This window comes from Hibiscus syriacus, unplaced genomic scaffold, assembly GCF_006381635.1.
Source record: "Hibiscus syriacus cultivar Baekdansim isolate YM2019G1 unplaced genomic scaffold, ASM638163v2 tig00112737_pilon, whole genome shotgun sequence".
Taxonomy (NCBI): Eukaryota; Viridiplantae; Streptophyta; class Magnoliopsida; order Malvales; family Malvaceae; genus Hibiscus; species Hibiscus syriacus.
In genome coordinates, this window is record NW_024063391.1 from 1,245,341 (window position 1) to 1,317,429 (window position 72,089).

General features: G+C 35.2%; 2 protein-coding genes, 2 long non-coding RNA genes and 1 pseudogene across 5 annotated transcripts; 3 read left to right on the top strand and 2 right to left on the bottom strand.

Annotated features, from left to right (window-relative positions):
• The first annotated feature begins 13,363 nt into the window (after positions 1–13,363).
• On the top strand, positions 13,364–26,096 carry LOC120182736. Its single transcript, XR_005521862.1, has 3 exons — positions 13,364–13,374; positions 18,520–18,526; positions 25,961–26,096. It is a non-coding gene; the product is annotated as an uncharacterized LOC120182736 (long non-coding RNA).
• LOC120182733 (actin-like) lies at positions 13,737–15,472 on the top strand. Its single transcript, XM_039187613.1, has 5 exons — positions 13,737–13,819; positions 13,929–14,002; positions 14,151–14,544; positions 14,606–15,219; positions 15,392–15,472. The coding sequence occupies exons 2-5, from the start codon at positions 13,943–13,945 to the stop codon at positions 15,455–15,457; spliced, it is 1,134 nt and encodes a 377-aa protein (XP_039043544.1). The 5' UTR covers positions 13,737–13,819; positions 13,929–13,942; the 3' UTR covers positions 15,458–15,472.
• LOC120182734 lies at positions 25,124–26,414 on the bottom strand (annotated as a pseudogene).
• A 1,725-nt stretch (positions 26,415–28,139) lies between these two features.
• LOC120182732 (probable protein phosphatase 2C 4) lies at positions 28,140–39,849 on the bottom strand. 2 transcript variants are annotated; one of them, XM_039187612.1, is made up of 5 exons: positions 39,846–39,849; positions 29,611–31,346; positions 29,396–29,509; positions 28,546–28,810; positions 28,140–28,441 (listed from the first exon to the last, which is right to left on the bottom strand). In XM_039187612.1, exons 2-5 carry the CDS (start codon positions 31,312–31,314, stop codon positions 28,326–28,328), a joined length of 2,199 nt encoding a protein of 732 aa, XP_039043543.1. In that variant the 5' UTR covers positions 31,315–31,346; positions 39,846–39,849; the 3' UTR covers positions 28,140–28,325. The 2 variants fall into 2 exon arrangements, with proteins under 2 accessions (XP_039043543.1, XP_039043542.1); XM_039187611.1 differs by lacking the exon at positions 39,846–39,849 and having other exon boundaries at positions 29,611–31,395.
• A 4,227-nt stretch (positions 39,850–44,076) lies between these two features.
• LOC120182735 lies at positions 44,077–51,444 on the top strand. The gene is made up of 3 exons (XR_005521861.1): positions 44,077–44,092; positions 44,937–44,949; positions 51,319–51,444. It is a non-coding gene; the product is annotated as an uncharacterized LOC120182735 (long non-coding RNA).
• Positions 51,445–72,089: the final 20,645 nt, after the last annotated feature.

Genomic DNA, 72,089 nt, shown 5'->3' on the forward strand with positions numbered 1-72,089 from the left:
ATAACTCACACCTCTATTTGCTTAATAGAGGTACCTTGGGTAGACATGGGTTACATAGCATTAGCATCTCCCAAGTATCTCAGGTGAGGTCCGTGTCACATAGCATCGACACCTCCCAAGTATCTCAGGCGAGGTCTGTGTCATATAGCATCGACACCTACCAAGTATCTTAGGCGAGGTCCGTGCATATAACATTGGCACCTCTTAATACCTTAGGCTAGGTCTGGGTCACACAGCTTCGGCACCTTTCCTGGCTAGTCTACTCATCTTGAGTACTCGAAACGTGTCTAGGTCACATAGTATCAGTTCCACGTTCAACTAGCAACTAAAGTGCATCTTGTACTGAATTGGATATATGTGAATATCTTATATACTCAAGATTATTGTCCTACTACTAGAGTTACACTCGGGTGTCCTCATCGTTTCCTGAGTGACACATAAGGGCATAAGTCTTATGGAATCTTGCCTCATAAGACTTTTATGGTTATCACAAAATTAATGTTATTATCTCATTATTATTATAAGGTTCTCATACAGAGCTACTCCTTAACACACGAAAACTGATGCCACACTGTAGTAGGCGAAGTAGCTTGATCACTCCCTACTGAAGTTATCGAAGTCAGACGAGGTCATATCCCCTTCACCCGAGAATATCCCGCTCATCCTCTTGCCTATGACGTTATGGGATGGGTATTATTACTTATAGGGTATTTGACTCATTTCTACCTCTGGAGAGGTCTCTAAATGTTTCACAATTTTCTTGTGATTATGGTGTTTATAGTATACTGACTAATCCATTGGTTAGCCCGATACCTGACATAAGCTCGTTACTGGGTAACAACACTCCTAATGCTCTTATCGTACTCTCTCAATACCCTTTGAAATAGTGGAACGACTTATCTATTCTCGGTTCAATGGTGTTCTAGAAGTAACACACTCTTGATCGATATTGAATCTGACATGTTTATCGTACTGCTCATCGGGTATCTCATGTACTGATCCTCAATCCCAACCATATGTGTACGTCCTCGATTGAAGATACTCTAGTGTATTACACTTAATATGGTTACACCCGGTGTAACCTACTACTATGAGTGTTTTTAGGTATGTTGGGTCATTTATATCCCTCACGAACTAAGTCTTACTATTACGGATCATCCTTAGATCTTACGGACCTTAAACAGGTCAAAAGAACATTCAACAACAATTAGGACCTTTAATGAATGCAAATCCATCCTTTTTCATCAAGCAAAACAAAGAAGGGATCGAAGGATCAATCATTTTCTCCAAGGGATCGATCCTTTCTCCCGATAGATCGATGTTTTTGAAAAAGGATTGATCATTTGCTGGACAAAAACTTTGGGATCGATCCCTTTGGCCTAAGGATCAATCCTTTTTCTAGGAATAACTTGCTTAATGTAACGCCCTCAACCCATACCCGACCCGGATACGATTCCAGGATGCCACATTGACTAAACAAAACAATACTATAAAAAAAACCGATAAAACATTTGAACTTATATTATTAAAATACAATAATATACATATGTTAATACAAGTTTATCAAAATACTCAGAGCATACACAACTCGACCCTTTGATTACATGCCAACATTTTTTTACGTAACAAAAGGACCTACTGATTAAGTTGCCTATGATCTGATAGTTGCAGGAGTAGTGTTGCCCCGCTGCTTAACCTGTCTCGTCTACTTTCTCGGATCCTACGTGTGAAACACTCACACGATAAGTCATCGACTTAGTGAGGCAATATAATAATAATAAGGAAATATCATGAGAATGCCAAAAATGAAATGAAATGCAATAACATATACATTTAATCTTTATAATGTCCATAACCATGTTTCCTACACATAGACTCATCACATTAACACTCATAGGTTTATATTAATCAGTTCACTAGCCCATGATACCATACGGAGAACCCAAGGTATGTGAGTATTGTGAGGTTGTGCACTATGCTGTCACCACAGCTCATATAAATGCATCGAAGTGCCACGTAGAATTGCACTGAAGTGCCGCGTAGAATTGCACCGTAGTGCCATATAAGATTGTCCCTAAGGACCACGTAGATAATTCCTTAAGAATCATATACATATGTCAATGATCAAGTATGTGTCTTAAAGACCTCACACATGTTCCAAAGAATACATATATATCCCGAAGAATCATATACATATGCCAATGATCAACTATTCCTATAGTTCTCATCTACATAACATGGACTTTTCCCAAATTACATAATATATCGCATAGACATATCATTTCCTTACCTTCATCACATGGTTCATATAACTTTGTATACATATTCATTAAAAACATGTTACTCAATGCATATAATATGAATTCATATCATGCTTCACAATATGAAATGAATCATGCATCAATGTATTGAATCTAGACTTCTCACAAGTCTAGAACTGAATATACTACTATATTCATGCTATGCATATGCACTCACCTATATTTCTTTACCTTTTCCTCGATCGATCCTACTAAGCAATTGTTCTAGAACTTGTTTAGTCTCTGTATATAAATAGTAATTCATTGATACTTATCAGTATACTAATTAATATATTCTAAACAATCATTTCTTGGGTTAAAAGAAAAACCATTTTCATCTTTTAATAGAGGTATGCATCGATGCACTACACCATGTATCAATGCATCTCTTGACGGGTGCATCGATGCACTATCTATGTATTGGTACATAAATCACATTCGATGTTTGTATTTAATGGGGTGCATCGATACACTGATGACATTCGATGTTTTTATTTTAAATTAGTGTATCGATGCACATGAAGTGCATCGATACACCTTGAACAATTTCTGGGATTTATCCTTGATGCATCGGTGCATATTGAATGTGCATCTATGCACATAGCCCAGAAATGTTATTTTGAGCACGAAAATCTCTTTATAATCATCTCAACACTTCATAATTCACCTCATTTTTTATATCCCTAACTTGCATACACTTACTTAAACTAATTATTATCCATTTGATACCTTTAAAACTTAGAAATCCAATTCTCCATATAAAATTTAAGAATTTCAATCAAATTCCAACATGTTCTAAATCAAATTCTGACACTTCATATCCTTTAATTAACTTGATGACAAGTCAAATCCCACTTCTAATTCTTATTATGAATTCTAATCCAAGATTTTACTTTTCTACTTCCTTTCTTTAATCCTTCCTAACCCCATCATCTTATGGTTTTAAGATAACCTAAGCTTTCCTTAAGCTTAGTTATCATCTAATGATCAATAAGCAACCTTAAATTCATCAAGAATTTGATTAACAAGAAAACTCACCTTTAGCTTTATCTTCACAATGAAGAAGAAAGAAAGAAGAAGAAGAAGAGAAATCTGGAAACTTTTTCCTTCTCTACTAACTTCCACGTGGTTATAAAATCTCATTAACTAATATTTAATTGTTTTCCTTGTCAAAAGACTCATTTGCCCCTTTAATTCCACCTTCTTTGCTAATTGATCCTACACCAAATATTTCAATCAATTCTTTAAACTTTTGAATTTATCCAATTTGGTCACTGAATTTTTAAATCTCATAATTTAATCACTAACCCGGTATGGAGGATGTTACAAATCTCCCTCCCTTAAGAAAATTCGTCCTTGAATTTTCATTGTACGAACAGATGAGGATATTGAAGTTGCATATCTTCTTCACGTTCCCAAGTAGTTTCTTCTACCTTGTGATTTCTCCAAAGAACTTTGACCAAGGGAACCGTTTTATTTCTCAATTGCTTAACTTCGTGTGCCAATATTTGTATTGGTTCCTCTTCATAGGTCAAATCAGGTTGAACTTCTACTTGTTCTGGTGCAACGATGTGAGAAGGATCGGACCTATATCATCGTAACATGGACACATGGAAAACATTATAGATTTTCTCCATTTCGGGTGGCAAAGATAACTGGTATGCCACTGGTCCTATTCTTTTAACGATTTCATATGGCCCAATAAATCTAGGACTTAGCTTTCCTTTCTGACCAAATCGTAATACTTTTTTCCATGGAGATACCTTCAGAAACACTTTATCCCCAACTTCAAATTCAATCTCCTTTCTTTTAAGGTCAGAATAGGACTTTTGTCGATCAAATGTCACCTTTAGGTTATATTGAATTTCCCGAACTTTCTCTTCCATGTCTTGAATCAAATCTGGACCAAGTACATTTCGATCTTTGAGCTCATACCAGTTTAATGGCGTACAACACTTCCTCCCATATAACACCTCATAGGGTGCCATTTTAATACTGGAGTGATAACTATTATTGTAAGCGAACTCTGACAGTGGTAAGTATTTCTCACACAACCCTTTAAACTCAATGACACATGCTCACAACATATCTTCTAATATTTATATTGTTCTTTCTGATTGTCCATATGTCTGAGGGTGAAAGGAGGTACTAAAGTTTAAGCGAGTCACCAACGCTCCATGCAAAGATTTCCAAAATCTTGAGGTGAATTGAGGATCTCGATCAGAAATTATAGAAACTGGCACTCCATGCAATCTAATAATTTCTCTAATATACAGTTCCGAATACTTTTCCATAGAGAAATATGTTATGACAGGAAGAAAATGTGCTGACTTGTCCAATCGATCAACAATTACCCAGATCGAATCTCTTTTGTTTGGAGTCAAGGGTAACCCCGAAACAAAATCCATCATTACATTTTCCCACTTCCATTGTGGAATGGAAAGTGTTTGCAATAATCCAGATGGAACTTGATGTTCGGCTTTGACTTGCTCACATGTTAAACACTTGGACACAAATTCGGTAATGCTTCGTTTCATCCCTGGCCACCAATACAGATCTTTTATATCCATATACATCTTGGTTCCACCCGGGTGCATCGTCAATGGACTGCAATGAGCCTTTATCAATAAATCTTTCTTCAACTCTTCATCGTCTGGTATCACAATTCTTTCTTTATAATACAATTTCCCATTAGACTTCACCTCAAAATCCTTAATTTCTTTATTCTTTACTTGCTCTATTCTTTTCAAACATATTTCATCTTGGCTTTGCAATTCGCCTATTCGGTCTAATCATGCTAGTTTAACTTTTAACTCTGCACATAGACCACCGTCTCCAGTAAAAGATAACCTTGCATCCATAGCTCGTAAAGCTGCAAACGTCTTTCTACTCAAAGCATCTGCTACCACGTTAGCCTTTCTGGGATGATAGTCAATTATTATATCATAATCTCTCAAAAACTCAACCCATCTCCTTTGTCTCAAATTAAGCTCTTTTTGAGTCATCAGGTATTTCAAGCTCTTATGATCCGTATACAAATAACATCGTTCTCCATACAGATAATGACGCCAAATCTTGAGAGCGAACACCACTGCAGCTATTTCTAAATCATGGGTGGGGTAATTCTTTTCATGTGGTTTCAACTGTCTCGATGCATACGCTACCACCTTCCCTTCTTGCATTAATACACACCCCAACCCATTGTGGGAAGCGTCACTGTATACAACAAAATGTTTACCAGATTCTGGTTGAACCAATATAGGAGTTTCTGTCAGAATTCTCTTTAAAGTTTCAAAACTTTCTTGACATTCAGAAGTCCAAACAAACGGTACATTCTTTCTCATCAGCTTCGTTAAAGGCAGTACTATCATCGAAAAATTCTTAACTAATCTTCGATAATAACCAGCAAGTCCAAGGAAACTCCGAACTTCGGATACATTCTTTGGAACTTCCTAGTCCATTATAGCTTTTACCTTTTAAGGGTCCACCCGAATCTCATCTGCAGAGATCACATGCCCCAAGAAAATTACTTCATTTAACCAAAATTCACATTTGGACAATTTGGCATAAAGCTTCTTATCTCTGAGAATTTGCAAAACTATTCGCAAATGTGCGCTATGCTCTTCAATGGACTTCGAGTAAACCAGTATGTCATCAATAAAGACAACAACAAACTGGTCCATATAGGGCTGAAAAATCCTATTCATGAGATCCATGAAAGCAGCAGGTGCATTCGTTACTCTGAATGGCATTACAATGAATTCATAGTGACCGTATCTCGTTCTGAAAGCCGTCTTCGGAATATCTTTCTCCTGAATCTTCAATTGGTGATAACCCGAACGTTGATCGATCTTCAAAAATATCGAAGCTCTTTTTAGCTGATCAAACAAGTCATCAATGCGCGGGAGGGAATACTTATTCTTGATGGTCACCTTATTAAGCTGTCAATAATCAATGCAGAGACGCATTGATCCATCCTTCTTCTTAACAAATAACACCGCAGCTCCCCAAGGCGACACACTTGGTCGAATAAATCCCTTCTCTAACAACTCTTGCAATTGATTCTTTAACTCTTGCAATTCTTTCAGAGCCATCCGATAAGGTGCCATTACAATCGGAGATGTTCCCGGCATTACTTCAATTTGAAATTCTACCTCTCTATCAGGAGGTAATCCTGGCAACTCAGCGGGAAAAACATCAGGGAATTCCCGAACTATTGAAATCTCATCTAATCATTTCTCTTAGCTCTTGTATCTATCACATTTGCAAGAAAACTTTGACATCCTTGTAACAATAGCTTCTTAGCAGACATTAATGATATTACATTTGCTAGAGGATTAAACCTTTCACTGATCACACTTATTTTTGTTCCTCCTGGACTCTTTAGGGTTACCTTTTTCAATCTGTAACATCCCCATAGTAACAGAACAACCAATCCATTCCCATAATCACTTCAAACTCATCAAAGGGTAATTTCATTAGATTAGCAGGGAATTCAATTCCCTGAATCATTATGGGACACCCCTTATAGACTTTGTTAACCCGAACACTATGGCCTAAAGGATTAGTTCCTATAATCTCATTACTCATAGCTTCTAAGGGAATCCTCAATTTCTTTACTAACTTACTTGTAATGTAAGAATAATTAGAACCCATATCAATCAGTACCAATACTAATTTATCATACAGCTGAAAAGTACCTGTTATAATATCAGGGTCATCACGGTCTTCACTTGTCTTTAAATTGTACACCCGTGCGGTTGATCGAACTTCAGGTTGAGCAGAGGATTCAGACTGGTTCCTTCCTCTGCCTCTTCCTCGTCCTCTCTGTGAGGAAGAACCAACTCTATCATATGGTGCAGGCTCTCCAATCATCAATGGATAATCCCGGATAAAATGTCCGCATCTCCACATCGAAAACAAGCTCCGGAAGCCATCCGAAACGCCCTAAAATGGTTCTTCCCACAATACTGACACTGTCTTGCTTGACCCTGATTCGATCTCACAACACCAGATCCCACCGACTGTGTCTGTCTAGGCCTTGCCTGACTTGCTCCTCTAGCAGAGGATGCAACTGATTCTGATCTAACTTGTGATCAAATCCTGAGTCTCTTCCTCTTTTTAGTGGTTCTGAGCTAGAATAAGCACCTGTCTTCTTTGATGTCTAAACTCTTGAGTCCCCGAATCTCTCATTTCGATCCCTTTCAAGAGCCTTTGCATGATTGATCACCTTTTGGAACAAGGACAAATTCAATACTATCAACATCTCATTCAATCTAGGGCGTAAGCCCTCCACAAACCATTCATAAGCCTCTTTTTCAGTAGGCACAAGATCAGATGCAAACCTACTCAGCTTGTTGAACTCACATTCATACTCATATACAGAGTGATTCATTTGTTTCAAGTTTATAAACTCCTGCTTCATCTGCCGAATAAATTGATCTCTGATGTACTTGTTTTTAAATTCTTCTAAGAACAAAGACCAAGTCAACTGGTCACTGGACATCCTCATGGTGACGTTCGTCCACCATATTCTCGTCTGACCCCTCAGCAATGAGAAAACTCCATCTAACTTCTCCACTTCAGAGCAGTGGAGACCATCCAACATGATTTTCAAATCATTTAACCAAAGATCTGCCGCAACCAGACCTTCCTCAGATTCTCCCTTAAATTCGGGAGCTCCCAAACTTCTCAACTCTTTTGCTACATTCATTCTTTGAATTGGTGGGGCATGAGGTTGAAGACGCGTCAAAATAGCGTCCAACGTCCTGAAGAAAGTGTCTTGATCTTGTACAGGAACTCCCTGAGATGCATGTCCTTCACCTTGCCTGGCCAGGGCTGGTGAATTACTTTTTTCGGCAGGCCTATCTTCTTCCGCTTCAATTCAGGAGCTATTATGTCCGAACATCTAATAAAATAAACACATTGTTCTATTAGTAAAACAACATACTCATACTATACCATATCAGAATTTCTCACTCTATGTTGGTATGTATTCCATTTAAATACTCTATAGACTCTGATTTATGCCTAGAATCGGCTAAACCATAGCTCTGATACCATTAAATGTAACGCCCTCAACCCATACCCGACCCGGATACGAGTCCAGGATGTTACATTGACTAAACAAAACAATACTCTTAAAAAAACCGATAAAACATTTGAACTTATATTATTAAAATAAATTAATATACATATGTTAATACAAGTTTATCAAAATACTCAAAGCATACACAACTCGACCCTTTGATTAGATGCCAACATTTATTTACATAATAAAATGACCTACTGATTAAGTTGCCTCTGATCTGATAGTTACAGGAGTAGTGTTGCCCCGCTGCTTAACTTGTCTCGTCTACATTCTCGGATCCTACGTGTGAAACACTCACACGCTAAGTCATCGACTTAGTGAGGCAATATAATAATAATAATAAAGAAATATCATGAGAATGCCAAAAATGAAATGAAATGCAATAACATATGTATTTAATCTGTATAATGTACATAACCATGTTTCTTACACATAAACTCATCACATTAACACTCATAGGTTCATATTAATCAGTTCACTAGCCCATGATACTATACGGAGAACCCAAGGTATGTGAGTACTATGAGGTTGTGCACTATGCTGTCACCACAGCTCGTATAAATGCACCGAAGTGCCACGTAGAATTGCACCAAAGTGCCACGTAGAATTGCACCGTAGTGCCATATAAGATTGTTCTTAAGGACCACGTAGATAATTCCTTAAGAATCATATACATATGCCAAGGATCAAGTATGTGTCTTAAAGACCTCACACATGTTCCAAAGAATACATATATATCCCGAAGGACCGCGTAGACCCTCTACTCTTGGCATGCCAACTATACCTATAGTTCTCATCTACATAACATGGGCTTTTCCCAAATTACATAATATATCGTATAGACATATCATTTCCTTACCTTCATCACATGGCTCATATAACTTTGTATACATATTCATTCAAAACATGTTACTCAATGCACATAGTATGAATTCATATCATGCTTCACAATATGAAATGAATCATGCATCAATGTATTGAATCTAGACTTCTCACAAGTCTAGAACTGAATATACTACTATATTCATGCTATGCATATGCACTCACCTATATTTCTTTGCCTTTTCCTTGATCGATCCTACTAAGCAATTGTTCTGGAACTTGTTTAGTCTCTGTATCTACATAGTAATTCATTGATACTTATCAGTATACTAATTAATATATTCTAAACTATCATTTCTTGGGTTAAAAGAAAAGCCATTTTCATCTTTTAATAGAGGTATGCATTGATGCACTACACCATGTATCGATGCATCCCTTGACGGGTGCATCGATGCACTATCTATGCATCGGTGCATAAATGCCATTCGATATTTGTATTTAATGGGGTGCATCGATGCACTACTTGTGAATCGATACACTGATGACATTCGATGTTTTTATTTTAAATTAGTGCATCGATGCACTTCATGTACATCGATACACCTTGAACAATTTCTGGGATTTATCCTTGATGCATCGGTGCATATTGAATGTGCATCGATGCACATAGCCCATAAATGTTATTTTGAGCACAAAAATCTCTTTATAATCCTCTCAACACTTCATAATTCACCTCATTTTTTATATCCCTAACTTGCACTTACTTAAACTAATTATTATCCATTTGATACCTTTAAAACTTAGAAATCCAATTCTCCATATAAAATTTAAGAATTTCACTCAAATTCCAACATGTTCTAAATCGAATTCTGACACTTCATATCCTTTAATTAGCTTGATGACAAGTCAAATCTCACTTCTAATTCTTATTATGAACTCTAATCCAAGATTTTACTTTTCTACTTCCTTTCTTTAATCCTTCCTAACCCCATCATCTTATGGTTTTAAGATAACCTAAGCTTTCCTTAATCTTAGTTATCATCTAATGATCAATAAGCAACCTTAAATTCATCAAGAAATTGATTAACAAGAAAACTCACATTTAGCTTTGTCTTCACGGTGAAGAAGAAAGAAAGAAGAAGAAGAGAAATCTGGAAACTTTTGCCTTCTCTACTAACTTCCACGTGGTTATAAAATCTCATCAACTAATATTTAATTGTTTTCCTTGTCAAAAGACTCATTTGCCCCTTTAATTCCACCTTCTTTGCTAATTGATACTACAACAAATATTTCAATCAATTCTTTGAACTTTTCAATTTATCCAATTTGGTCACTAAATTTTTAAATCTCATAATTTAATCACTAACTCGGTATGGAGGATGTTACACTTAAGCTCAGGAATCACTCAAAAATCACTGCAAACGACATGAATTGGTTTCTAAACTTATTCTAAAGTTTTAGTAATTTATTTAGGGTCATTGGGCATCATTAAATCATGTGATTAACACCTAAAATGTGGTTTGGTTGAGAAATTAATAATAAACCCTAAAATGCTCAAATAATCAAATCTTAAAAAAACCATAGATTTATGAAACCTTAATACTCCAAAGGATTAGAAATACGCTACCTTGATGCTTGAATCCTGAAATGAACCTCCTTTAGCTAGAAATCAACCTCCTCAAGGCTTGGATGGAGAAAGCTCCTATTTTTCATGAAAACAAAACCCAAAGATTGAATATTCTAAAAAATAAGGTTGTTAAGGGTTTATTAGGATGCGATGAAGTAAGAAAAAGATCTTACCTTGAAGCTATAGTCACTTGAAGGAGATTAAGGAAGAATAAATAAAGAAGAACAATGAAGAGAAAAGAAGTGGGAAGGAAACCCACGACTGAAACCCCTTTAAAACCCTCGGTAATATCTTCCAAAACCAACAATGGTCTAATTACACTTTAAGTTATTCATATTGTGTCCCTTAATTAAAAATCCCTTTTTTGTGACTATTTGGGCCCTAAATCTAACCCAAGTAATCCCAACAACTTAATTTATAAATTTCACATGGTTTACTTACCTCTTGGGTAAACCCGAAACTACTAACATGTAATTTAGGGTGTTACATATACAAGCGGGTACAAGATGGGTAGTGGGTAACCAATTGGATAGTGGGTGTGGGGTGGATTTAAGAATATACTTGCACGGGCAGGTGTGGATTTAAAAATTTTATCCATCGTGGGTAGGGATGGCAACGGGCTGGGTTTGGGCCGGATATTGGTCCCTCTGTCCCCGTCCCCATTTAAAAAACCCGTACCCGTCCCCGCTTAAAAAATAGCAGTGATTTAAATGGGGATCCCCATCTGGTAATCGAGGAAAACCGCGGGGAAACGGGTATCCCCGTTTAGCATAAACGGGTATCGGGCTGGGTATCGGGCTGGGTATATATATATTTAAATTAAATATAAAAATATTATATATATTTTTTAATTTAAATTAAATTTATTAATATTATATTTATATATATATATATATAATAATTATTTTTAATATTTATCGGGCCAGGTATCAGGCCGGGTAATCAGGACGGGGATTACCAAACTCGTCCCCGTTCCCATTTAGCATAAACAATTTTTTTCCGTCCCTGTCCCCTTCCCCGTTTATCATCCCCGAACTCGACCCGTTTAATTCGATTTTCCCCGTCGGGTTCGAGTTTTTTTGCCATCCCTAATCGTGGGTGGTGGGTAGGTGGTGGATACAAATATATTAGGTGGGTATGGGGATAGGGGAAGAGGTATTCGCACCCATTCTGCCTCGCTCGTTTTCCATCCCTATCTTGTTGTGATGAAAGGGCGGAGAAAAACTGCCAAATTTTATGTTCTAAAGGGTTCAACAATTTTAGATAATGCAACTGATGTTTGCTTCCCCGTGTCAAATAATGATGTTACTCGTAAAATTGTCTTGACTAAATTAAGTAAAAGAAGATTTTTTGTTGAACAAGATAATTATGGGCAGAAAGATGATGTGAACTAAAAAATAGCTCAATTTTGTAGGCATAACGAATTTGAAGATAAAACTATCATTGATGATCGAGATCGTATTATGCATAATATTGTTTGTTGTGATACATTTGTGAAAGAACTTGGCAGTTATAATAATCATTTAGATGTGAAGAATAAATCCAAGCTTAGAAAAAGTTGGGATTCGATCGATCTCCATTTTTGAAGATTATCCCTTTGAGAGGTGTTGTGGAAGAGGTGGAGAACTTGTTCGTTGAAGTGAATAATTATTTTTTCGTTGAGTTTAGGTGTTTTGTCTCGAAACCTTCGCACTTTCAGAATTCGTGTCAAGGTAAAGATTTATTAGAGTTTGACTCGAATTTAAAGTGTCACAAATTAATTAATATTTAAATTTGGGAAAATAAGAATCCTAGTTTGATTAAAAGTGGAGAACTTTATTAAAGTAGACTTCTACTCTATTTAGTTTAATTCCTTTGTAATCAAATATCTATATATATATATAAATAGATACTAAGGGTAAATGTTATATATCAAGTTTTTCTTTTACCAAAATCCTCTTGTATTTTCTTCGTTCATATTAATGAAATTCTTCTCATTTGCCCGTGTTTTTTCCTTTTGGAGTTTTCACGTAAATCTTGGTGTTCTTTTTTATAGATCATATTTATTTGTTTATCAATAATCATTTTGATATTATAATATACCCTTTATCAAGGAAGGGATCGAGAGAAAATATTATTATAAATATGTTAAAATATAACTGAAAAATAATAAAATCGAACGATAATCTACTTAAAATGTTTGTAACACCTATATACAAAGTTATAACTGCTGCACAGAATTTATAACCGCTCAATTGTTTTTTTTATTAATTTAGGTAAGTATAAGATAATATATGTTTAAAGATAACTTTCAACCATTTGACATTGAATGTTCACGTTCTTGGTATTTCTGGTGCTCTAACCGGGACCTCAAAGAATAACAACAATTATTTTCTCACTAAGATCGTTTTGTTCGTGCAATTAATATTTTATGCATTGACAATATAAATTATTAAGAAAATCGGTAAGAAATATTAAATTGAAAATACTTGTTAAAGAAATTAAACAACAGAAGAAAATATTTCTTATTTTTTTAACCAGCTCAATGAAAACATGTATACAGCGGTCCAAATTGATAATAATGTTGAAGGAAGTGTTTTTCTCGTACCTTAAATTCGAGTAGTTATTTAAAATATGCATGCGTGGTCAATAATATAAAAAAAATTAAAAATATATATTATTTTTACAATCACACGTACTATTAAAAAATTACACGATTAATATCACGGAGAGACTAAATGAATGTTTTATCTCTTTTCTTAAAGAAAATATGGATGGATGGGAAAACGAATTTACCGGTTGAAGCGCTCATTTGAACCGTAGAAGGATGATAGGAGCGAAGGGCACGGTAAGAAGGTGTAAAATAAGTACAAAGTTTTACCTATCCGATTTAAATTTCAAAAAGCTGTATCGTTTTCCACTTGCAATTTCCTTTTTGGATCCTAAAGGGAGGGCAGTTTACATCATCTTTCTACGTTTTTACCTTTCGCTTTTTCGCAGGTGATTGATTCATCATTCATGCGAAAAACAAAACAAGATTCAGAAACCAATCTGTTTTTTTCATTAATTTGGTGGAATATGTTGATCTGAATTTGATGCTTCATTTCAGCTGGTGATACAAAGATGGCTGAGGGTGAAGATATTCAACCACTCGTATGCGATAATGGAACTGGAATGGTTAAGGTACGAATTTAGGATTCACCGTTTTCCTATTTCTGTGAATGGTATTAGGAGTGAGCAAAACTCGAACTGGCTGGAAAAATCGAATTTTTCAACTCAATGCGTCTTGATGTAGGATGTTTTTATTAGTGATGCATTGTAATGTTTATAGGCTGGATTTGCTGGTGATGATGCACCAAGAGCTGTGTTCCCTAGTATTGTGGGTCGTCCACGTCACACTGGTGTGATGGTTGGGATGGGTCAGAAAGATGCATATGTTGGGGATGAGGCTCAATCCAAGCGTGGTATTCTCACTCTTAAATATCCCATTGAACACGGCATTGTCAACAACTGGGATGATATGGAAAAGATTTGGCATCACACCTTTTACAATGAACTCCGTGTGGCTCCTGAAGAACACCCTGTTCTTCTCACCGAGGCCCCTCTTAATCCGAAAGCGAATCGAGAGAAAATGACCCAGATCATGTTTGAGACCTTCAATGCTCCTGCCATGTATGTTGCCATCCAGGCTGTTCTCTCCCTTTACTCCAGTGGGCGAACAACTGGTAAGCCATTCAACACTTCAGATTTTCACTTGGTTACACATTCATAACATACTTTATGTAGGTATTGTTCTGGACTCTGGGGATGGTGTGAGCCACACTGTCCCTATCTATGAAGGGTATGCCCTCCCCCACGCCATCCTCCGGCTTGATCTCGCAGGACGTGACCTTACTGATGCACTTATGAAAATCTTGACCGAGCGTGGTTATTCATTTACCACTACGGCTGAGCGTGAAATCGTAAGGGATGTGAAGGAGAAGCTCGCGTATATCGCACTTGATTTCGAACAAGAGCTGGAGACTTCAAAAACTAGTTCTTCTGTTGAGAAAAGCTATGAGTTGCCTGATGGCCAGGTGATCACGATTGGTGCTGAGCGATTCCGTTGCCCTGAAGTCCTTTTCCAGCCTTCAATGATCGGGATGGAAGCTGCAGGCATTCACGAAACGACATACAATTCGATCATGAAGTGTGATGTGGATATAAGGAAGGATTTGTATGGGAACATCGTTCTCAGCGGTGGAACGACCATGTTCCCCGGAATTGCTGACAGAATGAGCAAGGAAATCACTGCCTTGGCACCTAGCAGCATGAAAATTAAGGTGGTAGCGCCACCTGAAAGGAAATACAGTGTCTGGATTGGAGGCTCCATCTTGGCATCTCTCAGTACTTTCCAGCAGGTATCATTGACTTAATTGAAAGATCCAAACCCGAAACTCAATCGACTGAATTCAAATTCAACTCGATCATAGAACGATCTAAACTTAAAATGACAAACACATAAAATGTTTTGAACCTATAATGCACATTGTACACAAGTCATTCACTGATCGTGATACGTATGGAATGCAGATGTGGATTGCTAAGGCAGAGTATGATGAATCTGGTCCATCTATCGTGCACAGGAAATGCTTCTAATTCCTCAGAATTCAAAAGAGGCCTAAAAGTAGCTAATGTGTTGGTTTTTTTGGCTTAACAATTCAGGCTACCAAGTTTCTAAACCGTTACTGTTTCTCTTATTTCATCCTATTTCTCTTGTTTTCTTGATGATCATTTTGTTGGAACTATAAAAGATGGTGGAGCTAATGGTAGATTTCAAATTCCTTTGTTTTTTATGTCTCGTAGCATTTCTTTCAATGCCATTCCAGCGTTTCTTTTGTTTTTGCATTTTATTTATCCATATTCACCGATTGTTAAAATAATATCGAAATAAAATCTATTTATCTTATGTAAGGTAAAGACATCATGTCACTCACATACAAATATGAAGCAAATAGTAAAACATACAAATATTTGTTTAGAAATATCTGTTGAAAATTGGTGTAAATGCACATGCACTTAAAGCACCATGCAACAATTGTTGAAAATTGGCAGTAAGTTGGTTGAAAAGTGACATGGGATAATTGTACATTTAGTCTTTGTACTTTACGGTATTTACAATATTAGTCTTTAAGCTTCAACTATAAATACTCTAACCCATTTAGCTTCAAAACCATCACAAATCATTCTAGCTTTCTCCCAATACTAGAGAATTTAGAGAGTTTTCTTGAGAGTTGTTTTCTCCTTTTTATCAAGAGATAATTGTTATTGTTTTCTCCTTGTTAGATCGAGAGAAGTTGTAATTCCTATTTTCTCATAGTGAAATTCTTCTATCGTTGCCCGTGGTTTTTACCATATATTATTTAGGGGTTTTCCACGTAAAATTTGTGTCTTCTTTATCTTCATTTTTATTTTCTCAAATTATCAGTTGCAATTTGGCTCTATCCGATAGCCGTATTCCGCAACAATTGGTATCAATAACAAGATTTGAGTGTGTAATATCTACTTATTGTCTTTGTGGTTGCCACCAAAAGGTGGATCCTCCAACATAAGAAAGTAAGAAGTTATTACCCATTCTTTGAAGGTTTCAGAAAACTATTCACGATAGTGATATAGTGGGAGCTATCCGTAATAGAAGCTATGGCAACGAAATTTGATATTGAAAAGTTCAATGGGAGAAATTTCTCATTATGAAAATTGAAGATGAAGGTCATCCTGAGAAAAGACGGTTGTCTAGCAGCTATCAGTGAAAGGTCGATAGATTTCACATATGACAACAAATAGATCGAAATGGACGGGAATGCTATGGCAAACTTTCATCTAGCATTAGCAGATGAAGTATTGTCAAGCATTGAGGAGAAGAAGACATCTAAGGAGATATAGGATCATCTCAGCAAACTGTATGAGGCCACATTGTTGCACAATAAAATTTTCCTTAAGAGGAAATTGTACACTCTCCGTATACCAAAATCTACTTCAGTGACGGAGCACTTAAACACACTGAACACTTTATTTTCTCAGCTTACATCATTAAGATGTACAATAGGAGAACAAGAACGTGTTGAACTTCTACTTCAAAGTCTACCTGATTCGTATGATCAACTCATCATCAACTTGATAAATAGTAATGTCACCAGTCTAGTCTTCGATGACGTTGCAGTTGTTGTTCTACAAGAAGAAAATCGGCGCAAGAGCAAGGAAGACAGACAAGTAAATCTGCAACAAGCAGAAACATTGACAACGATGAGAGGGAGATCAACAGAACGTGGCCAAAACAGCAGTCACAAACTTGGTAGATCAAAGTTGAGAAGCAAGAAGAATTTATAGTGCTACAATTGTGGAAAGAAGGGTCACTTGAAGAAAGATTGTTGGATTCTAGGTAAAAACTCCAATTCACAAGGCAATACCGCAAACACTTCAGATGATTGAGATCCTCTATGTTGTGAAGCGTCAACCACCGTGGAAGGTAGAAAGAGATTTACAGATATATGGCTCATTGATTCAGGAGCAACATATCACATGACCTCAAGAAGAGAATGGTTCCATCATTATGAACCTGTCTCAGGAGGACCTGTGTATAGTTGCAATGATCATGCCTTAGAGATCGTTGGCATGGGAACCATCAAATTGAAGATGTATGATGGAACAATTAAAGTTGTTTAAGATGTAAGGCACGTGAAAGGCCTGAAGAAAAATTTATTATCCTACGGATTGTTGGATAATAATGCAAGAAAGATTGAAACACGGAAAGGAATCATGAAGGTGTTTCGTGGAGCGCTTGTGGTGATGAAAGGTGGAAAGATAGCAGAAAACTTGTACATGATGAAGGGAGAGACTTTGCCAGAAGCAGAAGCCTCTGTTGCCTCATGTAGTTCATATTCTGCAATGCTATAGCATCAGAAACTTGGACACATGTCAGAACAAGGAATGAAAGTTCTTGTGGAGCAAAAGCTACTTTTAAGCTTAACAAAGGTATCACTTACTTTGTGTGAGCATTGTATAAAACTTAAACAGCACCAGATGAAATTCAACATGTCAAATTCTAGAGGCAAAAGTGTTCTAGAATTGGTTCATTCTGACTTATGGCAAGCACCAGTTACATCCCTAGGTGGAGTAAAATACTTTGTCTCATTTATTGATGACTACTCTAGGAGATGTTGGGTGTACCCTATTAAGAAGAAGTCAGACATTTTTAACTTTCAAAAACTTCAAAGTGTGTGTGGAACTTAATTATGGAAATAAGATCAAGTGTTTCAGAACAGATAATGGAGGAGAATACACAAATAAAGAATTTGATGACTTTTACAAGAAAGAAGGCATCAAAAGACAGTTCATAGTGGCGAACACTCCTCAACAAAATGGAGTGGCAGAGTGGATGAATAGAACATTGTTAGAAAGAACAAGAGCAATGTTAAGGGATGCAAGCCTAGAAAAATCATTTTAGGCAGAAGCAGTCAATACTGCTTGTTATTTGGTGAATCGAGCTCCATCAACTGCAATAGAGCTGAAGACACCAATAGAGATGTGGATTGGTAAACCAGCTGATTATTCACACCTCCATGTATTTGGAAGTATAGTGTACATGATGTACAACTCCTAAGAAATTTCAAAGTTGGATCCAAAATCTAGGAAATGCAAATTCTTGGGGTATGCTGATGGAGTAAAGAGGTATCGCTTGTGGGATCCCACTGCCTGCAAAGTGGTCATCAGTAAGGATGTTATCTTTACAGAAGATAAACTACAAAGAAAAGAAGATGATGATAGCACTGAAAATTCAGAGAATACACAGATACATGTGCAAAAATGAGTTTGAATAATGAGATTCTTCTAAAGCAGAACCAACACATTATGAACAAGAACCAGAGAGTTCTGAAGCTCCAACAACTTGTCAATCAGATCGTGTGAGAAGGCATCCCAATTGGCACTCAGATTATATTATAGAAGAAAATATTGCATACTGCCTTTTAACAGAGGACGATGAGCCATCAACATTCTAGGATGTAATAAACAGCTCAAATGCTTCACTGTGGATGATGGCAATGCAAGAAGGAATTGAAGCCTTTCATAAAAATAATACATGGGACCTTGTGCCACTACCACAAGGAAGGAAGCCAATTGATAACAAATGGGTCTTCAAAATCAAGCGAAATGGTAACGATCAAGTTTAGAGGTATCATGCAAGACTGGCGGTCAAAGGATATGCTCAAAAAGAAGATATTGATTTCAATGAAATCTTTTCTCCTGTGGTTCGACTAACAACAGTTCGAGTAGTCTTGGCAATGTGTGCTACATTGAACTTACATCTAGAACAGCTAGATGTTAAAACAGTTTTTCTTCATGGAAATCTTGAAGAATAGATTTGTATGCTCCAGCCTGAAGGTTTTCAAGAAAAAGAAAAGAAGAACTTGGTTTGTAGGTTGAACAAATCTCTGTACGGTCTAAAGCAGGCGCCGAGGTGTTGGTATAAAAGATAACTTCCTCAGACCGATAAGGGTAACTTGATCCATCTAGAGTATCATATTAGGGTCACCGGAGCGACCCCACTGTAAAAATAGTGGAAAATTTAAAACTTTTATTAAAACATGTAAAATCATAAAATCTTTAAATCAGTATACATAATTAAAATAGATTTTCAGACTCGTATATAAAACAAAATACAATTACATGCCCCCTAATCACATGTACCATACTCTGCAAGCAACCCCGGAAGAACTCCCTTACTGATGTCGATAGTTATACTGGTATGATTCTTTTAACCTAAAAAGATGAGTAACAGAGTGAACTTTGGAAAGCTCAGTAGTACAAAACTATCAGATAATGCTGAAGAACATGCAGATACAGATAAACATATATTTTTCTTATTGATTCCAAACATCCATAGATTTTTATGTTGAGCAGAGATCCTACTGATATTTCAGATGTTAACAGACAATGAGCTTTCAGTTCAGAGAAATATTTCGAATGTCTAGGTTCAGGAGATCAAAATAGGTTATCTAGTGTGTTCCCGCAAAACCAGTGAAAAGATATATATTTTTTAAAACATTCAGAAATCATAGTAATTCCCTCAACCGCACACATCCATAATGTGTAGGTTCCCCATAACCATACAACCCCGGCACAATAGTAAGGCCCTGAGCACACAGTCGAGGAGCCTTCATATATTCTTCCTCCAACAATATCCCCCCAAATAAAACATTTATCAAAAACCATAGTAAACTCCCCAACCGAACACATCATAATGTTTAAGTTCCCCATAACCATAGAACCCCGGCACAACAGTTAGGCCCTGAGCACAAAGCCGAGGAGCATGCATATATTCTTCCTCCAACAATACCCCAAATAAAACATTTTTCCGTCAATAAATAGAGATATCAAAAATCAAAACAGAATTCATATCATATATCAGAACAGAATTCAGATCAGAAATCAGATCATATTTCAAACCGAAAATCAGATAAAACATTCATGTAATTAGGGAACACAATAGAGTTTCCAAATGTTATTTAGAGACACTGAATAATCTTATCGGCAGAGAAACACGGATCTTCAGTTTACCGATAGAATATCGAAATTTAGAATCACTATTGGAAGAGTTTATTAACTGACAGAATCATCAATTATTCAGAATATGAATTATTAGGATCATATCTTATTCGGACAGTTTTCGGAAGTTGAACGTAATCAGAAGGGTATTCAGAATCCTTTACAACCATGTCGATTGATCGGATAATCGAACAAATCGAGATGAATATCTCCCAGAATAATTGCTTGTCGACTGGTCAATTCATTGTCTTTCCAGGGTATTTAATCTTTAATACCACAAATTCTTGTCCATAGATCATCTTCAGAATCATGGCTGAATAGATCTTCCAATAGTCATTATTTCATTTTCACACTTCCACGATATCATGAAATACTGACATGCTTGATTTGTAGTTCATAACCCATAAGGACAATACATCTTATAAACTCATCAGAGTTTCCAGACTTATCCAAATCACTCACTTAATCCTCAATCATTGAGGTTACTTAGCTCATTTAGCAGTCTTCGGAGTTTTCCAGAGTAATTCAGATGTTTTCTGAATTTCAGATACATAATGTACTTTTGTTCAGTTTAGTTCTATCTTTGTGGTTGATCTGTTAAACAAATATAAAATTCTTAATACTAAATGCGATCTAGAGTTGCTGAGCTGAATATTTCCAAAATTATCATCGAACCAAACTTGAGAAGACGAACATGCGTTCAATTAATATCTATGTCGTTCAGGTACTTAGTATAGGCCATAAGAGTATTTTGGTCATTTTTGGTGTTCAGTTTTTATTCCAATCATTACAGAGCTCGAGGATATCCCATCATTCCTGAGCTTGGTGATATTTTTGGGTCATTTCCATTACATGGGTATTCTGGTCATTTTAAAGATCCAGTGTATTTTAATCAATTCTTTCCATCCGATCTTATTATTAAATTCAAACTTATCATTAATTTCAGTCCATTCGAACAATTCTGACAAAAGAATACCCATGATAAATTGTTCTTCAGGTATTTACTCATAACTCGGATATTTTCGGGTCAAGTGCCTTCTCAGATTTTACAAACGGAATATCAGGAATTTTTATGCACTAAGTCAGGATCTTAACAATCAAATTCGTACTTAATCAAGTTAAGTACGAATTCTCAAAGTACTTTCTCATTCAGGGTCAACTCGGACTATTTTTACCTCTCAAGGGAATTTTCGAAATTTCTTAACCAGATAACTTCGATATTAACTCTTAACGAAAATAATATAATTTAGATATCCTATGGTTAATTGATTTCCCGAACATTCTCGGATCTTGAAATGATTCCTTAACAGACTCCTAAATTCGTGCCCAAACCCTCTTAGGTTAAAAACCAGTTATCTATATTTTCTAAGAAAAACTAGCATTTCTTATGCACATCAGTAGTTTCATCAGATCAATATGTCTTTAAAAACCTCTTATCCAACTTCCATAGTCAAATCTTATCTTTTTATAACATAAGGGTATTTTCATAATTTTACCCTACCAGAGTATTTTTATAATTTCTCATCCAAGTACCTTTAACATTTAACCTTTGATAAAATAAATTATAAGTTACATATCCAGGTTGATTTCTTTATCACTAAGCACATAACTTGTAATTTAATTCTAACAAACCCTCAATTTCTTATAAAAGTCATTTGAGCCATAATCAATTATTGAACCTTTTTACCGTATTCAGATCGTGTGAAGAAATTAATTAACTACACAAATGAGACCAACATTATCTTAATCATGCATTTACCAATATTCACATGTTCCATAAAGCATAAAGAGGTAGTAAAGTATTACCTCGATTTCTGTGTCATACTGATCGACCATTTAAATTTCATTCGAACGTCTTCGATCTTTAATTCAACTTCCAATAATTCTTCAGATACATATCAACATAAATTACATAAAAAAACGGAGCTTAATTCTGAAAAACGAATCGAATCGGATGATAAATCAGTGAAAAATATAGCTTACCGTGTTCGAATTTGGCGAAATAGACTTCGAATTTGGATTCAGGACGTCGAAAAACATAAAATGTATTTTCAAAAATTGACTTTTCGGTCAAAGTCAAAGGGTTTGACTGGCAATTTCAAGGCCTTCGGGTCCGAATTTGGAAAAACGGACTGCATAATCGAACTCAGGACGTCAAAAAATATAAAAATACTTTTCGAAAATTTTGACTTTTTCGATCAAAGTCAACGGTCAACGGAAAACAGTCGGTCAACGGTCAACTATTTTACACAAATATCACCCTAACAGAAATTAATTACAAATTAGGCATTCTTCTAAAAATATTTACAAAACTAGCACCCGAATTTTACACAAATATCACCCTAACAGAAATTAATTACAAAATAGGACTTCCCTACGCGCAGTGGCGGCGTGTGAACAGTGATACGGTGTCGAAAAAATTTCTAAAAAATTTTTAAAAATTATTTTAAGGCATTTTTAGACACTTACCAAGCTCGGTTCACAATTTTGAACGGTGGAGAGCTCGATTCTGAAACATCGAAAACTTTGACTTTCTCACCCCTCCACGCTTCGGTGACGACGGAGAAACGGAGGACACCGGTTGACTCGGAATGATGCAAGGTACACGATGATGCGGGAGATATCGAAAAAAAATGGTCAGGTCGACATGAATCAATGAAAAACCAATGGAAAACAAGTTAAAACCGACGATACTTCCAACTGAAATTAACGACAAACGATGATGATTCATGATGCAAGGTTTAAGGGTTTTTGTTCATCGGTCAGCAATGAATAAGATTGTGGTTTTAGTTCGTCAAACGGACGCCAGAAGGTGAGTAGATCGGAGATCAAAGGGAGTTGACTGGAGGAGAGAAAATGATATTTTTCTGCAAAAAAAACGGGGGTTTATAATTCATCCCAAAAGAAAAATGGTCAAATCATGAGTTTAGTCACTGAATTTCTTGCACTTTATAAAATGGTCTGCCAACTTTGAAAATTTTCAATTTAATCCTTAATTTTCCTCTAAAAATACCAATTAAATTCACCACTTTATAATTATGAAATTTAGCCCCTAAGTTGGGGTGTTACATGCCTTGGATACAACAAACTTAATGCAGACCCTTGTGCTTATTTCAAGAGGTTTGGTAATAACGATTTTGTTATATTACTGTTGTATGTGGATGACATGTTGGTTGCAGGACCCAACAAAGATCATATTGAAGAATTGAAGGTACAACTTGCTAGGGAATTTGAAATGAAGGACTTGGGATCAGCAAACAATATTCTGGGGATACAAATTCACCGAGACAGAAGTAATAGGAAGATTTGGATTTCACAAAAGAATTACTTGAATAAGATCTTGTCACGATTCAACATGCAAGATTGTAAGCTAATTTATACCCCTCTTCCTATTAACTTCAAATTATCCTCCAGTATGAGTCCTAGCAGTGAAGAAGAGGGGATGGAGATGTCTCGAGTGTCGTATGCATCGGCGGTGGGAAGTTTAATGTTCGCTATGATATGTACAAGACCAGACATTACGCAAGCAGTGAGAGTGGTTAGTCGGTACATGGTGAATCCAGGCAAAGAGCATTGGAATACAGTAAAGAGGATCCTAAGATACATCAAAGGGACCTCAAATGTTGCATTATGTTACGGAAGATCAAACTTACTAATCAACTGGTATGTAGATTCTGACTATGTAGGGGATTTGGATAAAAGCAAATCTACTACAGGATATGTGTTCAAAATTGTTGGTAAAGCTGTAAGCTGGGTTTCAAAATTGCAGTCAGTTGTGGCTACATCCACAATAGAGGCAAAATATGTAGCAGCTACACAAGCATGTAAAGAAGCAATTTGGTTGAAGATACTATTAGAGGATCTTGGACACAATCAAGAGTATGTCTTTCTGTTTTGTGGCAGTCAAAGCGCCTTGCATCTAGCAAGAAATCCACCATTTCATTCAAGGACAAAACACATACGAGTTCAATACCATTTCATTCGTGAAAAAGCGGAAGAAGGGACGATAGATATGGAGAAAATCCATACCAAAGACAACATAGCAGATTTCATGACGAAAGCGATCAATGTTGATAAATTTGTTTGGTGTCGATCATCTTGTGGCCTGTCAAAAACGTAAGCAACATGATGGTACAAGGTAGAAAAAATTGTGTGAATATATGATTGTTCCAATCAAATCTTCAAGTGGAAGATTATTGAAAATTGGTGTAAATGCACATACACTGAAAGCACCCTGCAAAAATTGTTGAAAATTGGCAGCAAGTTGGTTGAAAAGTGACATGGGATAATTGCACATTTAGTCTCCGTACTTTAAGATATTTACAATATTAGTCCTTAAGCTTCAACTGTAAATACCCTAATTCATTTAGCTTCAAAACCATCCCAAATCATTCTAGCTTTCTCCCAATACTAGAGAATTTAGAGAGTTTTCTTGAGAGTTGTTTTCTCCTTTTTATCAAGAGAAAATTGTTTTTGTTTTCTCCTTGTTAGATCGAGAGAAGTTATAATTCCTATTTTCTCATAGTGAAATTCTTCTACCGTTGCCCATGATTTTTATCCTATATTATTTAGGGGTTTTCCACGTAAAATTTGTGTCTTCTTTATCTTCGTTTTTATTTTCTCAAATTATCAGTTACAATTTTACTCTGTCCGATAGCCGTATTCCGCAACAATATCTAGTCTCAATGACAAGTAATTAAGTTGTTTTACTTGAGATGAGCAAAAACAAACCACGGATGCTTAATTGTGTATAACTTTAGATTCTCTCAACACCCTTGAAGAATGCCATCTCTGGAAAGAAGCATCGAACAAGAAGCTCCATTCTTATTACTGCTGAAAGGATGATCTTCGATAGGAACTCCTGGCCTCGGTTCATCACTTTCACTCCCCATAAGTGGATTACACTCCCCAGTCTCGGTCCAGTTATGAACTTCTTCCTTCAATGGACCCATGTTTTCTTTGAAACTACTTGTTTCGGCTTCAGGTGGTGCAGTCTCATTGCTCTACCACTCTGGTTTATCGACCTTGTTCGTGACCGGGAGCCGATTTTCATGATCAACGAAACCGAAATTGCTTCTTCCTTACGTTAAATGTGATGATGATTCTTGTAAAATGCCTTGTGTTGAAGAAGAAGATGACCTCTGGGAGAAACTACTAAAGCCTTCGATCCCCCGTGTTAGCTTCCGAGCTCGGTTCCTCTCTTCTTTCAAAACAGGCCCTTTCTCCAGCAGCTTCAACACTCTGATTTCTTCCTAACAGCTAATCCCCAATTGAATCTGCAAATAGATTTGAATTGTCGAATTCTAATGATCGAATCGAATTAGATCGAATTAAATGGAAGAAAAAAAAACCCTTTCTCGTCTATGAACTGAAAGCTTTGCATCTTTAGAATAGCAACTTGATAGGCCTGGAATTCTTCCGCCGTACTCTCCGGTCCATGTGTGAACAAATGTTCAAGAACAATCAGAGAATTGTAAGAGGTTCTCCATGTCTTTCTTTCAAAATTGCCCAACCTGGTTCATGCAAGCAAAAACATCAAATCCCATCAAAATTTAAAAGAAAAAAAGAAGAGGGTTTTTGTACTAAAAGCCTACTTTATATGCAAAATTTCAACAATTCTCCGGTAATCATCTAATTCAAAAGCAGCCCTTGAAATGGAACCCAGGGTCTGGGTATTTGGTGTCCACGTATTCCCATTCGTAGCTTCCTCGGTCAACCTGCAGGATTCATAAACAACACCCTTTTTCACTCACAAGATAACTATGAATCAAAGAGAAAAATTTTTTTGAAGAAGAATGATACAGCTGGGCTGGGGTAACATCAGTTAAAGCTAAACGAGCTGTTTTGATCTTCTCCTTGAGGAAGAAGGAAGCTTGTTTCTTGAATTCATGGAAGAAAGGAGAACCCATGTTGCTGGGATTCTTGCTTAAGGTTGACATGATCCTAGCTGAATCGGTAGATTAAACAAACTACAGAGCAATGTCGTTGGTGAAGAAATTCAAGAAAAAATCAAAATTACACCTAATATTTATAGTTAAGTGACTTTGGTTTACTTTATTTTCTATAATGTCTATGGTATTTTTTTTCCTGAATGAAAAGGAAAAGCTAAAGAATTATATTAGTCCTTAATCTTGTGTTGATCCCACATCGCCTGCCACGAGGCTACTCATATTTCCCGCATAGGATGAAGATTGGTAACCATCCCAATTATTTATGACCAAGATTGAGCTAATATACCAAGATGTGTCTATGTTTTATATGACGTGTTTACTTAAATCGAAAATTTAGAATTTTCATAAAATGTATTTTTGAAGTTTGTAATTTTACCAGCCTTTTTCAGTTTGACGATAATAAGATGAATTTATTCTAGTGCTTTTAGGTCTTGTTTCCTTACAACACTAGTTGTACACTAGTGTGATTGTTTTAAAAATCAAGTCCTGTTCAGACAATTCCAACAACTTCCTACATGTTATTTCCCATATTTAAAGGTTGGCCTATCTCTTCAATATTTCAAAGTGGTTGAATTAAAGTATTGTCTAAAAAATAAGTTTAATTAATTTGCATGAAACATGAATCAGACTTGATACCAATATATAACATTTTTATTCCAAGTGTGACTACATTCACACGTGCACAACGGTCTTCGCAGTGGCAGATCCAGAAATTTATAAATGATAGCCCAAAATTTTATAAAAAAATTAAAAATAATGAGGGTGCAAAAAAAATTCTCATTTTTTTAACATATTATACTAAATTTCATTTTTTTTACTAAATAATGAGATGCACTTGACCCCTAGGGAGCTTAGTGCATCCGCCTCTGGGTCTTGGCTAGCACTTCTTTTGTTCTGAAACTAGGCCTATGGGAGCCTACTAGAAAAATAAAAGTATGAGCAGTCCAACATGGATACAATCTTCGAGTCCCAAGGGCTAATTAAGCATTGCCCCAACGACCATGCATTTACTCTCCAATTGCCAAAGTGGTTAGCTGTTGTGAGAAATTTATGGGTACTGCAGTAGGGTCCTACACCTCATCCAAGTGATCTACGTGGAACAAGGCTTTCCATTCTTCATCTCCTCCTCCTCCTCCTCCTCCTCCTCCTCCTCCGCCTTCCTCTTTGCAATGGATAGAAAAAAAAAGAGGGTTTTAAATATTAATTATAACTTCATTTAAGGGGGAGTGTGTTTTGGGTGGGTGGGGGTATGTATTGCAGGTTTCATTCATGACTTTCACCTATACTTTTAACATCTTCTCACCATCAATAAATGAACACTCAGTGCTTCATTCTGCTTGAAATAAATTCAAACTTCTTTTAATTTCTATATTTTCTGCAAACCAAAATAATGGTGATGATTTGCAGGAGCAACAGCAGCAAATGATCTGTTTTTTACATCTTAGCATTAAGAATCCTGACCTCTTTGATATAAGAAAGTATTATATTTTCTAGAGGACCTAAGTTTAAACAATCTCATTGATATAAGAAAATATTATATTATCTAAAGGACCTAAGGATCTAAGTTTAAACGAATCTGTATGTTGTTTGCATTGTCAATCGATTCAAAAGAAATATTTTCGTATTTATGTATCAAAGAAGAAAAAATCTTTGTAATAGTGTTACAAAAGGAGGAAAACGTATAGTTATATCACTTTTTAACAAATGAGACAGCTTTTCAAAAGGATTTATCATTTATTAGTAAAAATATTGCAATTTTTATGACAGTTTATATATTCAACATGAACCAGCTTTTACACCTTTACAACCCCCTGCACCACCAAGCTACATTTCACAACTAAGTTCCTCAGGAACTTGGAGGAGCTTAATAGCTATGTTACAATGGTGACCAGAAAAAAAAAGGTCGAAAAAAGGGAAATTTCGACTTCTTTTAGTAGATATATCTATATCTTTCTATCTATTGTTTTCTCTACTTATACACAAGATCTCCATATTCTTCCCTCTAAAGAAATAACTATAATGGATACGTCGTCATGGTATCGGCGTCTATCTCCTTGTGGTATTTCAAGTAACTCATGAAAGTCCATGCCTGTAATAAGTAGCACCAAGTATGTTGGATTTTGGTATTAATCTTTTGGTATACTGTATACATGAGGAACGTAGATTAAAAGGAGATTGGCATTTGAATAGTACCAGCATTCTTTGCTGCTCGGAACAGCACTTCCTCAACGAGATGCTGAGCAGGATCTCCTTCGGGTTGCATTGTGATGAACAGTTCAACTTCAGATACAGCTTCCTCGTTCGTTAAGTATTGATAGAGGCCATCGGATGATAATATCAAAAGTCTGTCTTTGGGACCTAATTTGTGGTGGTGAAGAGATGGAGCACAAGTGATATATGGAGAAGTTCCTTTGTAATCTATTCTGAACATCTCTAGCAATGCATCATTCCATTTAGGCTGGAATAGTTGAAATCCGAAACGAGAGTCGTTAGATATGGAATTAAATCGGAAACTTTCAAATATAATCCAACAAAAGTTCAAAAGCCAAAGTGCAACGTACAAAGCAAACCTCAGTTCTAAGTTCCTATGGTCCACTACATTGCAGAAAGGGAGTGCTTCCAAGAGCACATCCCTTGAAAATGGGAACAGTTGATTTAAACAGAATAAAGGCCCCCTCTTTATAAGGTAAAACAATCACAACCGTAGTCGAATTGTTTTTATTTCTGTCATGTTATTCATCCATTTGAAGAATATCATTTGTCTCTTCTTTTCTAAAAAACCATATTCTTTGGACAGGAAGCTTTAACTTGACCAAGTTGTAACAATGGTTCTTAGTACCGCAACAACTGCTCTTTTTTATCTTCTGATGTCTCATTTTAGAACCTTGATTATAACTAGGCCAATTTTGGACAATTCCTTAAAAAAGGGCAACCCTTAAAGCCTCAAAGGCTCAAAGTTTACCAAAAATGTTCATTTCTCAAACCACCAAGGAATCAAAATCTAATCTGATATGTTTTTATCTTAAAAGTTAGACAGAATTACCTGTTTGAGAAAACCAGCCCCGAAAGCTCGAGTGACCTTCAAAGAACCTTTAACTCGGTCATTCATCAACGCATAAGCATCATCAGGATGTTCGTTTATTATTCTTTGAACTTCCTGCAATGAAATAAAGCATCAAGCTCAATCCATCCATGGTTAAAAATGGTATCTAAATCGTCTATTAGTGTACTAAAAAGATCAGTGTGAGAAAATTTTACCTCTTCAACACTGGTGCTATGATCCACACTAAGCTGAAACGCACTTAAATCAGGGATTGCATCAGATCTATCTCCATCAAAACCTTCAAGATCATGCAATGTTTCTTCATTGATCCTTTCCAAATCTTGCCTAGTCTTTCCCAACCAGTAATCCGGCTCGGTTTTTTGAGCCAAAACTGCCCTACTATCCCCAACATTCATCACATAAACATCCTCACCTTTCATCAACATAACAAGCACACAAGAACCCATCAAAGCCAGTTCTGGGTTCTCCATCAGCATCTTATCAGCAATATCCAAATAAGACTCCTCTGTTTTCTTCAAAGCCTGGGACAAAGCATTCAAAACATCACCATGGTTTATCAACATCGATCTTGATCCACCGGACTTGTTTCTACTAAGTTGTTCCTTTAATTTCCTATCAAGTTCTAATCTTTGCCTATCCCATTCACACTTCCACCTATTCTGATTCTCTTCCCACCTCGTCGCCTTGCCTTTATACTTGGCTTCGGAATTCCTTCCTTTTTTCGGTTTTGAACCCGAATTCTTGTCCGCATCTTCCTTCTCACCGGGATAATTTTCTTGCTCTAAACACCTTGAACATGCATCATATGAACAACCACTAGCTGATTCCGATTCCCTGCTCTGTTCTTCGTCTTCAGGGGAATTTGCAGGGGCTTGTTCGAACCCGTCATCCCACAATAAACCCTTGAGTTCTTTATGAACATTGGAGTACAGATTTGATAACAAATAATCAGGAGCATCAGGGCCGTTGAATCCATCATAAATCCCAACGAAAACCCATTCGTGCTCCTCAGATACGACGACGTGCACCCGATCCTCGCCGGCTTTCCCTTGTGCCCATTGAAGATTTTGACTTTCCATTGACTCGTCATCGTCTAAACTGCATTCACTGCTCAGATTCAAGCTACTGACTGTCAAATTCTCGTTGTGATGATGAATCGGGTTCTTTTCGGACCCAACTATCCATTCGGCTTCTTTAACTGAAACAACGCCTTTAATCGGAGTCACGACGGAATTTTGGCCGCGAGAGACGGTTTTCGAGATTGCTCTTTGGAGGACCCGAATTAAAGACCCTTTTCTCGATCTGGGTTTAAAAGCAAAAGCTCCATGAGAAAAGCTTCTTTGGAACTGATCGGAAAAGCCTCTATCGAGTGGACCCGAAAATAACCCTCGACTATAATTGTTACTGATATTATCAAGAGGACCCGACATGAACCCCCTCTCGATCGGACCCGACATGAACCCCCTCTCCAGAGGACCCGAACTCGGAACAAGACTACCAGATATCGGACCCGAAGTGTTTATCAAGCACTTCGGAATCGGCTGAAGGGGGATCGAGGAAAACGACGTCGTGCTCTCGAAAGCCGCGGCCCTATCGAAGCAGCTGCTGCTGTAGCTGACGTACGGATCCACCAGTGCAGTCGAAAGCGGCGTGTACGTGTTGGCGCTAACGGAGGCGCCGGATATCGTACGGAAAGTAGTGGTGGATTCCTCGGAATGGACCTTGGATGAAGAGAGTCGAGTCAGGTCGGGTCTAACGTAGCAGAAGGAGTGACCAAGGCCTTCGTCGAGAGGATCCGATAGTAACATGGAGATTTCCTTTCTACGACGAGCTTCTTCAGCGGTGTATCCACCGCCACCGGTGAAACATACGCTTAACTTGCAGAAACCGTTACCCATAACCCCAAAAAATAAATTAAAAAAAATACAAACTTGAAAGATTTCTTTTCTCCCTATTTTCTGCTCTTAAACTTTCAGGGGAGTGAGAGAGAAGATAAGAATTAAGGAGAAGAAGGGCGTTGACTTTTGGTTACAGAAAGATAGAAGCTTTTCAAAATGAAGAAAAAAAAACACTTTTTGGGTTCCATTTCATTAATGTTTTATGTTTTTATTATATTTATTTACTTTAATGTTTTGGGTTAGTCAGTGGTGGGGGCGTTGACTAAGAAACGTTTCAAGGCAAATTATTTATTTATATTCTCTGTAAAAAATTATTTTAATTTTAATTTTAAATTCCAAAATTTATAATTTTATTTTAAAATTTCAATTTATAAACTTAAATATTAAATTTTAAATAATACATATGACACTAAAATAAATAAAAATGTATAAAATAAAAATAAAAATAATATATTTTTATGTAAAGAATGAAAAAAATAAAAATGATATATTTGTTTTAGAAAAACTCACAATAACTAATCCTCAAAATAATTTTTAGAAGCTTGTAGTTTTAAGGAGGTTCTTAACCGAGTTCCGATTTTTCAGAGCGTGGATTTCAAGCTTTTGGGCAAGTTCACAAATATTATTATCAAAGGCTTTTAATTTTGATGGATCCCTTCGTTGAGAGCGATGGTTTTCTGGTTTCTTAGGACAAGATTACGTACTTTTTTTGTTTCTTACCTGCAGGCAAAACGCCTAATCTATTTCTTCCTTTCGGGTATCCATAACCACCGATTTAGGAGAATCTTGGAAGACATGCAGTCCCTAGGCTAGAGTCCACGTGTGTTTAGCAAGACCGTCCGCTACCTTTTTCATTTCGGTTCATCTTCTTTATCTCTACCTGCCAATCTTTGTTCAGGTAAGCTTCAATATGCTGGGTAATGGTAAGATTCCCTTCCTTCTTTTAGACTATAGAATTTGAAACGCATCTTGACTATTTGTTTACACTTGAATCTATCAACAACAACAACAACAACAACAAAACCCAATTCCCATATGTATGGGGTAAGGGGGAGGTAGGGTAGTAGGCTACCCCCAACGCCAGGTTGAGAGTAACTTCCGTGGAAGACCTCCGGCAGTCAGAAAATTAAAAATTCAGATAAAATGCAATGCATGTATAAATAAATACATAAATACATAGCTAAACAGTATTCATATGCAGTCATTAAAATCATATGTGCGTCTGTAACAGGAATTAATCCCTGCATAATTATCCCTGCGAAAGAATCTCTGCATATAGACATAAACATAAGATAAGATCCGGCTAAATTTAAAAGAGGAAACATGAAGAGAATGATACACAGAAGTCAACGTTAGCAAGCCCAGTTCTAATCCTTCATAAATACCAATAACAGAAACGTATAAAAAGTATAAGTCATGGAAAATACTACAAAGACATTAAAAGAAGACAGAGATGATACACCCTATAGATGTGACCCACACTACTCGACTACCCTAGTCTTTAGCCTCCATATTTTCCTATCTAGCTCCCAAATTCCATACCGCCTGCAAACCTTCGTAGATCCCCAAAGTTCTGCTTCAAGCGTCGTACAAATCTCGATTCTTTTTTCAAAACCCTTTATCCAACTCCCTCTGTAATCCCTGATGACGCCTCCACGGGTTATTTCTCCTGTTTATGCCTTCCTTGCACCGTCCGAATTGATTTTAATCCATGGACATGCTGGCGGTTGCCAATCCTTGGTTTCGTTATTTCGATCAATAGCTCTAGTCTTAAATCCAGCAGTTTTCCTCGTGTTAAGTTCTTTAGTCATTCTACTAGCTCTCTCAATTATACTCTCACTTTCGATCGTTTCAGGTTCGAAAATGTTCTTATTCCTCATTTCCCAAAGGTTCCACGGGATAATCCCAAAAAATGTAGGCCAATTCTCAGCATCACTAGTCAAGTTTTGACGGTTTAGTAGGTTATTTTCTATCAACTGTTTGGTATACCGTTAAGGAATCTCTCTAATTTGTTAGGGTGAATGATTTGTTTCCAGATATTGAGCGCTCTCGGACACCATCGCAGAACATGGTCGATGTCTGCAATGGGATTTCCACACGTTAGACAGCTTCCATTTAAGGTCATATGCCTTCGGACTCTCTCAGCATTTGTAAGTAGTCTTCTTTTGCACACTAACCATAAAAATGTTTTAACTCTTGGTAGATTATATTGCTTTTGCAATAATTTTCCATATCACCTCCTCTTGGTTTTGATCCCTTAATGACCCTGCTTCATAAGTTGATTTAACAGTAAATTTCTAACACCTAAATTTCATATTAGTAGTTTCGAGTTTACCCGGGAGGTATGTGGACTTTGTGAATTTCATAACTTAAGTCGTTGGGCTTAATTGGGTTGAAATTGGGCCCAATTAACCATAAAAAGGCGATTTTTTAATGATAGAAATATGAGAAGGACCAAAAGGATAATTCAACCTTTTTAAAAGATGAAGGCTTTTTAATCTCTTCATCTTCTTATTTTCTTCATTCTTTCTCATCTTTCTCTTTCCTTCTCTCCAAGCTCCATAAATCAAATGAAAAATTTTGGGTTTTATCAAAATCACAAAGGAAAGAAGTATGACTAAGCAAGGAGCTTCATTTCGGGATTCAAACATCAAGGTAATGTATTTCTAATCCTTTGGAGTGTTAAGGCTTTCATAAATATGATAAATTGCTAAGATTTGTGTAGTTGAACATTTTAGGGTTTAAACTTGATTATACCATATATGGCAAATTTGATGTAAATAATATTTTTTTATGACACCTTAAGACCCTAAATAACTTCGTACAACTTCAACACACGAGTAAGAGCCAAATTATGACCTTTTAGAGTGATTTTGGGTGTTTTCCTAAGCCTAAGCAAGACATTTATAGGTTTTAGTATTGATACTAGGTGAACAATATCGTTATTGGATGAATTGAGGTAAAATCTAGGGATTTCAGGGAGCAAGTATCGATATTGTTGGGAGAGTATCAATACTACCCCTACAATATCGATACTCATGGTAACAATATCGATATTGAGATCCATCTTCAGTAGTATAAGTCATTTTTGGTACTGACACATATAAGGGTATCAATACTTGACCCCAGGGTATAACACTACAAGTAGAGTATCGATAATACCCATATTTGATGATCAGTTTTGGCCCAGTTTAAGGTATATAAAAGCTAAGGATGGTCTGTAATGGTAGAACTTAATCCGTGGGGGACGTAAATGGTCAAAGGGGCCCAGAGACACTCGTAAAAGTAGGTTACAACCAGAGTAACCATAGTAGGCGTATCGCACCCAAGTATATTCAGTTGAGCACGTAACTGATACCTAAGAATGAAGTATCATTGCAGAGAGTGTACCGGCAAGCGGTATGACCAAATAATCAGATTATGAAACAACAGAATCGTGTACTACAAAAATGAAAAAAATGATAGACGTACAGTCATTTCTTTAATTTGAGGGTGAATTGAAGAAAAACGTAGTAAGAGCGAACATAGTATTGTTACCCATAATTGAACCCGAGTCAGATATCGGGCTAATTAGTATCACAGCCAGTAAATAACAAACACAATAATCGTTGTGAAATCATGAAACACATAGAGACTTCTCTAGAGACAAAGAATATCTAAAATGCCATTAAGTAGTGAACAATCATATTTGAGTAAACAATCAGTAGTAACAGACTAATAAACCCTTGCATAAAGTTCTAGATGAGAGAACGAGTGAGATATCATCTAGTGAGAATAATAAACAAGATCAGTAATAGCTTAAAATCTCTAAAGATATAAGTATCACAAAACTAGCCTTTGTGTGACATTCGGGAAACAGTTAGGACACTCGAGTTACTTTAGCAGTATGACGATTGTCTTGTTTATTAGAATGTCTGGGTCGCTACTAGTCAGTGCCAAGGCACTTCAAATGCTAGTTGGGTGCATATGGCCCAAGACTCGATAGAGTAAGTGCGTGGGGTGTACATTTTCGATGTAGCTCTGAATATCGCCCTAGATACCCAAGGGTATCTTAGGTAGGCTAGAGGGGTGTGTGAGCTCTTAGATGCAGAACCCTTAGTCGCACCATGATGTCTACCTCAGCTTGTGTGTTTGATGATTGTGTGTTACCTAATAGTGTCAATGTTGTATTCAAATAATGCATAACAGAGTCAGTGTGGCATTCGGATAATGCACAACAGAGTCAGTGTCACATTTAGATAATGCATGGGAGTGTTAATGTTACATTTAGATAATGCACAACAGTTATAATCATTAGGGTTAGAGACCCTTTAGAGGTGTACTCATGGTGAAACTCTTAACAGAGGATTAAGGGAAGCGTGAGATTCATACTTCAATGATATAATAGTTAAGTCTTAAGTAGTTAGCACTTGATCTAGATCATGCATGTATATATTGCTTAATATCATGTCTTTAGCATGCTTATGTTTATGAAACTTACAATGCTGCTCTAGATTAGTGGTTATATTGTTGGGCTTTGTAAGTTCAACCTTTGAATGTTTTTCGTTGGCAGGTCAGTAGCTTGACCAGTTCGTGGAGCACCGTCATAGCAGGACTTCCAACATCTCCTTCAGAGTACTGTACCGTAACTTTAGTGGGCATATGTATTCATAGAACCCTACTCATGTATTCATATTTTTAACTCTGAGTTGTATTATTTTGGTTTTAAATTATATATCAAGAAACTTCGATTTTTATAAAAATATTTTATAACTGTTATTTATATCTTTTATGATAACATTTAGCATGTTTGAAAATAAAATAAATAGGTTTTGAAAATCAGGGTTGCCTCGGTAACCTAATTAGGCATATTAGGCCCAAATCGGGTTTAGGGTGTTATAAAAATTACCCGTTTTCAATATCATTTCACCTTGTTGTATCTTTTAAGTCATCTTTAATAAGGGGATTGTCTCGATTCTTTTAATGATTTCTTCTTGAAGCAAGGAGACCAATATACTCCAATTCCAATCATTGGTGCTGTTAATCATATCATTTACTTTATAAGTCATGTTTGTATTATAATCCGAGCAAGTACAATAGTGTTGAACCATGTTTTATAATATTTTGATATAACAAATTAAGGCAAACTGTTTCTAAACTTGATTGAATTTGTTCAAAGTTTTCAAAAATAATTCAAAGTCCATTAAAACTAGAATTTGAGCACAAAACAGTTTTTCTGGGTACGTAGTACCTATACTATTCTTACAGTATCGATATTACATGAACAGTACCGATATTGTTCATGTGGTATTGATACCAAAGGTAAGAGAAGTATCGATACTCTCTAGTTAGTATTGATACTATCAGTTGTTTTCCAAATTGCTCAAATTCCAGAATACAAAATAGGTATTGATACTCAAGGGGTACCGATACTACTTTACACAGTGGTATTGATATCATGAAGCATAACATCGATACTGGTCAAGCCCAAATGTCTTCAACGACTAGTTTTTTTAAATATTACAAAGGTAGTACTGATACTCATTAAGGGAGTACTGATATTCCTTATTCTGGGCAGCTTTATTTTGCAGAAAATTAATCCCCAACGGCTAGAACTGGACACAAACTCATTCCAACATATGAAAACAAGTTGAGGACACTTGGAGAAAGTGAAAACACCTATCCAAGCAATCAAACACAAGAGAAGAGCTTTTAATTCTTATTTTTCTTTCTCTTGTAAATATTAGTGTTTTAGTAAGCTTAAATCTTACAGACACCTACTTTTGAGAGTTTTCTTGTTTACATTTTTTTCCTTTGGTAAAGGGGATTAGTTCTAACTTAGCCTTTGAAAAGCTAGGGAGTTGTAAAGGTTATCTCTTTATTCTGAAAAAAGAAAGAACAAATTCGTGGATTTATTAGAAAATCCTAAGTGAGTAGCTTAGGTAGTGGATATAGACTTGGTTGAGAAGTCGAACCACTATAAATCCTTATGCAAATTATTTCATCTTTATACTCCTTACTCCCTAAACTCAAAAAGCCAATTCATCCCCTCTTGAAAAATTATTTGGTTGTTCAATTGAGCTTCATCAATCCCAACAATTGGTATCAGAGTTTGGCTCATTAAAAGTTTAACAACCTTGAGACGATCCTTAAAGAAGTTTTACCAATTTTTGAAGCAACCGAGAAGATTGCTTCAACCTTTAGTTCCTACTACATTGAAGACTCTGAACCAGTCAACAAGCCACCTTATTTCAATGGAGCAAATTATACATATTGGAAGAATATGATGATACTCTTCATTCAAGTCAATGATCTAGAAGCTTGGAACTCAATTATGAATGGATACTTCATTCCAACCGATAAGATGGATGATTGGAGTGATAAAGAGAATAAGAAGTTCCAACTCAATGTAAAGGATGTGCACATTATATTTTGTGCATTAGGCCCAGATGAATATAAAAGAGTTTTATCTTGTTCAAAGGCCAAGAATATATAGGACAAGCTCCAAGTCACTTATGAATGAACCAATGAAGTGAGGGAAACCAAAATTAGTCTTCTTAATCATAGATATGAGAATTTCAAGATGAACCCGAATGAAGACATCAAAACTATGACGGATAGATTTTTTGTGATTGTCAACAGTCTCAAGGGATTTGGAGAAGTTATCCCAAATGAGAAGCTTGTTAAAAAGATGATTTATTCTCTTCCAAAGTCTTGGCAATCGAAGAAGATGACGATTATCGAAGCTAAGAAGCTAAAGTCCCTCACTCTTGATGAGCTTACTGGTTATCTTCTCACTCTTGAGTTGATGGTAAAGGAGGAAGAAGATAAAGAAGAAGAAGATGAAGAAAAGTAAAACAGGAAGAATGAGAAGGTAGGCATTGCCTTCAAATCCACCCATGAGAGTAATCAAGACACAAGTGAAGAGGTGGATGATGAAAAAGAAGAAGAGATGACCAAGCTCTCTAAAAGATTCAAGAGATTTATGACTTCTAAGGAAGTGAAGCATGAATCAAGCAAAAGAAAGGTCCCTCAGTGTGCTTCGAATGTCAAAAAATGGGGCATGTCAAGTATGATTGTTCCCTCCTAAAGAAAAAGGGATCAAGTAAGAAGAAGACATTTGTGGCGACTTGGAGTGATGAAGATGAATCCAATGATAAAGATGAAGTAGCCAACCTATGCCTTATAGCCATTAAGAAGATTCAATGGTAACTTCAACTCTACTGAATCAAATTCTTATTATTTTAATGAGTTACAAGTTGCCTATGATAAATTGTATTTGGAATTGAGACCATGAATTCTAAATATAAGAAATTGATTTCAAAATCCAAAGTTGAAAATAATTTTTATTTTGAAAGCAAAATTAGATTTTGAAAAACAAAATGAATTTTTGAAAAATGATTTTGAGCTTTCAAAAACCAAAATTGAATATTTGAAAAAAAAGTCTTTAATTGAAAGTTAAGCTTGAATGCCTAACAAAAGAAAAATAAATCATTTCTAAAAACAATTCATCTATGTTAAAAATGGAAAAATGCTCACATTGTCATTTTATGGTCACAATGTACATACTTGTCCTATAAAGAAAACAAAATCTTTTAAAATTAGACAAGTATGAGTTCCTTTGGGAAATAGAGACATTGGTGCTAACCTTCTAGGACCCAAAGAAATTTGGGTACCAAAATCCACATAAATGTCTCTTGTAGGTGTGTAGGAGCAATTGTGATAAAAGTGAAGATATTCAAATACCCTAGCCACACTTGATATGGAATGGGTAACCTCTAAGCTTATTTTGATTATCTTGCATAATTGGTTGCTCATTTGGTTTAAGCATGCATGAGATTAATTTTAAATGGTTTTATGTCTTCTATCTCATGTATGTTAAAAAGAATTGTGATGAAAATTTTCTAAAGTTTTAATGTTTTTTCATAAATGTTTGTTATAATGAATTTTGGTCAAAATTGGTTTTAATGTTTTGTTTTTACAAATTTTAATTTTTTTGACCTTAATGTAAATGTCCATGCGTGTGATTCATTGCAAATGATATCTCTCTAACAATTGATATCAAATTTTTCAAATGAATAACATTTTGAATAACTTTATGCACATGCACTTAAATATAACAATTAGTATTGCATAAAGTATATTAGACTTTGATATATTGAATTTCTTGTTCTACTAACATGTTTGTTCATCTTTGTTGAAATTCAATGTCTTTTAAGTATCAAACTTTTAAAGTTAAATGTTTATTTGAATGCTTTTTTTGAGGGGGGCTTTTTATTTTTCAAATGATTTTAATGCTAAAATTCTTACTTACTCTCAATTGTTGTTTTAAACCATTAAATTTGAATTATTTTTGATATAAAAAAAAGGGTGAGGAGTATAGGTTTGAAAAATTCAATTTCAAGAATAAAAAGGGGGAACTTTAATATTTTTCAAATATTTATCTTATTCATGAAATATTTTATTAAGGGGAGTTTGCCAAAACAATTTTCAAATGTTTTGTTATATCAAAAAGAGGGAGATTGTTGAACCTTATAATATTTTGATATAACAAATTAAGGAAAAATGTTTTTGAATTTGATTGAATTTGTTAAAGTTTTCAAAATATTCAAGTCCATTGAACTAGAATTTGAGCACAAAACAGTTTTTGGGTACGTAGTATTGATATTTTCTTACAGTATCGATACTACATGAACAGTACCAATATGTTCATGTGGTATCGATACCAAAAGTAAGAGAAGTATCAATACTCTCTAGGTAGTATCGATAATACTATTTGATTTCCAAATTGCTCAAATTCTAGAATGCAAAATAGGTACCGATACTCAAGGGGTATCGATACTACTTTACACAGTGGTATTGATACCATGAAACATAGTATTGATACTGGTCAAGTCCAACGTCTTCAACGGCTAGTTTTTTAAAATATTACAAAGGTAGTACCGATACTCATTAAGGAAGTATTGATACTACTTGTTCTCGGCAACTTTATTTGCATAAAATTTATCCCCAAAGGTTCTAAAACATCTCCAACTGCTAGAAACGACCACAAACTCATTCCAACGTATAAAAACAAGTTGATGACACTTGAAGAAAGTGACAATACCTATTTAAGCAACCAAACGCAAGAGAAGAGCTTTTCATTTTTATTTTCATTTCTCTAGTAAATATTAGTGTTTTAGTGAGCTTAAATCTTGTAAACACCTACCTTTGAGAGATTTTATTTTTTACCTTTTATTCTTTTTGTAAAGAGGATTGGTTCTACCTTAGCATTTGAAAAACTAGGGAGTTGTAAAAGTTATCTCTTTGTCCTGTAAAAAGAAAGAATAAATTAGTAGATTTGTTAGAAAATCCTAACTGAGGAGCTTAGGTAGTGGATATAGACTTGGTTGAGAAGTCGAATCACTATAAATCATTGTGCAAATTATTTCATCTTTATACTCCTTACTCCCTAAACTCAAAAAATCAATTCACCCCCTCTTAGTAAATTATTCGGTTGTTCAATTGAGCTTCATTGAGGACCGAGATCTGATATCCATCTATTATTCCAAAAGTCCACATCACAACCATTACCCAAACTCCAAGATAAGTTCTCAATAAAAGTGCTCAAAATATTGCTTAGATCATTCCATAAATTTGAAGTCTTCTGTCTTTTAATTTTACTCGGTATGGTTTCACTAATTCCATATTTTTTCCTCAATATGCTAACCTAAGGCTCATTTGGCTTAGTAACCAAGTGATAGCCTATCTTCATAAGAAAAGCATTGTTCTGATCTTTTAACTTTTTGAACCCAAGCCCGCCTGCAGTGATTGGTTTACAAAAATGTTCCCAGCTAACCAAATGCATACCTCTTCCTTCACAGCTCGTTCCCCAAATGAAATTTTTGGTGAGTCTCTCCAATTCGTGACACACACTAAGAGGAAGATTAGTCGTTTGCATTGTATAATAGGGTACATCCATAAGAACCGTTTTGTAAGTGTGATCCTACCGCCAAGGAGAGATTTCATTTCCAGTCAACAAGGTGATCCTACACTTTTGTATAAGGTATTGGTAAAGATCTTTCTAGCCTCCTATGTATTAAAGGGACACCCAGATATTTCCCGAGATTCTGCACTTCCTTGAAATCGAGTATGGCTTCAATTTTCCTTCTCATCTGAGTGTCCACATTCTTTGAGAAGAAAATTATAGATTTGGGAAAACCGATGTTATGGCCCAAACTTTGACAAAATTCATTCAGGACTCTTTTGATATCGACAGCTTGATTCTTCTCCGCTTCTGCAAACAAAATAAGGTCGTCTGTCTTAATCGGTTTTCGTCCGGACGCGAAATTTTTACTTGGTAGGAAATTAATATGAATAAAAAATGATTTTTGATTTAAAAATATTTTGGGAGTCGCCATCGGCCTTTTGGGTCAGTAGGTCGAATACCTAAAAATTACCTTTTAAAAGAGTTTTTAAGAAACATCAGTTAAAAGATAAATTGGTCTGCGTTTTAACCAAAAATTTATTCTTTTTAATAATAAAAGGGATTCGTGATCGATTACGTTTGGGGAAGGATTAGCACCCCACAACGCCCAAAATTAGTACTCATTAATTATACTTGTCTCTATTATGAGAAATTTAAAAATTCAAAAATATATTTAATTCATAACCATGTATTTCAAATTTATTAATATAATTTTAAGAAATCTATTAATTTATAATTTATATAAGATATTTATTTACTTAGAAATATCTGAAAAGGACTTCTAGGTGCTTTAAGACAGCCATTTCTTGATATTAAAAAATAAATAAATATTAATAAAATATTTCTCTAAAAATAATTAAAATAAATTAAATTAATTATAATAAAAAAATATTTATTTATTTAAAAATCAGAAATTGGACATCTAGTTGCTTTAAGACTGCCCTTTCTTAATATTGAAAAATAAATATTATTATTAAAAAAAAATATATATATATATATAAGATAATAATTAAAGTAATAATTTAAACATATTGAAATTAAAAATATATAAAAAAATTAAATTAAAGTATAACTAAATAGTGACTAAAACAAATAAAATTAAAACAACAGGAATAAATTGTAAAATATTAAAATTAATGGAGATAATTCGAATTATTATAAAATTATAATTACTAATATGTAATTACCATAGATAATAATTTACATTAAATATAATTATCAAAAAATATTGTCAACTTATAATAGTAACTAAAGCTCAAATTTCAACTATGTAAAAGAAAGGAATGACGATTGGTGTCATTTATGAAGGAAAAAGACAAATTGCTCAAGATTTTTTTATTAGTAGGAAAAAAAATTATAGCCCTTAATAAATCACTCAAACGTCATCATCCTAAATTTAATGTGGTCCTACTACCAACAATAATGATACTAAAAATTTAAAACAGCGGATTCAAAATTTGAATTAGATTAGTTTGACTGAGAATTTGAATTAACTTAAATTAAATGACTAAAACATTAAAAAAATCCAAATTAAAATGCATAAAATTTGACTTTAGTGATTAAAATAGAAGGAATTAAAAATATAGACTAAAATGTAAAGTATATAAATTAAAAACTCTAATTCAAATTATTAAAAATATATACAATAGTGTAATTTATCCTTAATTATTAATCAGTGATTAAAATATAAAATATTATAATCTGAGGACTAAATATATATTTACCCTAAATATGTAAATATACTGGCCAGGACTAAAATAAAAATAAAATAAGATTCGAAAAAAAATTAAATGCCCAGAAAATCATTCCAGTGACTAAACGTAAAAGTTACAAACTGAGATGACTTAGTAAATGATTTTACCATGCGTGAAATTACGCATACACCCCTCATCGAAACGGCGTCATTTTGATGAGATTATAAAACCCTATAATCGACCCTTAAGGGCCAAAGTTTCTCATTTTCTTTCTTTTATCTCTCTCTTAGGAGAGAATTTCTCTCCCTTCTCTCTAAAATCATCCACCGGGGAGAGAACTGGCCACTCACTGTCCCTTGCTCCGGCGATAATCGCCGCCGCCAGCCACTTGTGAACGGTGGCTGGAAAACTCAAAATACACCAAACGTAGATCTTCAATTCCTAAGCCGATACGACCTCTATTTATCTTAAAACCCCTTAGAATTTTCTAGATCTAGGATTTTTACCTTCAAAGTTCAAAGGTTTCCGATGACGTTTTTGATAGCCTCCAATGACGAGTAAGCTCTCTCTTTTCTCTCTTTCTGTTATATTGGCTGCTGTGGGTTCGTGTTTCTTGTTGTTGTCTGTTGTTGGTGGTTCCTCTTTTTTTTCTCCGTTTTTTTTTCTATTTTGCAGATGGCGATGACTTTTTATAACCATCGACAGTGTTCTCCTCGGACCGGGTAATAGGGCGAAGTTCGGTGAGTCACCAACTATAGTGGTGACTCACCCTAGGCTTCAACGTGTACGGCTGCTCCTGGTCTTCTGGAGTCTTCGTTGGAGGCGTGGCAGCAATAGAGCGTCGTCAGCAGTTGTTTGGGTCACCTGGCAGTGGAGCGTTAGCAGCTGAGGCGCGACGTGGATGAATCTGGACCGTTGGCTGGAAGCTTCAGAAACCCTAGAAGGGTTAAGGTTTCTCGGGTCTGGTGGGTTTGTTGTAAAACGGCCTCAGTTTGGTGAAAAATGGCCTCGAGTTTGGGCCTGTAATGTAATAAAATATTTATTAATATAATACTAATAAAATAATAATTATAATTATAAGAATAATTATAATTATAATAATAATAATAATAATAATAATAAAATAAAAAATGAAAATGTGACAAAAATTTAGTGTCTACAGTCGTCAACAAAAGTTAAGTGAGAAAGGCCATAACCATTTATTTTTTTTTAAAATTTAATAGCTTTCCAACTTCCCTTTATAGTTTCCAACTTGATAGTTTGCCCTAGTCTCTCCATGCAAAGGATAAACAAGTAAGGTGACAATGGGTCTCCTTGTAGGATGTCTGTGGGTTTAAACTCTCGGTTTTGTGTGCCATTCCAAAGGATTTGTGTCGTAACAGTCCTAATACGCCCGCAATGACCTTCCTTAACGAATCGGGTATACAAAAATCTTTAAGAGTGTCTTCGATGAAATCCCATTCTATTCGATCATAGGCTTTTTCCAAGTCTATCTTGATTGTCGTCCACCCTTCCTCCCCTTCTTTTGGTGGGCATTGAATTAATGGCTTCTTGAACAAGGACAATGTTCTCCATTACAGATCTTCTGGAATGAAGCTTGCCTTGTTATTTGTGAGTATTTTGTATGTAACTTAGCAGAGGTTAATAGATCTAAAATGCGATATGAGTGAGGGGTTGCTGATTTTCGGGATAAGGACAATTAATGTTCTATTGATATAGATCATCACGTTTTCTGCTCCTCGTGATTTTCTTCATCAGTTAACAAACGTTTCCACCGACGAGATCCTATTTTTTGGTAAACAATGCTTGTAACCCATCTATCTCCGAGGCTTTAAGGGGACCCATATCGAAAACTACCTCTTTAATTCAGCATTAGTCACAGTAGCTTCCAAATTTTCAGGGCTCTCAGTCTTAATTTTTAGGAACTGTCCTCTACATTTATAGGGTCTCTCTTCAGTTATAGTTGTAGTAAATATCTTAAGTACTCCACAACAAGTCTGATCTGTGTATAGAATACCCGGAGAAATGTTAAGTGTTGTGATTAATTTTTTGTATTGCCTGGTAGTCATGCACTTGCGAAAATAATTTGTATTTTGTCCCCTAGACATGGCATTAAATTACGGCCGTAACGCATTGTAATGGCTGCATCGAAACGGTTTTAAAGGTCACCGCGACATAATATTAACGCAACGTGATAAAATTTTAAAGGTATTGTGATTTTGAAGAAGAAATCACGCCCTCGACAGCCGCAACACATTACGTAACGTCCGCACCATCCGCAACCGCGACACCGTAACCGTGACAGATGCCACAAACCGCTATTTTATACTATGCCCTAGATAAATCCATTTATTTCGAGCCCGTTGGAACCAAAGCAGTTCTTCTGATTAAGAGTTTCTTCCAGATCTAATTTCAACTCCTTTTCAAGATTTACCAGCTTTTCTGAATAAACTTTTGTAAGCTTTATCGATCCGTCTCAATTTGGCCAGAATCCTCTTTTTCTTGTTCCAATTAAGCCAAAGTTTCGCGATTCCACTAATGTACCTTTTCATAAACTTTCAGTATTGATTGCTATATCTTCATCTTTATTTCAGATTTCGCTAAAGAATTCATGATTGGGATGGTTCATCCATGCAACTATCATACGAATCCACCTCTATCTTTTGATCGAATCCCCATCAATGGAGAACGAGCAGATTGTGATCAGAACCAATTTTGTCCAAATGTAGAATTTTAGAAGTTGGATACAAATTCACCCATTTATCATTCATAAGGCCCCAATCAAGTCTCTTCCAAAGGTTTCACCTTCTCCAAGTAAATTTTACCCCTAGTAGGATAGTCAGTGAGACTATTGTTAAAAATGAAATCATTAAAGTGCTTCCTGCCTCCATTATTCTGACCATGTCCTCCATGCCTATCCTCAGTCCTTAAGGTGCCATTAAAGTCGCCTCTCAAAATCCAGGCTCAGCATCACCTGGGTTTAACTAGATAGAAGAGGCCAAATATGGTTCCTAATAGAAATGTTGGGGCTTGCGTAAACTGCAGTAATAAATAGCATCTCATACCACTGTTAAGTTTGAATTTCATATGCAAATACTGATTGGAAATCTGGAGGATCTCAACAACGATTGAGTTGTACCAAAGCATCCACTAAACCCTTACGCTTCAATTTGAAATAAGTTTTCGAAACCTAGTTTACCAACGATTTTGCCAGCCCTATTTCCTTCGCTAAAGAATTCATTGATATTGGGATGGTTCATCCATGCAACTATCATACGAATCCACCTCTATCTTTTGATCGAATCCCCATCAATCTGGAGAACGAGCAGATTGTGATCAGAACCAATTTTGTCCAAATGTAGAATTTTAGAAGTTGGATACAAATTCACCCATTTATCATTCATAAGGCCCCATTCAAGTCTCTTCCAAAGGTTTCACCTTCTCCAAGTAAAATTTTACCCCTAGTAGGATAGTCAGTGAGACTATTGTTAAAAATGAAATCATTAAAGTGCTTCCTGCCTCCATTATTCTGACCATGTCCTCCATGCCTATCCTCAGTCCTTAAGGTGCCATTAAAGTCGCCTCTCAAAATCCAGGCCTCAGCATCACCTGGGTTTAACTAGATAAAAGAGGCCAAATATGGTTCCTAATAGAAATGTTGGGGCTTGCGTAAAGTGCAGTAATAAAATAGCATCTCATACCACTGTTAAGTTTGAATTTCATATGCAAATACTGATTGGAAATCTGGAGGATCTCAACAACGATTGAGTTGTACCAAAGCATCCACTAAACCCTTACGCTTCGATTTGAAATAAGTTTTCAAAACCTAGTTTACCAACGATTTTGCCAGCCCTATTTCCACTAGTTATGGTCTTAAAAAGGGCAACAATTTTGGGATTCTCCGTTTTAAAATCTCTTTAAGCTGTTCATGAATTTCGGATTTACCACTCCTTGGGTATTCCAAAAATAATAGTAGACAACATAAAAGAAATTAATGGATGCGGGTTTGATACCCCCACGAGTCTCATCATCATTCTAAACTATCAATGGTCTCTCCCACATTCAACGTATTCCTAGATATCGGTGTACATGTATTCCTTTTGTGTTATCTCATTCCAAATGGACAGTGTCTTCACTTTGGGATGATAAGGTTTGTATCCAATCCTTTAGAGCAGGGTTATCATGTATTTTATGGTCTCTTGGCTTTTTCATTTTGATGGGTTTCTCTCTCCCCACCCTTGTCTTTTCTATGCTCGTTTGTTTCTTTATTCTTTATCTTTCCTCTAATAAAAATCACTATATGGTTTCTTCTATTGTAAGTATCTTGTTTAGAAATTTCAGTACATTATTTCGTAGTGTGTTGGTATAGTACCTATCATTTTTGAGGGCATTTCAGTACAATTCTATAGGAGAGGATCACAATTTTCCCTATCATTTTAGCAATAGTTCTCAGTAGTGTGTTGGTATAGTACCTGTAAGGCGTGAAGAGTGACTTTCATTTGTTGAGAAACCTCTACTCCATGGTTGTACGGTGAGGTAACTTCCGAAAATAGTCCTAAGGGCCTTCGGTAAGGGCCTTGGTGTAATCTTCTTCTTTGTCCAAAACCAAGTAATTATCGTTTTCAAGGTCGACTATGGTATATTTCCAACCACTTCCATAATAGGTGAATTCATTAACTAGAGCATTGTAGCCAATCTTTCTTCCCAATAGACGAACTATAACCGTGAGCTTCATATTGCGATCAATTATATCATGTACCCGATTTTAAAATCTATCTTTAGGTAAGGGCCGCTAGTATCAATCTTGGCATCACCCTCTTGGAAAACAATCTCCTCCTCCAGGAACTTAGCACCTATGGTCTTTCCATTGGTATTGGTATTAGCGACCGAAGCAACATATGATATTCTGGTCACCCCTCTTTTGGGATTCTCTTGGCTATTTTTTCTAGGTTGGGTGGATGTTACATCCTACATGGATGTATCTTGCAAATTCTTGGTCAAATTCTTTTGTCCAGGGATTGGACACAATGCTTTTCTCCAAGATTTTGTTGTTCTCCGGATCTTGAAGAATTCATTGGCTATTGATTTACATTCTTAATCAGTGAGATAATGAACAAAGAAAATTCAGACTCATCAATCGGCTAGGAAAATTCCCATGCTCATGTTAATTGTATGAATTTAACGTATTTTGATCTAATAATGGGTGTAATCTTCTTAAATCCAAATCGAGACAAATTATGAGTGAAGGAATATAATATTTGTATCTAATATGAGGGGTGTAACACGAGGATTTCTTAGATAGTCACCCATACTAATACTAATTTAGCCCAAACATGTTTAACTGTGGAGTCTGATGAATTCCGGTGCATTAGTGCTGTTATGATCGCACTCACAAGATTACATACTTTAATATATTAATAAATGTAAGCTTTGTATTTAGTTACCAAATTATTTTTATAATTTTATTTTGATTAGTTAATTTTTTAAAAGGGGAAAAAGTGTATATTAATCATTTAATTATTTAGTCATTTTATTTTTTACCATCGATCTTTTAATTTTGTCAATCAAATTATCTAATTATTATCAATCAAACCACCTGTTGTTAACAATAGCCGGAAGTGCTGACGTGGTAATTAATATATAATTATACATTTAGTCCTCAATATTTATGTATTCTATCAATCTTCTACTAATTTTAAATTTAATTTAATAAATTTAATCCTCCAATCAAATTATGACATGTGTCAAAATACATGAATAAAGAGTATTTTTAATTTAATTATTTTATTTTCCACCCAATCAGATTGAGTAGAAAATTAATAATAAGAAGAGATATCACACAAGATGGGGGAAGCGCGATTCAAGACTGTCCCTTGGGATATTTATCAGCACCTAAACTGTTATGTTATACCTACTTCTCGGTTATGAAATATAACATTTAAAATACAATATACTATAATGAATGACAAAAGAAAATTTAAAAAAAAATACTTCTAACTTTCTTTTAATGATATATTAATTCAGTTTATTTTTATTAACAAATATATGAAATTATTTAATAAAATTAACAATAAATATATATAGGTTCGCAGCTTTAGGGCGAGGTACTCCCATCGGTGCTACTCTTTTCTCTAAATCACTAAAGGAGGTTGCTTCGTTATTACAGAGACTTTATGGAGCCTAATTAGTTGTTTCTGTTTACTGTTATAATAATAAAATTATTTTTTAACTTAAATAATAATTTTAATTTTTACTAATAATTTCATATATATATATATATATATATATATTAAAAAATAAATTATTTAATAAATTTAACAATATTTTTTTATATATATTAAAAAAAATTATAATAAATTAACAATATTTTTATATATAATAGTTAAATTAATTTTTTAACTTAAGTAATAACTTTAAATTTTTATTAATAATTTCATAATATATATATATATATATATATATATAAAGTCACAAATCGGTCACTAACGTTATCGTTTGTTACAAAATGACCACTCGAAGTTAACAACCGTTAATAGGCGTAACAAAAAACACAGTTGGCCCGTTATCTAACGAGTTAGATCGTTGACCGCCATAGCTGGACCATTTTGACCGGCTCTTCTTCTTCTTTTCTTCTTCTTCACTCAAAGCATTGGCATTTGAATTACAACCACTGGTCCTGGTTCACTATACCTTCCATTGCTAGTAGTGGCAAGAACCGAGTCAAAATCAAGAATGTTCACTTCATCATTTTGTTTAATCCTCATGACATCCCGATCCGAAATCAGAATCACAAAATTACATGAACGATTTCTTATATTGAGTTAATGTGTCAAGTTCATCTCGGTCTTGATCCCATTAGGCATCCATACAACACAATTCTGGAAACATAATGTCTTGGACAACTACACAATTGTCGTGTACAAAACGGTATGTCGATCCAACAATTTTTGGATTTCTCGAGTTAGCATTCGGACATGTGCACCGATCTCGTTTCCACGACACAAACTCCCTCACCTTGACCTTGAGAAGCAAGGGTAATAAGCATAATGGAGGTGGTGCACGAGACCAACGCCGTGAGAATCTTGAACAGGGTGAGAGCCACCGTGAGTTGAAACAGATGTAGACCGTCGGTCCAACCATTGAGCGGGTGAGTCAACCCGCTTAGCACGATAAATGTGATGAATTGAAAAAAAGACCCACTTGAACGTCACAATCGAGCAGCTGAAATTCACTACAAGAAATTTCGATTGTTTTAACAAAATTATTTATCACTAAAAGTATTAAATTTGTCACGATATATTTATTTTGACCAATTTTATTTGTTACCATGTTTGTTAGAACAACCTTGTCATGTAAAGTATATTGTGACAAAACCGTGTTCGTTACCATTATATAATATTTATTGTAACAATGAAATTTCGTTACTATAATTAACTTATTGCAATAAAATATTTTTCACAATCAATTAACTATTTCGTCACGAGAAATACATTTTGTCATAATTAACTTATATTTAAATATCAAATATAAAGGGTTTTTGTGACGAAAATACATAAGGCAACAAAAATTATTTTATCGCGGTTGTTATTTGTCACGAAATGTAACTTACAGAAACAAAATATTTGTTAAAATAAAATAATTATTTTATCATAAAAAGTAAATTTCATCACAATTAAGTTAAATTATAACATCAAATAAAAAAAAATTTTGTGACAAAAATATATATTACAACAAAATTTATTTTCTCACTACTTTTATTTCGTCACTAAATATTTTTATAACTTTTTACTGTGACAAAATAATTTTGTTACAATTTGTTATTGTGAAAGAATATTTTTTGTCACAATTTTTTATTTTTATAATGAGAAATTAATATTTGTTATAAATTGTTATTTTAATTAAATAAATTTGTCACAATTTTTTATTTTGACAAAATATTATGACGAAATAAATTTGACATAACTTTTTACTTTGACTAAATTTAACGTGTTATTATGACTAAATCATTTTATTATAATTTTTTATTGTGAGAATATTACTTGTCACAATTTTTTATGATGAGAAATTAATATTTGTTATAAATTATTATTTTGATTAAATAAATTTATTAGAATTTTTTATTTTGACAAAATATTGTGACAAAATAAATTTGGCATAAATTTTTATTTTGGCAAAATTTACTATGTTATTGTAACTAAATAAATTTGTTACAATTTGTTATTGTGAAAGAATATTATTTGTCTTAATTTTTTATATTGATGAATTAATATTTATTAAAATTTGTTATTATAACTATTTAAATTTGTCATAATTTGTTATTTGAGAAAATATTTTGACTAAATAAATTTTGACATTACAGAATAGGAAAAAAAGAGTGGGGTTAGATCTGAAAAATACCTTTAATGGTTTGATAATGGAATCGTAAAGGATAAATTGGGGGGTAAGCTCCACCAAGAGAGAGCCCTCTTCTAATGCTTATTTTTCTTCTTTTACTCACTAAAGTCGCTCTCTTCATATGTCTCTTGTTTATTTATATTCTCTACGCAACAGCAACTGCCCTAACCGACTCATTTTATCCGGTTCAGCCCAGTTCTATTTCCTTGAACCTTAGACTTCTATTTTTATTTTTATTTATTTTTATTTTTTGTCAAACACGGAAATCCCAAGACGAAACGGTTCAACTGAGGGTTTTAAAAAATATTTATATAATAAATATATAGAGATGGAGTTATATGGCAAGATGAAACATCCATATTCCACCCTGAACATTTAGAGGATTTTACCTTCTAATCACGCATAGGCTGTAGATGGAACAGGTTCCAGAATTTCTTGCCTGAAATTTGTACAGAAATCTTTAAATAATTAAAGGTCTAGGAAGATAAACTCCTTAAATACTGAAAGACAACAACATTACATTCATGACATGAATCGGGAAAATGAAGATTATTCTCATATTTAAGCAATTCCAGGGTGTTGGAACTTGAAAAATGTTAATAACCATACCACTCATGGTGTAGTATGAGCTGCACAGTTACTTCGTCTGGTTATCGATTGCCTTTCGAATCTTCCTTACAGTAGCCGGATCAATTTCAGGGCCTTGAAGAAACCTATAAAGGTTTAACACCGCACAAAATTAAATGAAGTGAATTGCATTATTAGTTCAAATATTTTGGCTAAACATCAGCCAAGAAAGGCTATGGTTTACGTTCATTCTTTACCAGTTTTTCAAACCTTTATGCTATCAGATTATGAGTGGAATTTCTTGTTAAGGCATACCTGCAATTTCTGCCCAGGATTTCCTCACGACTGTACTCTGTTAGCTCCAAGAAGCTATAAGAGGCAAAGATCTGAACACCAAGACAAGTAGAATCATCTAGTTTCTTACAAGTTAATCTCCAATTTGCATGATTCACCATTAAAAATCATAAAAGCTAGAGTTCAAAAGTCTTACAATGGGATTATCAGGCACCTGGGATCAATAATGACAAAGTTTTTCTCTATACGTTCAAGCGTGGTAGCCAAATCAATACCCTTTCTCATTTCCTTTTGTCTAACTTTGTCATCAACACTGTCGGGCCTCTCATCATGTAGACACCAATTTTCTTAAAAGGTAGAGCTAACAAGAGTTCCTCTCCTAAGAGGATTCTTCCACCACCATATTTTTTAAAGCAACAATCACATCAACAAACGTGCAACAACCGAGCAAGGAGTCTAGTTGCATTAGGATTCTATTGTTAGTTAGTTTTTTTTCACTATAAATACATGTAATCCTCCCCATTTGTAACAGACGATATACGAAATAAACAACAGAAATTATTAGCAAATCAGAGCAAAAAAGGTGATTCTCGAAGAGGAAAATAAGTAGAAAAGGTAAAAACTTGTACCTTTATCGCTTTAAGTCTTTGCATGTGTGTTTCTCCATTATTTTTGCTCGAGTCAAACCCAAATAAAATCATTTTTGGCCGATGAATGTGAAGATTTTTTAAAGATCTATTTTGTAGATCTAGTAATCCCGAGGCCCGATCTTAGAAAATTATTTGGATTTTCGAAAAATAGAGAAGAAAAGCTTAAAGTTAGAACATTCATTTTGACCCTCTAATACAATATCAACGTTAATTGTCTTTCAAATTTGACCCCAAATTTAGCTTTTCTTTTATAATAGTCTTTTGATATTACATGCATATTTTTATATATATATATATATATATATATATATTAATTATCTTCATTTGGCTATTTTTTTATATTTTTTATTTTCTATATTCTATCGTTATTTATATATATATATATACTTAATTCTTTTCATAATCATTATTATTTATATATTTTTATTACTATAATTATAAATTAATATTTTATTATTTTATATTTCATTTTATCTTTATTTTTTTATCTTCTATTTTTATTTTTTTATTGTTATTGTTATTATCTTCTTTATTTTATGTTTTTTATTTATATTTTTTATATTTGTTTTTGTGCCTCTTTATTTTATTTTCTTTATCTTGCTTGCATCTTCTTTATCTATTTTATTTTCTCTACTTTATTGCATTTATTTTTATTTCACCTTCTTTATTTTATTCATTTTTACTATATTTTTATCTAACATGTTTCTTGACTTCCTAAAGGGTACACTTTTAAAACTATCAATGGTAAGTATTTGGGATCGTTATTTTACCTTTCAAGTTAAACTTTCAATTTTCTTAATTAAAGACAATTGGAAATTACATAGTACCGAAAGGGCAGTTCAAGGGTGCTAACCCTTCCTTGACTGTAACCGACTCCCGAATCTGACACATCTTTGGTACGATACAGATCAGGTAAGAAATAAGGTATCCGATCAACCCATTTTTCATAAAATAAATGATCGGTGGTGACTCTCAACCCAATTATTTCAAGTCGAAGCCCAATTCGGGGCCCAACCGAAAAACGGTTACGACAGCTTGACGACTCCACTAGGGATAGGTAAGTGAGTCAGGCTAAGGTAATTTCCAGTTGTCTTTTTAACGAAAAGGGTAAGTTTAAATTTTATGGTAACATTTCGATCCTTTTTTCTTACTTTTGATTATATTTTCGGGTAAATAGTTGTACTAATCGTTTTCTCGTGATTTTAGCCTTCAAATCTTTTTCATTTAAGGCTCTATACTCAAGCTCTAAACCCTGTCTTAAGTGAGGGTGAAAGCGACACCTTCGGGTGAATTTATTCACCGTGCGGGCCTAGCAAGTAGCCTTCGGGATTCATATACCTTATGTCTTCGTGTGAATTTATTCACCGTGCGGGCATAAGGGAATGTGTCCTCTCGAGTTTAACTTAGTCCACACAAGCCTGTGATGGGTTTAAGACTAAGGGTCTAGCAAGCCCAAGAGGGCACCAGCAAGGAGAACTCGAGTACCGTTTTTAGAACCTAAACCGGGAAACCATGGAGAATTAGAGCCTACCTCGAAACCATATTCCAAAACCTAGGATATTTTTACCCTAACCATTTTTTTGTGTTTTTTTCTTTCGTCATTTTTTTTACTAATCCTTTTGCATTTGTGTTTGTTTTCTAGCATTTGCATCATAACAAGAGGCTATTGATCCTTAAAAAGCGTTTGTTAAACACAAAATAAATCTGAATTAATGGAAAAAGGTGTTGTAATACAAGAGATTAAAAACGCTGAGGCACGACTATGGTCCGAGAAGACTCAGAAAGAAAAGGGAGATAGTCTTCAGGGAAATTATGTGTCATAGCTTGTTAGTTACGCATCTGTCAGCCTTAAACAAAACGATGTCCAACAACTGCGAAATATTTGGGATAGTTGGGGGAATGACAGAAATCAGAAGTTCAGCCAACGATATGGTGATATTGCCCTCTTACTCCATGTCAAGACTGATGAGCCCCTGCACCAAGAATTAATTCAATTCTGGAACTCGGGATATAGTTGTTTCACCTTTAACCGTGAGAACATGGTGCCCACAATTGAAGAGTATACTACCCTACTGCACTACGAAAACATCAGACTAGAGAGGGCATATATCAAACATATCAAAAGTCAGCCTTTCAAGAATGAACTAGCTAAGATTGTAGGGGTTGATGAAAAATAGGTGACTGATCGACTTCGACACAAAGGTAACGGGGAAGGAATCGAGTGGATTCATATAAGGCAACTAATGAAGAACCACCCTGATGAATGGAAGACTATAGACCTTTTTGAACTAGGTCTGTACGATCTGGTTATCTTTCCGAAGACTTTGGGCTGCATCGACGCAGCCGTGGTAAAGCTATTCGAACAACTTCCAAGGCAAGTCAACCCAGCACCAGCCATCTTAGCCGAAACCTTTCGATCTCTCAACCATTGCAGAAGAACTGGCGGAGGAAGGTTCGTTGGGTGTATTCAGCTCCTTCAAGTCTGGATTCGCAGCCACTTTTGGAAGACTAATGAGGTAGCTTATCGCCGATTCAGCACTGCCTATTCACCTTTGGGAGAATTCATCACTAGGAAATGGCATGAATGTGCTTCAAAGGAAAAGTGGATAAAAGTTTTTACATATATTCAGGATCAAAATCAATGCTAGAGAAAGAACATTTGAAAACTGCTCAGAGGAGCTTAGCAGACAGTCAGCATCAAAATCAATGCTAGAGAATCCAGATGGCTGACCTAGAAAAATAACATGAGAGAGATAGAAAAACAATATCCGAGTTAGAAGTTATTGTGGATGGATTCAAGAAGCAAGCAGCCGACCTTCAGATAGTACCCTTCGACGGAGCTCTGCAGTGGCGTTTCCATTGGAAGCAAGCACAACAAAGGGTGAAAGCTAGAGACGCAGTCATCCGAGATTTCCTGGATCAAGTGCAAAAAGCAACTTGTCATCTTCACGGCCTGGCAAGGGAAGCTGGAGTAGTTCGACAAGGCATTCAACCAATGACAGTTGAAGGCAGAAGACTTGTTAACCTACTAGATAAAACATTTCTGTCTAAATAAGGATTATTTATAATAATATACACTTTTCTGGATCAATGCCTCTAAATTGCATACATTGTGCATTGCATACTTTGCATTTTATATTTCATGTTTATTTTTATATTTTCCATGTTTTTACATCCATATTAACTAACAGAACATGTCTCAGAAAGGGAAAGAGCAAACACCAAATTTACCACTGCAAGCATTAAATACGTATCATCCACATAATACTCGAGCAAATAAAAGACAAATGGAGGCCAAAATGGAAAAACTCGAGGAGAACATGGCAAGACTGCAAAAGAACTAGAAGATAAGATGGCTCAAAACAATCAGAGCACCCTGGAGTCCATTAAGAAAAACTAGGAGTCCTTGGTTGACCAAATTGTAGCCAAGTTATCGGGATTACAACAAGCTAGTGCAGTAGGGGGAAGTCCCTCTGAGGGGGTACTAATATCACCAACCCCACAAGTGGTTATTTCACCCGGGATCTTACCCAAACCACAAGAAAACTCTTCTGCTATCAAAAGAAAAGCATCATCTGCTGTAAAGGTGCAAACTTCCACAACTAATCCTGATAATCATCTGGATGATTACAATATCCCGGATTTCAATGAAGATGACAAAGCAAGAAAGATGGAAGAGAAGATCAAGATGTTAGAAGATCGAATGAAGATGGTCCAAGGGGACCATGATTATTATGGAGTGGACGCAAGAGAGCTGAGCCTAGTTCCAGATTTGGTGATTCCGCCAAAGTTTAAAGTTCCTGAGTTTGAGAAGTTCGATGGGAAAAGCTGCCCATCAGCCCATATCACTATGTTCTGTCGGAAGATGACAGGATATGGAGAGAATGACCAACTCTTTATCCACTGCTTTCAGGAGAGCATGTCCGGTTCAGCTATCCGGTGGTACAACTAACTCAGCCGAACTCATATCAAGACATGGAAAAACCTAGCCAAGTCTTTCCTGGAGCAATACAAACATATTAATGATATGAGACCAGATCGAGTTATGCTACAAGGCCTAGAAAAGAAGCACAACGAGAGTTTCCGATAATACGCACAGCGTTGGAGGGATTTGTCTGTGCAGGTTCATCCACCCTTGGATGAAAAAAAGACTAGAAAGTTGTTTATACAAACCCTAAAGACACCTTACTTCGGGCACCTTGTGGCAATTACGTCGGGAGGTTTTTCAGACCTAGACATGGCCGATGAAATGATCGAGTTGACCATTAAACAAGGAAAAATCGAGGGAGGAGACTCCAGTAAAAAGCCTCCCACAAAGAACAAAGACTGAGAGATCAACAATGTCAACACTTACAACGTCAACAAGGGTTTTACGATCTCAAGCTCAAAAAATACTGCAGCTGTACCATCTGGTACTTCAAACCAAGCTCAGAGAGAACCAATGAGAGAAAGGGAAAGGGAGCAGATCGATCCCATTCCCATGACATATAAAGAGCTATATCAACAACTCTTCGACACTCATGTAGTGTCGCCTTACCCAATGGATCCGATGAAGCCCCCGTACCCGAGATGGTATGACGAAAACGCTCACTGCGAATATCATGGCGATGTGCAGGGACATTCAATCGAAGGTTGTCTCGCATTCAAGAGGCTTGTACAACGAATGCGGAACAAGAATTTGATCACTTTCGACTCTGAAACACCAAACGTTGCCCAGAATCCCTTGCCTAATCATCCGGAGACCGAAATTAATGCAATCACCACCGAAAATGGTAGGAGAATTAAAACCAGAGTTTCAGAAGTCAAAGCTCCTCTGGATTAGGTATGGAGCCAAATGGTAAAGGCAGAGCTTCTTACACCACAGTCTTGTGCAGCAAAGGGTGAAGGTGGTAACTATTGTTGTTATCACAACGAAGAGGGACATAAAGTGCAAGAATGCTCTGAATTCAGGACATTAGTCCAGCTCATGATGGACCAGAAAGAGTTTGAGTTTTACTAAGAAGTTCAGGATTCCCTGGAGGCATATGTTTACGCTACCAGAGAATCATCAGACAAAAGAATCGGTAGGGGTAGTCCTTTGGTTATTACTCCTAAACCAAAGATGATAACAGCAACTCCGCAAGCAAAGGTGGTGATCATGACACCTCGACCTTTTCAATACAAGGATAGTCGGCAAGTACCTTGGAAGTACGAATGCCAGGTAAGCGCTTCCAAATAATATGACAGCAAGGTGGGGCAGAACCACTAGAGCCCTTCGAGGAAGATGTGCTGGCTATCAATGAACCTATAAAGGAGAAGGAAGCTAAAGAATTCCTCAAATTCTTGAAGCATAGCGAGTACAGTATTGTAGAACAGCTCCACAGTTTTCCAACGTGCGCTTCAATAATGGCACTTTTATTAAACTCTGAAGCACATCAGGATGCACTGTTGAAAGTCCTGAATCAAACGTTTGTGCCACAAAACATACCAGTCAGCAAGATGGATCGACTGGTAAGTAATATTCAAGATGATAATCTCATCTCATTCTCAGATGATGAGATTTCATCAGGAGAAAGAGGCCGAACTAAGGCATTACACATCACTACCTATTGTAAGGGGCATGCCTTACCGAGTGCGTTGATCGATAACGGCTCAGCCTTGAATGTGATGCCTTTGGTGACATTGAAGAGGCTGCCAATAGATACTTCTTATATGAGAGCCTACCAGAACGTGGTCCAAGCATTTGACGGGACCAAGAGAGAGGTAATTGGCAATATTGAGGTACCGCTAACGATCGGACCAGCCACCTACAACATTGAGTTTCTAGTGATGGATATTATGCCTTCTTACAACTGTCTTTTGGGAAGGCCATGGATTCATCAAACTGGTGTAGTACCATCCACACTGCACCAAAAGGTTAAATTTGTTATTGGCGGGGCCTTAGTAATTATCAATGCTGAGGAAGATATTGTGGCAAGTGTGACCACGGAGGCCCCATACATCATAGTAGATGAAGAAGTGGTGGAATGTTCATTCCGTTCATTGGAATTTGTCAATACCACCTTTGTGGCAGAAGGAAAAACGATTCCTGGAACTCGGCTTTCCAAGTGTACCAGGATGGAGATCATGCAAACATTGGGATGAGGTACCAAGATTGGAAAAGGGTTTGGGAATTTTCTGCAAGGGATGATTGATCCAGTCCTTCCTATTTCAAAGCCAGATCGTTTTGGGCTCGGCTTTCAACCCAGTTACCATGAGAAGAGAAAAGAAGTTCAAAAGAACCGAGAGAGAAGACTAGCCAAGTTGACTAGAAGTGAACTTCAATCGGAACCCATGACATTCCCGCCTCTTTGCCACACGATCAAGTCAGGTGGTTATGTATTTGAGACCACCTTATCAGACTTAGAAGCAGATTTAGAAGATCTGAGCATCAATGCCGTGACCACTAGAAATGCTGACAGCGAAGATGAATCTAGGATATGCCCTCTGCACCTGGGTTCGTGCCTAGCAGTTGGTCGGTCGAAGAACTACCTGTGGTTTACAAGAGTCTTTCAGAGTAATATTTGAACTATCCATATTTGTCTATACCCGGTGCAATAGGTAATATTTTTTAAGGGCGAATAAACATTTGGTTTAAGTTCAATAAAAGATGCATTTTTCTCTTCCCATAGAAAACAAATTTTCCTTTATTTCCTTTTGAATTCATTTTCTATCTTCTTTATTTCGGTACTTCATTTCCTTTCTCTCGAATTCAATTCTTGATTATTTCGTGTGGGATATTTTCCTCTTACACATACACATTTTCCCTTCTTTCAGATCCCCATATAACAATAATGTAGGCACTAATGATCCCGATCCAGATGTGGATTTTGAATCAGCTATTTATCTCGGGGGAATTTGATGAATGCGACACTGAAGAGGAATGTAACTTGCCTACCGAATTGTTGAGAATAGTAAAAAGAGAAGATAAACAAATATTGCCCCATAAAGAGACAATTGAAATCTTGAATCTGGGCACTGAGGAATATCGAAAGGAGGTTAAAATCGGCACAACTCTTTCGACAGAAGCAAGTCACAACCTAATAGTCTTACTTCAGGAGTACAGAGAAGTGTTCACCTGGTCATATCAAGATATGCCTGGATCAGACACAGATATGGTAGTCCATAAATTGCCTATCAAACCATAATATAAACCAGTGCAGAAGAAACTGAGAATGATGCGACCAGAAATGCTCCTTAAGATCAAAGAAGAAGTCAAGAAATAATTTGATGCCGATTTTCTTCAAGTGGCCAAATATCCGGAGTGGGTGGCCAACATAGTGCATGTACCGAAGAAGGACGGGAAAGTACGCATGTGTGTCGATTACCGAGACCTTATCAAGGAAAGTCCCAAGGACAACTTTCCTCTGCCACACATAGACACTCTGGTGGACAATACAGCCGGAAACAATTACTTTTCATTCATGGATGGATTCTCGGGGTACAATCAGATCAAGATGCACCCTGAAGACATGGAGAATACCACTTTCATCACAATGTGGGGAACTTTCTATTACAAAGTGATGCCTTTCGGATTAAAGAACGCTGGGGCAACATACCAGAGAACCATGGTGACCCTGTTCTATGACATAATGTATAAAGAAATCGAGGTTTATATCGACGACATGATTGTCAAAGTACAGACCAAAAATGAACATGTCGAGCATTTGAGAAAGCTCTTCCAGAGATTGAGGAAGTTCCAGCTACGACTAAACCCTAGCAAGTGTACTTTTGGGGTAACATCTGGAAAACTGTTTGGCTTCGTGGTCAGCAAAAAAGACATTGAGGTTGATCCCGTCAAAGTTAAGGCTATCCAGAATCTACCTCCACCTCGAACATGAAAAGAGGTCTGAGGTTTTCTAGGCAGATTAAATTACATAGCTCGGTTCATATTTCAGTTAACCGATAAATGTGATCCAATCTTTCGCCTTCTCCGAAAGAACATCCCTGGAGCATGGGATGAAAACTGTCAGATTGCATTCGAGAACGTAAAAGAGTACTTGTCTCATACTCCCATCTTAATGTCCCCCATCCCAGGAAAACCTCTGTTCTTGTATCTATCCATATTCAAGAACTAAATGGGGTGTGTCCTGGGTTAACATGACGAATCTGAAAGAAAGGAAAGAGCCATATACTATTTAAGCAAAAAGTTCACTGATTGCGAGGTCAGGTATCCTCCTATTGAGAAGGTTTGTTATGCTTTAGTTTGGGCTACAAAAAGACTCCGACAATATATGTTGTATCATACCACTTGGCTGATTTCCAAGCTGGATCCACTAAAATACATGATGGGTGTGCCTGCTCTAACTGGAAGGTTAGCCCGATGGCAAATGGTATTGTCTGAATTTGAAATTGAATACGTGAGCCAGAAGGCCATAAAAGGAAGTGTCATATTAGATTTCTTGACAAGCACTTCAACAGACAGTTCCTGGAGAATGTATTTCGATGGGGCGTCAAATGCATTAGGATATGGTATCGGGACAATACTGATCTCTCTAGAAGGGAGTCACTACCCATTTACCAGCAGACTGAACTTCGATTGTACCAATAACATGGCAGAATATGAGGCCTGTGTCTTGGGAATTCGAGCTGCACTAGGGCAAAATGTAAAGACCTTGTAGATATACGGAGATTCAGCATTAGTAATCTATCAGCTCCGTGGAGAATGGGAAACCAAAGATACAAAACTGATGGAATACCGGAAGCTAATACTGGATCTGCTCGAAGAGTTCGATGAAGTCACTTTCCACTATGTGCCAAGAGAAGAGAATCAAATGGTTGACGCTTTGGCTACCTTGGCAGCCGCATTCAAAGTTGGCAGGGAGTCTAAAATGATGCCAATTGACATGCAATCGTATAAGTACCCGACTCATTACTACCAGATTGAAGAAGTAAAAGACACTAAGCCTTGATACTACGACATTTTGCTGTATATCAAGCATCGAAGTTATCCAGAGGAAGCCACTGAAACTGATAAAAGAGCCATTAGAAGGATGTCAATTGGATACGTCCTTGATGGGGAGGTCTTGTACAAGAAAAGCCATAATCAATTTTTGTTAAGGTGCGTCGATACTGAAGAGGCAAAAATGATAATGGAAGAAGTACATGACGGAGTTTGTGGAGCACATGCAAATGGGCATATGATGTCGAGACAAATAATGAGATGCGGATATTTCTGGTCCACACTGGAAAGTGATTGCATCAATTATGCTAGAAGATGTCATAAATGTCAAGTTTACGGAGATAAAATAAATATTCCACCTCATCCACTTCATGTCATGACGTCACCATGGCCTTTCTCTATGTGGGGCATGGATGTTATTGGGCAAATTCATCTGAAGGCTTCGAATGGTCATTGTTTCATCCTTGTAGCCATCGATTATTTCACCAAGTGGGTAGAGGCTGCTTCCTATGTCAGTATCACTCAATCCGTTATTTATAAGTTTTTGAAAAAAGAGATCATATGTCGGTATGGTTTACTTGAAAGGATCATTACCGATAACGTTACAAACTTGAACAATAAAATGATGAAAGCTGCTTGTGAGCAATTCAACATAAAGCATCACAATTCTACTACCTACAGACCAAAGATGAACGGCGCAGTAGAAGCAGCAAACAAAAACATCAAAAAGATAGTGGAGAAAACGACCGAGACCTACAAAGACTGGCATGAGAAGTTGCCTTTTGCTTTGTTCGCTTACCGAACCTCAATACGAACCTCGACTGGGGTAACTCCATTTTTATTATCTTATGGAATAGAAGCAGTGCTGCCCATTGAAGTAGAAATTTCGTCATTACGAGTCTTGACAAAAGTTAAATTGGATGACGCAGAATGGGAGCAATCCAGATATGACCAGTTTAATCTGATAGATGAAAAGAGACTAAAAGCCATTCATCATGGTCAAATCTATCAGAAACGAATGATTCGAGCACATGACAAGAAGGTACACCCGATAATATTCTGTGAAGGAGATCTGGTGCTAAAGAGAATTTTGCCATTCCATAAAGATTTCCGAGGAAAATGGACACCAAATTGGGAAGGACCTTATGTCGTGAAAAAGGCCTTCTCCGGAGGAGCCTTTATCCTGGCTGAAATAGAAGGACCCCGAAATGTCACATCCCATTAATTCGGATGCAGTCAAGAAATACTTTGCTTATGATGAAAACCCAAAAGGGCGTCCTAAGTCACAAAAAAACAAAAAAAAATGAAAAATGTTTAGGGTGAAAACCCGAAAGGGCACCCTAAATTGAAAAAATTATGAAAAGAGAAAAAAGAACAAAAAAGAGAAAGAACAAAAAATAAGGTGGGTTCAAGATGAAAACCCGTAAAGGGTGTCTTACAACCAAGGATGGGTCCAAGTTGAAAACCCGAAAGGGCGATTTGGATAATTCAAGAAATCCAGACAGTTGAAACTCCCCGGCATCTGAATTTTCCACAGACTCAACGAGTCGAAGAAAGGTTGCACTTTCCTGAATGTTGTCGCACTCTCAAAGATCCTTTGGCAAAGGCTGTATTCAAGGTCACTTAACGACTTTTCATCTCAGAAGTGCCCACATTATTGAAATCTAAGACATTCATTTACACCTCATCATGTCTTCATCTTCCAGAATATTTGCCATGTGTTATTTGTTCTTTTTTTCCTCATGAATAAAAGACAATCTTTTTTTCTCCAAACCAATTCCTTTTGACCATCTTGGATTGAGCTTAAGCTTAATGATTTATTTACTTATGCAAAAGATATTTGCATTTTACTGTACAAAGATTCATTGAAAAGTACATGTACTCGGTCGGAAGCTGATCAAGGCTCATGCATATACTTGAGATGGTCGAGAAGTATTTCCCAGATCAAGGATAAAAAACAAACATCAGATTTGAACATTTGAAGAATTCAAGATCAGGGATCGAAACTTCAAGATTCCAGAATCAAAATTCCAGATAGATCTTATCTAGAGTCAATATCAACTTCGCGGCGAAGGATATTGAACTCGAAGCGACACAATTGGTTCGAGAGTAGATTCTAACCTCGCAATGGAGGATATCTAGCTCGAAGCCAAACTTCACAATAAAAGGGACATCCACTGTTTCAACCTCACGGCGAAGGGAATCGTGTCCACCCGCAACATGCAATACTTGGATTTCAACTTCACGACGAAGGATATCCAAGTCAAGACTCAACTTCACGACGAATGGGTCATCCGCGATTTCATCTCCACGACGGAGGATATCGTACCCGCACATCCACGATTTCAATTCCACGAAGGAGGATATCGTGCCATTTGAGGCTCAACTTCACGACGAAAAGGCTTTCCAGTTTCAGAGCCAATTTCAACTTCACAGCGAGGGATATTGGACTCAAGACAACACAAGCTCAACTTCACAATGAAGGGGCGACTGATTGTCAACAAATAACTTTTCAGTTTCATTCAGAGTCAATTTCAACTTCACAGCGAAGGATATTGAACTCGAGACAACACAAGCTCAACTTCACAGCGAAGGGGCGGCTGACTGTCAACAAACAATTTCCAGCGCCAATTTCAACTTCACGACGGAGGATATTAGACTTGTAACAATACTACCTACTTGGATTTCAACTTCACGATGAAGGATATCCAATTACCAGGCTCAACTTCATGACGAAGGTGCCACTCGCGTTTTTAACTTCACAACAAAGGGAATCGTGCACACAAGCAGCATCCATCTCTAGATTGGATTTCAACTTCATGACGAAGGATATCCAACTCAAAGAAGGGTTATCTGTCAACAAAGACCTTCGAGTTTGACTACGCTCAGCTCCAAGGCACATCATTTACAGCATAGCTCAAGGCAAGAAGGGTTATCTGTCAATAAAATTATCGAGTTCGATTCCATTCAGCTCGATAACACCTCAATCACACTATTGTCCGGCTGCAATCAAGGTTTTCAAGCCGAGAAGAAGATCTGGGTTAGCCGTGCCTTAGTAGCAAGAAGCCTTTTTTCCGTCAGCATAGCTTAAGCCGAGAAAAGCTATCTGTCAGCGAAGACTTTTCGAGTTCGGTTTCATTCAGCTCGAGGGCATATCAACCACATTGTGGAGTCAAGAGATTACTTTCCAGTCGAATTTTTAGCCAAGGTCTTTAAACCGAGAAGAAGACCAAAGTGAACTACAACGAGAAGCCACATTCTGATTCAAATCATTTCAAGATTGACTCGACTTCGCGACTTCCGCAACTCAATTCGACAGGGAATTATTCTTCAACTCCATTGAACGAAAATTTGTGTCTTTTTATCTTTGTCCTATTTTTCGTTCCACGAAAAAGGACAAAGAGGGGCAGCTGTAAACACCAATTTTCTTAAAAGATAGAGCTAGCAAGAGTTCCTCTCCTAAGAGGACTCTTACACCACCATATCTTTTAAAGCAACAACCACACCAACAAACGTGCAACAACCGAGCAAGGAGTATAGTTGCATTAGGATTCTATTGTTAGTTAGTTTTTTTCACTATAAATATATATAATCCTCCTCATTTGTAACAGAAGATATACGAAATAAACAACAGAAATTACTAGCAAATCGGAGCAAAAAAGGTGATTCTCGAAGAGGAAAATAAGTAGAAAAGGTAAAAGATTGTACCTTTATCGCTTTAAGTCTTTGCATGTGCGTTTCTCCATTATTTTTGCTCGAGTCAAACCCAAATAAAATCATTTTTGGGCGATGAACGGGAAGGTTTTTAAAGATATATCTTGTAGATCTAGTAATCCCGAGGCCCGATCTTAGAAAATTATTTGGATTTTCGAAAAATAGAGAAGAAAAGCTTAAAGTTAGAACATTTATTTCACCCCCTAATGCGCAATATCAACGTTAATTATCTTTCAAATTTGGCCCCAATTTTAGCTTTTCTTTTATAATAGTCATTTGTTGTTACATGCATATTTATTATTATTATTATTATTATTATTATTATTATTATTATTATTATTATTATATATATATATATATATATATATATTAATTATCTTCATTTGGCTATTTATTTCTTTTCTATATTCTATCGTTATATATATATATATATATTTAATTCTTTTTTATATATCATTATTATTTATATATATTTTTATTACTATAATTATATGTTATATATATTTATTATTTTATATATTTCATTTTATCTTTTATTTTTTTATCTTCTATTTTTATTTTTATAATGTTATTGTTATTATCTTCTTTATTTTATGTATCTTATTTATATTTTTTATATTTGTTTTTGTGTCTCTTTATTTTATTTTATTTATCTTGCTTACATCTTTTTTATTTGTTTTATTTTCTCTACTTTATTGCATTTATTTTTATTTTACCTTCTTTATTTTATTCATTTTTACTACATTTTTATCTAACATGTTTTTTGACTTCCTAAAGGGTACACTTTTAAAACTATCAAGGGTAAGTATTTAGGATCGTTATTTTACCTTTCAAGTTAAACTTTCAATTTTCTTAATTAAAGACAATTGGAAATTACATAGTACCGAAAGGAAAGTTCAATGGTGCTAACCCTTCCTTGACTGTAACCGACTCCCGAATCCGACACATCTTTGGTACGACGCAGATCAGGTAAGAAATAAGGTATCCGATCAACCCATTTTTCATAAAATAAATGATCGGTGACGACTCTCAACCCAATTATTTCAAGTCGAAACCCAATTTAAGGGCCCAACCGAAAAACGGTTACGACACATCATAATCACTTTCGTCCTCATCAGCATCGACCAGTAGGCTATTGTCAAAGCTGTCTGTAGTAGTAGACTGGTTTTTATCATAAGCCTGGTATGCATGTAAGATGGACGCTTCCATTAAATACCAAGTTTATTACAGCTATCATAAAGAAGATGTTATGTATAAATTATACGGACCCATGAAAGAAAGACGAGTGGATTTTCTGGGTTTCTTCTCAGGCACTTCACTGATACGTTCCATTGAAAGCCGCATACCCCCATTGGAGTTTCTTCTATGAAGAGGCATGTTTTCTGAGTTTCTTCTTTATCTTTTTCTCCACCACCAGATTAAAAATAAATTTCTCTAAATATTAGTTTCCCCTAAAACTCAATTTCCTTTAAAAGAAAATAGAGGGAAATTTTCCTCCTAAATTAATTATTTATTTTAAAAATTATTATTTAATAATATTATTAAGAGTATAACATTATTTCTTTGATTCATATAATATTAAAATAAAAAAATAAAAAAAATATAACAATAGATTAAATATTAAACAAAATCAGACTCCCATTAAGAGCATTGCACGATTATTACTATTGATTAGAGTACCTTTATATATCTTCTTAATAAAATAATAATAAAATAATAATAATAATAATAATAATTAAAACATAGTCTAGAGAACATGACGAGATTCATATAATATTAAAATAAAAAAAATTATAATAATATTAATAGAAATGTTAAAAAATCGTACATAGATACTACTATAACAATATCGAGTCAAAAATAATTTTTAAGTATAGTAGTACCGATACTACTAGAACAATATTGATACTGTTCAAGAAGTATTGATATAGATATCGATGTTGAAGCCCAAAACAATGAAGTAGTACCGATACTGCTAAGTTAGTACCAATACTGCTAAGTCAGTACTGATATTGTCAAAACAAAATGCTACAATGGTACCTATGCTATTTACGGTATCGATACTACTTAGTATAATGGTACTGATACTGTCAAAACAGAATGCTAAAATGGTATCGATATTGTAGTATAGTAGTACCGATACTCTTAGTGGTGGTACTGATACTACCTTTTTTGTTTTGAGTCTTTCAAATACAGTATACTAAAAAAGTATCGATACTTAGTGTTCATTTGTTTACTTTTTCTCTCAAATTCCCACCAAATTTTTAATTGTCAATTCACCCCTTCTTAGTTATTTTATCTTTTCGATTGACTCAACAGTAATAATTATATTTTATCATTATAATAAAAATGTATAACTACAAACATATTTTTTCATAAAAATATAAAATAATTTATTAATTTAAAAAATAAATTTTCATTGTTATAATTTTTCTATAACAATAACTATAAAATTTTTACTACATAACATTTTTGGCACCAAAAAATAGGCAGAAATGTTTCTGATAGTATAATTTTCATAATGATTAAAATATATAACTACAAAAATAAATGATTACAAAAAACTTGAATTTTATTATCTGATGTGATAATTTTTTTTATAACAATAACTATACATTATAATTACAAAACTTATCAATATAACTTTTTGAAACAAAAAAAGTGAAGAAAAATATTTATCACAATATATGGTATCACTATAATTAAAATTTATATCTACAAGTATAATTTGTCACAAAAATATGAATACCATTATTTTTTATGACAATGTTTTTTTTTTGTAATAATTATAAACACTTATAGTTATAAAAATTGTTATTATATGATTTTTTTGGCGCAAAAAAATAGAGAAAAATCTTTATGACAATATATTTGTTACTATATAAAATTTTTTACACTAAAAAGTATGGAGAAACGGTTCTGATAGTATAATTTTCATAATGATTAAAATATATAAATACAAAAATAATTAATTACAAAAAATTAAATTTTATTATTTGATGTGATAATTTTTTCTATAACAATAACCATAAATTATAATCATAAAAATTGTCAATATAACTTTTGAAACAAAAAAGTAGAGAAAAATAGTTATGACAATATATGCTATCACTATAGTTAAAATTTATAACTACAAATATAATTTGTCACAAAAACGTGAATATCATTAATTTTTGTGACAATTTTATTTGTAATAATTATTAACACTTATAGGTATAAAATTTGTCACAATATGACTTTTTTAACGCAAAAAATATGGAGAGAAATCTTTGTGACAATATATTTTATCACTATAATTAAAACATATAATGAAAACATTGTTTTTTACTAAAAACTTGAATATCATTATTTATTGTGACAAATTGTTTTTGTAACAATAATTATAGATTATAGTTACAATTCATGTCACTATATAATTTTGTTTTTGTACCACAAACTGGAGATAATCATTTGTGACTATACATTTTGTCACTATAACTAAAATATATAATCACAAACAAAATTTGTCAGAACAAATATAAATCTCATTATTTGTTGTGACAATTTTTTCTGTCATAGTTACTAAAACTTTTAGTTGCAAAATTTGTCATTATATGCCTTTAATTTGGCGCAAAAAAATTTGAAGGAAACATTTGTGACAAAAAATCGTGATAAATTTTTTTTGTCACTATATGTTACACATGTTTGCTAATTGTTACAAATTATTATGACAATTTTAGCTTTTGTCATAATTGTATATCTTTTTTAATCTAATGCGACGATTAATTATTTTGTCACCAAAAAGCTACTAATAGCGACAAAATTAATTTTGTCACAATACTAGAAATTTCTTGTAGTGAAAAAGTAAAGCAACTCGATTGGGATCGATAAATACGCGATGGCCATTAAGAAATCACTCACTATTTGAGTCTCTAAGATGTCTTCCGTGCTCTAGAAACTCCCCTCGTTGTCGTAATTACACGGGGAAAACCAGAGGTGGCAGCGACAGATGCCGATAACAGAAGCGAAGAAATCAACAAATTGGGAGCTAAAGCTAACGCCTTTAACCAGGATCTAAAGTAAGAGAAGAAAAATAAAGAGAAAGAAAGAAGAAAAGAAGAAAAGTGAAGAAGAAGAAAAGAATAAGAAGAATATTGTCTCAAAATGGTCCAGTTGTAGCGGTCAACAATCCAACTCAGCAGATAACGGTTCAGCTGTGTTTTTCACTACGCCTATCAAGGACCGTTAACGTAGAGTGATTATTTTGTAACAAACGATAACGTTAGTGACCGATTTATGAGTTTTTAAACTTCAGTGGTAAAAACAAACACTTACCATAACATTAGTGATCATTGGTGTAGTTTAACCTTGTAAATATTTACAATATTATAACATTATTTTATTTCAATTTAAATTTTATTTTATAATCATATACAATCATATACTTTTTTCATATTTTTTTCATATGTAATTTACATATATTATACAAAGTCGAAGGACTCGACTCAAACGTTGACTCAAACTTGAAAATCAATCTACTAATTACTAAAAAGTTTGAGTTATTCGAGTTGTATTTTACAAAATATAACTCGATTTGAACTTGAATTTTTTTCGAGTCGAGTTGAATTTATGAAATTACCACTCAAAGTCAATTCGAGTCAAATTTTTTCAAGTCAAGTCAAGTTGAAAAATCGATTTATTAAGTCAGTTAAATTTTACTCATCCCTACATGCTTCTTTGATCGGTCCGTTCTCATATAAGTACCTCTACTTCGGCTAGGCCTTTCTTCGAGTCTTGGCAAAATCACTTCACTGCTTGTGGTATTCACTATTCAAACTTTGATTTCACTTCGGGTTTACCACTATAAGGGCTAGTTGCCTTTGTTTCCTTGCTAAATACACTCAGCAAGGCAATAAATGTAACACCCCCAACCCGTACCCGACCCGGATACGAGTCAGAGATATTACATTGACTTTTAAAACACAACTCTTAACAAATAATAGCAAAATACTTGAACTTATATTAGGAAAATACGATAATATACATATGGTAATATAAGTTTACCAAAATATTCAAAGCATACATAACTTAACCCTTTAATTGCATGCCAACTTCCATTTACATAACAAAATGACCTACTGATTAAGTTGCTTCTGATATGATGGTTGCAGGAGTAATATTGTCCAGCTGCTTAACCTGTCTCATCTACTTTCTCGGATCCTACGTGTGAAACACTCACACGCTAAGTCATCGACTTAGTGAGGCAATGTAATAATAATAACAAGGAAATGTAATGAAAATGTCATAATGATATGAAATGGGATGAAAGCGTATACTTAATCCATGTAGTTTACATCACCATTATCCTTACCTGTAAGCATATAACTTTAACATTCATGAATTTGTATTAATAAATTTATTGGCCCATAGTATCATATTGAGAACCTAAGGTATGTGAGTATTGTGAGGTTGTGCACTATACTGTCACCACAGCTCGTATAAATGCACCGAAGTGCCGCGTAGAATTACACCGTAATGCCATATAATAATGTCCATAAGGACCACATAGAATTCCTTAAGAATCATATACATATACTAGGGATCAAGTATGTGTCTCACAAGACTTCACACATGTTCCAAAGAATATATATATATCCCGAAGGACCGTGTAGAATTTTGTCCCGAAGGACCGCGTAAACCATCTACCCTTGGCATGTCAACTATACCTATAGTTCTCATCTATATAACATGGGCTTTTACAATTCACGTAGTTTATATCGCATAGACATGTAAATTCTTACCTTTTCACATAGCTCATATAACTTTTCCTGCACATTCATGTCACATAATGCATTTTATATGAATTCATGTCATGTCTCATAATACAAAATATGATCATGTATCAAGATATAAAATCTAGACTTATCACAAGTCTAGAATTGAGTATATTTCTATAATCATGCTATACATATGCACTCACCTATATTTCCTTGCTTTTTCCTCGATCGATCTTACTGGGCAATTGTTCGTGAACTTGATTAAGCTCTGTATCTACATAGTAATTCGTTGATACTTATTAGTATACTAATTAATATATTCTAAACTATCATTTCTTAGGCTAAAAGAAAAGCTATTTCCATCTTTTAATGAAGGTATGCATCGATGCACTATACAGTGTATCGATGCATTCCCTATCGGTGCATCGATGCACTACCTGTGCATCGGTGCACTACCTGTTCATCGGTGCATAAATGACATTCGATGTTTGTATTTTAAGGGGATGCACTCCTTATGCATCGATGCATTAATTGCATTCGATGTTTGTTTATTTGAGAGTGCATCAATGCACATTGAATATGCATCGATGCACACAACCCAGAAATCCCATTGCAAGCACGAAATTCACTCTTTTCATCTCAACTCTTCATCTTTCACCTCCTTTAATATTTCTAACTCTTATACACCTACTTAAACTGATTAATACTCATTTAATACCTCTTAACCTTACAAATCCAATCATTAATACCGAATTCAAGAATCTTACTCAAATTTCAACATGTTTTAAATCTAGTTCTAACACTTCATATCATTTACTTCCACTCATGACAAGTCAAATT

Coding starts and splice junctions, on each gene's coding strand:
- LOC120182732 (XM_039187612.1), bottom strand. CDS start 31,314: ATGGGTAACGGTTTCTGCAAGTTAAGCGTATGTTTCACCGGTGGCGGT. Junction 29,510..29,610: donor ATAGCACCAGTGTTGAAGAG/GTAAAATTTTCT, acceptor ATTTCATTGCAG/GAAGTTCAAAGAATAATAAA. Junction 28,811..29,395: donor GGGCTGGTTTTCTCAAACAG/GTAATTCTGTCT, acceptor CAACTATTCCAG/CCTAAATGGAATGATGCATT.
- LOC120182733 (XM_039187613.1), top strand. CDS start 13,943: ATGGCTGAGGGTGAAGATATTCAACCACTCGTATGCGATAATGGAACT. Junction 14,545..14,605: donor CTCCAGTGGGCGAACAACTG/GTAAGCCATTCA, acceptor TACTTTATGTAG/GTATTGTTCTGGACTCTGGG. Junction 15,220..15,391: donor CTCTCAGTACTTTCCAGCAG/GTATCATTGACT, acceptor TATGGAATGCAG/ATGTGGATTGCTAAGGCAGA.